The following is a 69,969-nucleotide window of genomic DNA, read 5'->3' on the forward strand; positions in this document are numbered from 1 at the left end:
CAGAGTTTCAAGGGCAGCTGGATTCATCAAACTCCAAATTTTGTCTTTTGGTGCTACAAAGATGCTCAGGGAAAGGGCCTGGTTCAGAGTCAACCTGTGGTAGTAGCTGGGCTATCAAATGGGCCAGGAGGCCACGGTCTCTGATGTGCCCCGATGGCAGAGGGAAAGCAGAGGGTATTAACAGCTGTCTAGCAAAAGAAATCCAGGGAGAATGGGTACAAGGGGGGGATGCAGGGTCAGCTACTCTGCCCAGGTCCAGCCACAAACCAAAGCACCCCCTGGCCCTCTGAGCCTGCGGCTCTGGTTCCCCATTAGGAAGCTTAGACCCCACTGAGGACCCCAAACCAGAGCAGAGGAATCACAACCCTGCAGCCCAGAGAGGACAGGTACTCTACAAAGTATTCAGATCAGACCAGAGCAGTCCACACAAAAGGGTTTCCCCAAACAGAAGAAGCTCTGCCGGTCCAGGAGCTTTTCTCTGACTCTTCTTCCCTCAGACCCTCCCTGAAGAACTGACCTGCAGGTCTCCAATCCAGCCACTTGACTGGTTTTAGCTGTGAAAGAACTAACGAGGCTCATGAGCATGGGATTAATTTCTTTTAGAAGGTGCAACTGCAGGTTCTCCACAGCTGGTCAAAGACTGGCACATTTGGGCACTGGTAATGGTGTCTCTGGGCTCGGTGTGGGCTACCAGACCCCTCCAAGAAGCTGGGGCATCTGAAGGCTGTTAGCCTGGGATGATTTCCACTTATCTGCTGGATGGCCTTGCTACACACAGTAGCTCTGCATGCAATTCAGCCCCAGCAGAGAGTGCTAGCTGGCCGCACATCCAGGATGAAGGCAGACAGCTCTGTCCATGCAGAGAACCAAAAAGGTGCGTTGGCAAGGTGGTGGAGTGGGGTGAATACATTTAGCATGACAGCAGCAGGACCTCCTAAGAGCATCTCAAAACCCTCAGAGGACAACCCATGAGATTTCGGAACAGCTCTGGGGTCTTGGGTTGGTTGTATTTCAGATATTAGTATACAAGATATATGACACAAGGCCAAGCAGTTCTGTCCTCGTTTGGGAGCCAGCAGCCAGGACCAGCCCAGCCCATGACAGGATGTTTAGAGCACGATCCAAGTGTTGGAAAGATCCTGGTAAGAACAGCACTGAGAACCCCATTTCCTTATGTTTTTCCACTAATGGGACCATTTCTTCAGAATTGGGTTAACTGTTTCCTCCCCAGCAGAGCTGGGGTGTGCTAACCCCCCCCAGTCCTACCATTATCTTTGTACTGCATCTCTGTTCCCTGACCCAGTATGTGGAGAGTGAGTCCAAGCCACTGCTGGAAGCATGTTCTGACTGAAAGGACACCTGGAGTGCTACCAGCAAACTGCTCGCAAACGGCCTCTCGTTTTGTAGGTCTGTTCTCTGCATGGCTGGGCTGTTCCTTGTGCCTTGCTGAAGTTGTGCCATATGGAGCAAATGCTTCAACGTCTGTCTGTGTGTCTGCCTGACCGCACAACCCAAGAGCTCTCTGCAAACAATGCTCCGCTGTCATCATTTTCATGAGCTGGGGACTGTCCCCAATAGGGGCTTTTCTCCACTTTTTCCAAGTTTGGTTGTTTTTTTTTTCCCCCAGATCTCCCAAAGCATAAGGAGCCATCACCGGAGACCTGGAACCAGATAGCTGCTGCGGGGGGGAGAAGGTGGCTGGAAAGAGTTGCACGGTTATGCTCTGCGTGTCCTCTCTCTCTCTCCCCCCATATGTGACACTGGGATCTGGTTTAGCTTTGGGCAGTTAAAAGTGTGACAAGAAGGAGAAAAAAATTGTCTCTCATCCATTCCTTTCTCTCTCTGCTGCGTAGCCAGCTGGACTCTGCTGGCTTGCAGAGGAAGAAAGGGCAACAGCAAGAGGACCTGAACAGAGACCACGGTGCTGAGCATCCTTTCCTAGCAAACCCGCTCCGAAGTGAGGGGACCTGGAATCTGGGAAAAATGTTTGACTTCCACTCTTTTTCTTAAAGAGAAGCTGGGACGAAACCCTGGACCTGGACCCCTCCTCAGCACTGTGGTTTTCTTTAAAAATGGCGTGTTTGTGAGTGCCCACGTGCACGTGGCGAGCTCAGGTCTGTGTGTGTGCAATTCCCAGGCGAGTAACAGCACTCCCAGGGCTGTGCTGTGTGTCAAGTCGCACCTCGTTCTTGCTGCCTGCCTTGTTTTTCTCAGGCTGACGAGCTCCTGACTAATGGCAGTCACTGCTGCTTAATCAGGAAGCAATTTAAGGATAACCTTTTCTAATTAACCAGCAGAGAGAAGAATGAATAAACTGTGAAACAGCCAGCTGGCTTCGGTGTCCCCAGCCAAAGGGTCTGTCAGGTGGGAGAAAATGGCATCTGGGGACAAGGATGGTGGCTCCAGACCTGCCATTGGGCAGGGTAATGGAAGTCAGAGATGGGAGGGGGTTACGATGCTTCCCAGGACCTTTTCTCTGCTTTATCCCCAGGTATCGCTCTGGTCACGCTCATGGGGATCATGACTGTCCAGGAAGGGTGGCTTGATGTGTATAATCACGCCCCGTGTAAAATTAAAACCCCGGGAGACCCTTTTATTCAGAACTTTGATGCAAATACGAGTAATTACATATTATGAAGGTGTTCACAGAATCATAGAACAGCCCAGGTTGGAAGGGACCTTGAAAAATCATCTGGTCCAACCTTTGCTGGAAAAGGGAGCCTAGATGAGATTATCTAGCACCCTGTCCAATCGCATCTTGTAAACCTCCAGTGATGGGGACCACACCATGTCCCTGGGGGAGGCTGTTCCACCAACTGACTGTCCTCAGTGTAAAAACTGTCTTTCTTTTATCAAGATGAAACCTCTTTCAGTGCAACTTGTTGAACAGCCTGGGGCCCAGTGGCGATCCCTGAGGGACCCCACAGGCTGCCAGCCTGAGCAAACCCCATTGATCACCAGCATCTCCAAGTGCCTGTGAGGCACCAGCTTCCCACCCACCTCACCGACCACCCCACCAGTCTGTGTCGGGCCAGTTTGTCCAGCAGGAGGCTGTGGCAAACAATGTCCGATGCTTTGCTGAAGTCCACGTACAGAACAGACAGAAAATGTTATTTTATTGTAGAAAGTGATTGGCTTAGTCTGGTACGATTTGGGTTTGCTAAATCCATGCTGCTTTTCCCCATCACCTCATTCATTTGCTTTGTGACAGTTTCTAGCAGTACTTGCTCTGCTGCTTTCCCAGGGACTGCAGTAAGATTAATGGGCCTGTAGCTTCCTGGGTCTTCTTTTGTGTCCTTCTTGTAGATAGCTCTGATATTTGCTCTCTCTCAGTTGCCAGGGACATCCCCTCATCTCCACTTTTCAAAGACTACGGACAGTGGCCTCACAACAATGTCAGTCACTGCTCTTGACACCCTGGGGTGGATTCCCTCCTCACTGCTGACAACAGCGTTTTCATCCGTTCCCATGCATTACCTCCATTTTTTTATTCCCCGCTCATAGTCACTCATTTAAAATAAGCCACGCACCTTGGTGTGCCAGGCCACACACACCAGAAGCTGCTGGTGAGGCAGCCCAGCCCCAGCACTGGGTGCTGTCTGGGGCAAAGCCTCATCCCGTGGGCCCGCACCCCGCATACCGGCCTGAGCCAAACCCCTGCGACAGCGGCCGGGGCGGCCCCCAGGCCCCCACCTCCCACGGCGAAACCATGCAGCTCTCGACACCCCTAAGATGGCGCCGTGAGGGGGAAGACTCCATTTCCCAGCGTGCCGAGCGCCCCCCGCTCGGCGGTGTTTACTTCCCGGCATGCTGCGCGCCGCCGGACCTTTTGTGCCGCCGGGCGGTAGCGCGGGGTATGCTGGGAGTTGTAGTCTGCGCGGCTGCGCGCCCGTTGGCGGCTACCGGGCCTCTGCCAGCCGGTGGGTCTGCGGGCCTGTGGCGGGGAGAAGGCGGCTGGGCCGGGGCTGAGCCCCGGCTGGGCTGCTGCGGAGCCCCCGGGAAGAGAGGAGGGACCGCAGCCTGGGCCCCGGTGGGGTGGCGGGTTTTCCCTGAGGATGGCGGGGGGGGGGGGTTCACCAGCCCGCGGGGTGGGGGCCGGGCCCTCAGTGGAGTTCGGGACAGGGGAGCGTGGTGCCTGGGAGAGGAGCGGGGCAGGGAAGGAAGGGAGTGAGCGCTTCTTACAGGGTGATGAGGAAAGCTGGTCTCTGGCTGCTGGAGGAGATGGAGGCCAGCTACTGGGAGATGCAGTGGGAGCCGGGTCCTCACTCCCATCAGAAGGTCCTTGACCTGCGAGTGAACCTTTCTCGAGGCAGGAGCTGACTCTGCCCTTTGGGTTTGAGTATGTATCTGCTACATGCTGTGAGATGCTCGAGAACTGGAAGGTGATCAGGAAAGATGGTGTGTTGTTCCATCTTTGCTTGTAGGTACCAGAAATATGAAACACCTCCACATAAGACTGCATTGCTTTTTGCCTGCATTTGCCTTTGTAGGGCTGGCTCTGCAGTGCAGGGCTTGGCTGTTTTGTCAGCTCTGATGTGTCTTGTAGAGAAGAGTGTTCAGAACTGTAGTGGAATGGGGGTTTTCTCCCTTTTCTGTATGTTTTATCTATGTGGGACTGGCATGCAAAGCCCCAGCAGTGGTTGTCCATATCTGCTTGCTGGTAATTGCTCGGCCTTGGTCTGACGGCCTTGGTCTGACAGCCTTGCTGTGCTACTAGGTTTTTGTGTAAATCAGTTACAGTAATACTCAGTCACTAGTTATACTGAGTTATCAATACAATAAGCATTTTGTGGGGGAACAGAGTTGAAACTTCCTGTCTCTTCTTGGCTTTTTTTGGTCTCTTTTGTAGACTGGCCTTCATTCCTGTAAAGAAGCAGATGCCTCTGTGATTATTCCCAATGCAGTTTTGATTCAGATTTATTGTTTAAATTGTTGAAGATGTCATCGGGCCTTACAGAGGAACAAAAGAGAAGAATTGAAGAGAACCGCCAGAAGGCTTTGGCTAGGAGAGCAGAGAGGCTAGCAGCCCAGAGAGGTGGGCAGGTGGGGATCGCTGGACCTCAGGTGAAAGAACAGAATCCAGGCAATCAGGGAAACTTGAAGCAAGAAAACAATCATGTCAGATTCATTAGCCAGCACCAACAGAATCCAAACAGTCCTGCGGAGCAGAAGAGCTATCTTCAGAAAGATTATAATCATTACACTGCAAACCAACAGATGGCTGGTTCACATGGAGAGCAACAAAAGAATTGTTCAGTGGACTCGGAACAAGCAAGTGGCATTAAGCAGTTCCCTACAACGATCCCAAATACTCTGAGTTATTCCCATAAACATTACTTGGATGCTGGTGGTCAGGAACATGGACAACAAGCTTTAATTAATCCTGGTACATTCCAGCAGCCCAAATGCTACCCAGCTTGCAAAAGCCCTACAGAACCATCTCATCCTAGATTAATTGATAACGGGCACCCTGACGGTACTAAAAATTCACAAAGTCAGAACAAATATACCATAAAATATGTTCCACCACCAAGCAGCGCTACCCTGAGTGATTCAGAAATGCTGATAAACACAAGCAGACCAACGGCAAGAGAGGGGGGCGGTGGTGCCTCTCAGGCCAGTGGTAGGATGCAGAAGCTGACCAGCTCCGCTGGTGCAGGCTCTACATTTGAAGCTGCCTCTTGCAAGAAAGCAAATAGTGTTACACAAGGAAAATGTGTGAAATATGGGGAAGACCGATTCCAGGTCGAAATAGGGTATAATGCTGAGCTTATTGCTGTATTTAAGACAATACCAAGCAAAAGCTATGGTAAGAATTGATTTTTTTTTCTGTTATCTCTTTTATGTTAGATCAAAGCTTCAGCGTCTGCTGGAGCTGTAGTTGCTATATGGTCTTAGCAGTACAGCTGTTGCTGGGATGGAATATCTGGTATTAATGGGGGATTGGAAAAGTAAAGACAGCTGAAATTGGAAAGAAATTCTGGGCATAAATACCTTGAGCTTGGGTTTAGCCAAGAAATCAGAAGTCCAGCTTTATGAACAGTGCGCTAAGAAGTTTAGTGATGGCAGCTGGTTGGAATCTTTTGGGAGTGAAGAAAGAGAAGTTATTCATAAATTGGTATGGGAAAATGGGTCACTTCAGCTGTAGTTCAGAGTTGATGATCTGATTCCCTTAACTGGGTTACTGAGAGCAGTGGAGTCTCCACTTTTTGGCTTGCTTCTGATCTTTTCTCCCTGCCTTTATATGTTCTAGTCTACTTTTTGTTTTTCCCACCCATGCGTTGCTGCTCCCTGTGAATGCCTGCTGCATTCTTCTTTTGAATTGTATTGATATGCCCTATGGCTTTTTTGGTGTCACGTAGCTGTAAACTGTGAGCATACTGTTTTTCAGATGTGTATCAAAAAGTTTGCATGAGTAGAATGAATTCTATCTTGTCTTGCACAAACATTTCACAACACCGCTTTTTTTCTACCCCATGTTCTGCCCTGTTTTAGATCCTGCTATAAAAAAATGGAATTTCAGCCTGGAAGATTACAGCAGTTTCAGTAAGTGAATGGGTTGTTGAATAGTAAAAAAGGATCCAAGTTTTGACCCCCTTCCCCTGACTTCTATAATTATTATTTAGCTTTGTTATTGTCTGGAGTAATTAAAGTAGTGCTACTCAAACATAATGCCCATCTCTTAGGCATCTAACTTATTACATTTTTCTGACACTTTGTAATTGATTGGAAATAACTTGTTTTTTCATGTAACCTAAATGCTAAGCATAGGTTTAACTTTTTCACCAACCAACAAGCCTGATAATAGGAAAAAATGTCTTCTGTGTGGGTACTTCATATGAGTCTGTATTGAGAACTGAGTGTGTTCCATTGGCTAATGCTTAATTTCTAGGTCTGTTTATCTATGCTAATTTTAAACAGCTTTTTTGTTTGTTTGTTTGTGGTGTTTGGTTTTTTTTTTACATTTTTTTCCTGTTAATTTTGGGTGTCAGAAAAGGAAAAAGGATAATTCTGTAGGGCTTTAGTGAGACTGAAAATGAAGTTGCCTTTTTTGGCATAACAAGGACGGTTTTATTTTTTTTTTTTTTTTTTTTTTTCCCTCCTGTCATTTTGTTCTGGAAAGATTGAGAGTTGATAGAGGCAAACGCTTCAGGTAGGCTTTTCAAAAGCACATTGTATTGAAGGGAGTGATAAATCACTATTGATTTCAGTGGGAACAGAATTAGGCCTGTGTTGAGCACTTTGAAAAACCCACAGTTGAGTGCTGGTATTTTAGCTTCCCATGTGGGTTGCCACACATTTATAATTTAAATGCTACTGGTTTGCTTGAAGTGTATCAAGTACAGATGAGAGCAGAGTCTCTGCACCAAGGAGCTTGCAAATGAAGAGGATGTTTTTTAGAAATCAGGCCTTTTTCCTTAAAGCTATCAAATACGTGAGTTCTCTGTGGAAAGTTTATGTCGACATGTGATAACAATATGTGATCAACACTGCACAATGAGGCAGGGGAAAAAATACCCTGAGGAAAAGGAACTGACTTAAAAAGGCCTTAGTTTGAAGTCTTTTAAGTGTAAAAACAATTATTTTCAAACTTCGCACTGTTAATTTTGTTCTTCTGAGTAATGTTGTCCTGCATTACAATTCTTCCTTTGTACTATAAATTAAACATGCAGGGAAGCCCAGAAACAGATATTGAAAGAAAAGAGTAAAATGTGGGGTGGTGCTGGTTTTCATTTTCTTTCAGTGTCAGTTGTAGAGATGAGCTCTACCTATGCAATGCTAAAACAGTGGCATCTAAACTTTTTTGCTTGGTGCATCAGGAGGAGAAAGTCTAAACTGGTGGTTTCTTAGTCCTCAACTTTAAAAATTAATTTCACTTGATGCTCTTCCTTTTTCTTTGAAGTAGAAATCTCAAATGCTTGGGTTTATTCTGGAAGTCACTTCTTAAAAATAAAGTTGGATAAAATCCAAATGGCTTACTAACTGGTTAGGAAGAACGTGTCTTTCTCCCTTTTTTTCCCTTTTCAAATCTTAACTTAAATTTGTTTAAGTTGTTGCATATCAGTAAGGTGGACTATTTAAAAAGAAGCAGCGTGGATCATGGCGTGCAGCTTAATCCTGAAAGGACTATATTCATCTGGATTTACTCTGAACAGCTACTGGATTGGGGAGGTTGCCCCTCTTTACAAATACCTGCAGGCAGAATAAGCTTAGTGTTCCCCTGCTCTTGAGTCTAACGGACTCTGGAGATGCTAGTGAATCCTTGCGTTGCTGTAGTACCTGTGAGTTGGAGTCTTGGAGATTAAATTCCTTATTTTGGTGCTGTAAAAATACAAGATAAAATGTTTCTTGTTCCTTAATCATCACAGTCAGCTGTAATAATAAAGACAACATGGGTATAGATTGTCAGAGACCCAGAGGAAAAAGTGGAATGTTTATTAGTGCGAATAGCTATGGTCTCAGGCTAACAGCTGTAAAATGCTGTGTCCTTTCTCTCCCTGTGCCCTGGCATCATGAGAGAGGTGGTTGCTAGTGATTAATAAAATAGGAGTGCAGGTGGCTTGGAGAAAGTACAAGGCTAATTGAAAGACATGTTAGAATGAAGGGTGATGGACTTAAATTGTAACAAATGGGATTCAGGGGTTTGGACTAGATTCCTTCCTGATATCCTTCTTACAGTATTGTGAATGTACAGCATTCCTCCTAGATGAGATTGTGTATCAGACATTGGCATGAGGCAGATGTTTTTAGATCTTTCTCCTTTGCTGTTTGCCCAAGTATCTTCCCAGCTTTTCAGGTACATACTATTGATCACCATGTGCTTGTCCATGCAACTTTGTAAGTGAAAACACTATGTGACTGTGTGCAATTTACCTGCAGATTGCCTGCCCTGGCCTAGTGAGCCATGTTTTGGTGTTGCTGACAGAGGGGGAGCCTAATGCAGTGACAATGCTGGACAGGCCCTTGTTCACCTGCTGTCACATGTTCTGCCCCTCTGGAAAATCCCACCAACCTGCTCCTCCAGGCCATCACTCTATTCTTTGTCCCCGTGAGTGAAAGCAGAGAATCACTGTTCCCTTTAAACCTGAAGGTGTATGGTTTGTTTGTCATCCTCTTGTCCCTTCTCTTCGCAAAGCATCCTGTGCATCTTTAGTTTATCCGTGTTTTTTGTTATTAATTCTTTTCTCTGTATCTCATGCTTTCTCCCTAGTGGAAGCAGCAAATCAACTTCGGTCAGTAAATCTGGCACCGCTGGAAGGAGAAAATGCAGTTGACTTGGCATCAGACTCTCATTTCGTTGGCAGTAGGGTTGATGTGAAATCCCTCTTGAAGATGTGTAAGAACTGGAAGAAACCCTCAGCCCTTGTCAAAGGGAAGTGCGTGCTGATCTCCCGCTTGCGGTTTGAGGTTGATATTGGGTATTCTGCAGAAGTGATTGGAGTGTTCAAACAGATGGGTTCCAGAAATTATGGTGAGTCTCTTGTTGTGTCCGCTTTATTCTAAGAGCATTGTTGGGGCTGCTCTTTAAGTGCTGTGAATGCTTCAGAGGAGAGAGATTGTGAGAGTACATCCCTCTGAAAACAGCGTGAGGCTTTGTGCTTTGGTGAAGATTTTGAGAGCTCCTGTAGTTCTGATATAGTGCTGTGTCTGTGTCCTGCACTTTATTCTGTGCCAGAACATGTCCTTGGCCTTCTGGGCCTATTAGCCAAGGTGATATTTCAGGATTCGGCATGATTACATTTACTGTTGAGGTGGGATGTGCTGATAATTTGCCAGCAGTATGGAGGCTGTGCATAAGTTCTCTTTATTACAAAATACAGTTGGACATTCTCATATTTCTCCTGCTTTACTGTGGTGTATAATGGCTGCAAGTGCCTGATCAGATTGAGTTTACCAGCAGCTGTACTGATGTTTTTTGAGGCAAGTGGAACTGTAGAGCATTTTTCATGTAGGCATTCAGATTTCAATGGTGAATACCAGTTTTCCCACCTGTAATGTGGGAATGAAGCACAGAGTGATGAGATGACCTGTGCAGTGTTGCAACAGGTCACTGACAGCATGGGCAGCAAATCCTGGAGCTCTTGTTCTTTGGGCAGGGCCCCATATGGCTCATTGTGTCTTCATCTGACTCCGAATTCACTCTGCCTTCCCTGGAAGTTGTAGGCAAGTGCTACCCAGGGATAAACCTACCAAACAAGTCTGACACTCATGTTACAATTCGGGTATTGATAAATCGGGGAATTTCCTCTGTACTGTCTTGATCACATCATCTATAGGGTACAGAGGTACAATTGAAAATGATTGCGTTACTAACTGAAGTCAGAGTTTATTGGTTAACAAATAGGAACCTTCACACACATTCTTCATCCCTTCTTGCGGTGAAAAGAGAGTAGTTGCCAAAATCCTTGAGCAGGTGGGTTCATTACGATGGTTCATGAGACAGGCTGACCTTGGCTTGCTCTGGTGATACCACCACTTCTAGATTTGTGCTCATACTTTTAAGTTTTCTTCAAACTGTTTGCTTAACATGAAAGCAAACAGGAGAATTGATTGCTGGACAAGATAAGAATTCTTTTAGGATACGGACGGATAGCCGTGCTCTTATGGACAGAGGACTCAATCTTTTTTTTTTTTTTTAAAGAGACTTATGACAGTGTTTGTTGTACCTGTTGCAGATGTGAACACCAGAAAGTGGAATTTCTTGCTGGAAGACTACCCCAAACTGAGTGAGTAGCTGCATTTTCCTGACTAAGGATGTTTTTTGGGGAGGCAGATGAATTGTAACTTAATTTCTTGGGCTAAACCTTTTGACTCTGGGGAGATAAGTTGCTAATGAACCATGAAGCAGGTGTCTTCCTGTTTTGTCAGACATTTACACTGTTTGCCCGGACTCAAAACTTTGTAAGTGTTATCATGGCAGTCCTTTAGGGGCTGTTGGGATGGTAGCTCTGTCAGATTCTGCACTGAAATTTTGTGCAGTTTGTTATAGCACATGCATGTATTTACTATCACAAAGTTATTTTTATTGGTTATAAGGTACAGCAGCTCTGCTTGAACTTAAGACTTGCAGGAGAATGGGTTCCTCTATTCCCACTTGGCAAATTTGAAGAGCTTGGCATGGTGGCTGGCAGATCTTCCTGTCCTTACAGAAATTCTGTCTTATTGACTCTTTTTAGCCTGCTCCCCTTGTCCTCAGTGCCAGCCCGCCTTGCTCCCTTTTGTATGTATGTCAATTCATAAACTGGCACTGCCACCTCTTGCTTAGAAAACAAACACATATCAGGCTGGTTTACTTCCATTTCTTTCTTTTAGTTCGCTACAAGATTTAAGTAGTGTGCACGGTGTTGTGCTATTTCATTTCACACCTAGCAAATTTTGTTTTTCAGGTCAGAGCACTAGGTTCTCAAGTACACTGATGATTTCTGTAACAACCAGTTCATCCACAGTTACAGTCTGGTGATGACTGTCTAGCTGTTCAGCCTCATATGTTACTGCCGGTAATAATGGCTTAGCAGGCAGCACACAACTGTTGAGTTTTTGATTGATGTATGAGGCAGGTTAGAATTCAGGTTGCTTCCATAGCTGAGTTGATTTTGAGGAAAACAAGATGAGCTGCGTGTTTCCCTTGCAGAAGTAGTGCAGATCTGCTTGAAGCAGAAGCATTCTTCTTGAAGTAGAATTTCGTACTCTACTAAAATGCTTCGGTGCTGGCTGATGGATGCCTAAAAGAAAGCTTAGCAAAAAAAAGTATTTTTAAGAGGGCATCATATTTTCTCTTGCAAGGGGAATCTAAGCACATTGTGTCACTACAATATTAATTTCCTTGTAGAATTAGACTCCTGTGCAATGCTGGTGAAACGGTGACTTACTGAACTGAAATGTAGAACTGTGGATTGTTGTTTTGTTCTTTTTTTTTTTTTTTTAAAAAAAAAAAAAATGCCACTTTGCAGGATAATCCAGTCTTAGCAGCACATCTGCTTTTTAGTTTTTTATGTTTAGTTAAGTTTACAGAGTGCTTTGAGATTTGCATTACACAAGTCCTAAGTATTAAATAATTATTTATCATCCCAGTTGGCCTGCTGTGTTTGCCTTGGTACTCGCATGACAGTATGTGGCTGTGGAATTTGATTGGGATAAGCTTCAGAAAGGTGCTCTACACACATCCTTAGAAAGTGTGACTGTTTCAGAGCTGAAATGCTGTTGTTCAGAGTACTTTTTCTCCAGCATGGGCTCCTGCTTCCATAGAATACCGAAGCATGTTTAATAATTGAGTATCTGCATGCTCCTGTGATGCGTGTCCTAATAACATTAGTAATGGTTGTAGGGCTGCAAGCCAGGTTGTGGAGCCTTGTAGGAATGCCAGGTCATGAAAACAAGTGAGTGTGTCTTGGGGGAGACTTAGGAAACTCCAGGATTGTGACGTTGACAGGCCCTGATTTGAATGAGAGCTGATGATCTCTCTGTTTGCTAAAGGGCCTTTTCTACGTGCAAAGGGCCTGATCCTGTAGCGCATTCTAGGCAGTCTGAGCAAACACATCATTTCCCAGTCTGTCCCTCTCGGCCACACTAGCTTGCCGTTGTATACATCACATGATGTGTACTCTGTATTCAGAATTGCACAGATTTAAGGAAAGCAAAAAAACATTTCTCTGCATATGTTCTTGCAGAGTGTAATTTGTGAGGGCATTTGAGGCTCCTAGCACGTGCCTTTTTGAGGAACAGCATTTGTTTTGTGCCTGTGCATTTACCTATGACAAAATAAAAAAAAAAAAGAAGGAAATTTTAAAAGGCTGGTTGCCATTTGCAGTAGAGATATCTGTTAGCTGGGAACTGTTTGTAGAGGTTAATGTCTCTTTGCTTAGTTGCTCAGTCATCTTTATAGAAAGGTCACTTCAGTAAAAAATGTCTGTTGGATGAATCATCCTGGTGGCAGATATATCTTAATCACTCTCCCAGCTCATGTACGGAACAATAGCAACAGAATTATCAGTGAGCAAATTGTAGCAATTATGCTAACACACAGCTCAGTCTGTGAGTGTAATAACAAGCTTGTGCTGTACTTCGGGTGGAGAGGGTTCCTGCTATTGAAGAAGTATAAATTAAACTGGAGAGTTTAAAAAGTTTGGTCATTGCCCAACCACAAATGGAAATCTTTTCATATGTATATTTCTTGGAATTGCTTTCCCCCTTCATATGGCAGGGGTCCATCCCGCTGCTTTCCTCTTGGAGATAACTGAAATGAAAATACCTAACTGGATTCTAAAGGTGCATATACTGCTGGTATAGTGAGTTCTTATTTCAGTTTGCGTAGCTCTGGTTATTGTTGCAAACAGAGTTGTTTTATGTCTTCCTGACTTCATATACAAACCAACCACTAAATAAAAAAAAAAGATGCTTCCTGCACTAAAGGATCTGTGCACGTGCATTGGTGTTCCTAGTGTAGAGGTGTCTTTTGTTTCTCAGTCAGTGGTCAAAGACTGATTACTAAACATGTTTTCCTGGTCCCAGCTCACTGCATGTCTTAAACTGGTTATTTGTTTTCATAGAAACTTACTGTTCGACTAAAAAGAAATACTTTTATATTTTTGGGATGAGATAGAGAGGCTACCAGAGCGGACTGAAATAAGGTGTTCTAGGAGGAGAAATTGCCCTGATGCTTTGCTTGTTGTGATGCATGGGTTGAAAAAATGAAGGCTTCAATATCTTTGCATAATGGGGGCTGGGGATTCTTTTAGTTTGACTGTGAAGGTTTTATTCCGCAGATAAAGTTGAGAGGCTTCATGGGTGAAACAACAGTAGTGGTGAGGGACTCAAGTGGCTGCCTGTGGGCTGGTTCTGGCCTACAAGCTACTTCTGTCCAGGAGAACACCAGTGGACACCAGCTGAACAGGGAGTTGCTGTTGGTACCTTATCCCCGAAGGATGTCTGTCAGAGTGCTGCTGATGGTTGTACAAGAGCAGTTTCTCTGAGTCTTGAGGTGCTTCCTGTTTTCTTATCCAAACATGGTAAAGGAGGGGTGATAAACTGGAGACAGAGCCAAACTTGTGTGAATTTGGGGAACAGGAGGAGAAGAGATTTTTTCAAAGCTGAAGATGCATCATCTTCTTTAGGTAACTACGTCTCGGGTCACTACTGATCACCCAGGGATGGTGGAGGTGCTTAATGCAGAATCCCAAGGTCAAGATAAAGATGCCCCTGCCTTCTAGGCTTCAGGAGCTCTTTTGTTCAAATCCATACTTTTATTTCTGAGTAAAGTGTGCCCTAAGCTGCCCTCAGTGTGAATAATCCAGCTCCAGCTGTATTAGTAGCAATCATCTCTGAATGATGGCATCAGACTTTCAGTTTTTTATAACCAAGTCTAAATACAAGGGGAGGAGATGTGATTCATCATCTGGTTCTGAAATAGACTTCAGGGAAGAGGCCAGGGCAACACCTGTGCATGATGCAGTGCTTTCTTGAGCTGTTTCTGGATAGGAAATAATATTGTTGATGAGGTTGAGGGTTATGCCCTGACATTCATAATGTAAATTGTGTGTGTGTTGCCCCTTCTAATAATAAACTGCTCTGTTCTTTGCAGTGGAAGTGTTACAGCGCCTTGTGTCAGTCGAAGTGGAGCCACTGCCTGAGGCAGTAATAAAAACCTTTGCAGCTCAAATACAGAGATCTACATCAGAGACAGACATTCCTGATGCTGACCTTTCAGTAGTGGACTCTGAAATTGTGACGAGCCTCATGCCCTTTCAGCGGGAAGGTGTGAAGTATGTCCTTTTTGCATGCTGTTTAAGAGCTAGTCCTTGCCTAGGATTGTGTACTTCATATTGGTTCCCAGGCTGCATTCTCTTCCATGGAGGGTTCCATGTTTCTCCAGAGTCTTGGGCTGTTACTCTCTGGCACACTGGGCTCTTGGTTGTTTGCTATGGTACGATTTGTTTTGTTGCTGGGGGCTTTTGGGGTTTTTGTTTGATTTTGGGTTTTTTGAGTGACACATCTATTCTGTTTCTAGCTAGAATTCTTCATCATGAGTCAGGAGGAAAGTAGCATTTTGCTAGTCTCATAAAATTGTTCAAATGATACATCTCTGATCTCTGTCTTGTGATTCAGTATGTGCCTAATTGTCATATGATGTTTTTTTTTTTTTATTTTGTAAGGCCATTTTTTTTCCCAAGTGCATCTCTTTTGTTGCTGTTGTTTTTTAATTATTAACTACACATGGGAAAGTGCCAGGAAATAGGACCCAGGCCCTGAAATATTTAAAATGACTAATTATATGTAGAGATAAACTTTTAAATGTCCCTGTCTCCGTCATGTGTGATCATTAGTTGTAGACTTCGAGATGCAATCCAGGAAAGCCTCTACTTACTGGTGTTGAAGTGGCATTGTTATTAATAATATTTTCTTAGCCAGGATGAACTCTGGGACAGAATGTGACTAATACAATGGAAAAAATAATTGTAAGGTCTTGAGACTACTCCTCATATGAAATCAAAGTCTTTAAGGACTGCGCTGAACCGCTCTGTTCAGGAGCTTCTAATCTTTGAGAGATTTGTGGGAGTTGCTCACTCGTGTTGAGACTAAGGGAGAAGATCCAGGGTTACTGAAGAACCCAGATCACTTCCAGGTGATCCACATTATAGGCTTGGTGATGAGTTGTGCTCATCTTGGGTGCCAGGACAGATAGTAAGCCATTTCTTGACTCTTACTTATTTTCCCTCTCTATTTTCCCCAGTTTTGCAATTTCAAGAAATGGACGTTTACTTCTGGCGGATGACATGGGCTTGGGCAAGACCCTTCAGGCAATCTGCATTGCTGCATATTACCGAAAGGAATGGCCCTTACTGGTGGTGACACCTTCTTCTGTGAGGTTTACATGGGCAGAGGTACTGTGAGCTTACGTGTGTGCAGGTGGCCAGTAGTGGGCACATGTGATGGTTATGCTGTGTTACACTGTGTACAAGTTAAAATTTTGAAAAAGGTGTATATTAAGGGGAACAAACTAAAATTTGACTCATTTATAAACTTGATGGGGGGAAATTGCTTGACATGGACTGTATGATGTATGCCTGTTTTCTTTTATTGGTAGATTTTGTGTTCAAGGGCAGGCTGGATGAGGCTTTGAGCATCCTGGTCTAGTGGGAGGTGTCCCTGCCCAGGGCAGGGCGGTTGGAACTAGATGATCTTTAAGGTCCCTTCCAACCCCAACCATTCTGTGATTCTGTGATTTTCTTTTTGTGATCCAGATGATATGTTGGAAAGAGAGAGATCTAGAGAAAGTATCTCCTCTGGACCTCTGATAACTTTGTTCCTGCAAGTCAGCTGGCTCCAAGGGGGCGTTTTAGTCATCAGCATCAAAGACAACAGTTGCATTCAAGCAATTGTCTGTTGTATTCAAGCCCTTCATAGCAGTATTTGCCAGACCCTTGGCTGGAATAGAATCCCAGATGCTTGGATTCTCCACTCTGTTCTAGAGGTCCTATTACCATCATCATTAAGTGCCTGTCATAATAGGTCTTTTTGGCCTGTCCACTGGATCCTGCTGACTGCTTTGAGTCCTTTATTAACGTTGATCAGAAGCCCAAGAAAGCTTGTATGGTTGGGAAATGTATCTTGAAATAAATCACTGTCATGGCTTGTACACTGAGGCTGTTGGGTTGCCATAGGCTAGTGAAATGTTCACTGCGGGAGAAAAAGGTGAGCCAGAGCTTTTAGGTCAGTGATTTCATGCCTGAGCAGAAGAGGGTGGGAATTCAGCTTTCCCTGGAGTGTTTCATTGATAAGAAGTGTATTGATTGGGAGTTGCTGGTTTTGTGCTGTAACCAGATTGTTAGAGCATCTCGGCGTGTGTTTTCATGCCCGGTAGTGCAACAGATGTTGGGCAACAAGAAAAGAGAATTGTTTACTGAGCAAGGAAGTGACTATGATCATGTTTGATATTTCAAAGTCCTGTAGTTCTCTGGATTAACACCTAACCTGAAACCATGGCTTCTGTAGGATGCCTACTGGGAATGATTTGGGGCCTGGTTTCCTGACGTACTGGGCACCTGCAGCTAAACTCTTAAATCCTGCTTCAAGAGATTTAAGCAATATAAGGTGTTTTGTTTCTTTGAGTGCTTGATTTCCTCTTCCTTCCCCTACTGCTGACTCCCCAGGAGGCTGTTGTGGGAAATGTTTTGTTAGGACAGTTGCTTTAGAATGATCTGTGTTGCTTTGTGGGTATGTGAAGGATGCAGGTCTAAGAAAAATGTCACAGGAAGTGGAAGAAGGTGGAGTTTATTATGGTCTGTAATCTACTCAGTTCATTCTTGCACAGATGTGTTTTACTGTAATGGCAGAAGCTTTTGTGGTGTCTCTGGAGCTGAATTGCCAGAAATTGTCTTCATCTCAGAGTTGTTGGTGTTTTGTTTTGGCTTTCTGAGCTCAGGCCACTGAGTGCCTTTATATTCCAAGTGCCATAGGAAGCCAGCAGGAAGATGTGAGGTACTCTTGGGTGAGAAGTACTGCAGCCACGCGCCTTTTTAAGTTTCAATGCTGAATTACATAATTAACGGTCAGGGCAGTGTCAAAGCACTTTTGTGGACAAAGGTCAGCATCAAGTGAGAACTACAGAGTCACTTTCATGGTGTGAATTAGTTATGTGCCCTTTATAAAAGGAGAGGGCAGTACAGCTAGAAGCTTCCAGATACTTTCCCACTGCTGCCACCTTTGTCTAAGTTTTGGCTTAGCATCAGCCACGTATTTATATTTTAAATATTGTCTGCATGTTGGCCCATTTTGGTTGTGGTAGCTACTGTAAGTGGTGAAGGATAGTTCATTGTTAAGTTTTCCACATACTGAGAAATGTGAGAAGCTCACATTTAACTCCTCAGGCTGCTGCATGCGGTTCCTGAACAGAGGAGAGGAATGGCACTTGGGGTTTTTCCACAAGTGAAGGGCCTAGAGACAGAGATGCCGTTTCTCATCAGTGCTCCTATGGATACCTACAGATCCTGATTGCTAAAGCCCAGCCAGTTCTCTGCAGAGCAACATCAGCAGAACTCAAATATTGCAGAGAGGTTGGTGTCACTGGGGACAGAATTACAAGGGAAATGGTGGGTGCTCAGTAGCTAACAGATGGGTTTGGGGGAGGATATCTTGCTCTGGTGTGTGAAGCATTTCAAGAGGTTGATTTGAATGACTATCACCACATGTATTTCAGCTGCTGTCATAGAGCAGCTGGTGTATTGTCAACTTGATCTTTTAATTTTGTTTGTTTGTTTGGGGTATTTTTTTGTAGACTTCTTAAGAAGGAGAGGTAGTGGAAGAGTTTTTGTTGATCTGGCTGAGTTGTACTTCATCCTCACTGTGGAGTAAATATTGCTATAGTGAGAGATGTTTACTGCTTAGAAGCCTGTGTTTCACAGCCTGAGGTTTCCTGTTGAGTGGGAAAACAATTTCCCTGTCAGTAGTGGCCACTGCATTCTCTGGCTCTGAGTGTAGCAGGTAACGTTGTCAGGAGTTGGTTTTTTTTTTTTTCAGGTAGAAGCAAGAATAGAGCATATTTGAGCCTTCCTAGCCCTGGAAGGTAGATTTGGCCTTACAGCCTGAGTTCTGTTCTTGATCTTCCCATTACTAGGGTTGTTGCTGAGGGAAGGCTGCTTACCCTTATTGTGCTCCCAGATGATGTCTAATGGCGGGGAGGTGGGGGTTGCTCCATGTTCTAAGCATTCACAAGGATGCTCTGAGAAGTGCTTTAGGATCCTGACAAGGACATAAGCACCATAATGCAATTAATTGCTTTCTTCTTCCTCCAGGCATTTCACAGGTGGCTTCCATCCTTGTGTCCAGGTAGTACCAATGTCATAGTGACTGGCAAAGATAATCTAATGGCAGGCTTGATCAACATCGTCAGCTTTGACCTCCTCAGCAAGATGGACAAGCAACTTAAGAGCACTTTCCAAGTAGTTATTATTGTAAGTGGTACGCTTAAACTTTGAAGTTAATTGTATGCTGCAAATGGGGTAGCTTTTGTGTTGTATAGCAGAGAAGTGTGAAGTGGGCCTTATTTAGGACTGAAACTATCTTGCAATTGTGGTTGCAATCACTGCTCTCTTCGTGAGTAGACACAGGAGGTTTCTCTGAAACCTTTTGAGATAACTAGTAGAGTTTATTTCCCTTTTGATTCCTAAGGCTGTGTTTTCTCTTTTACTGGTTATGGTGCCTCTCTGGTTTCATTATGGTTGGGCATGTCCTCTCCTGGAGAGCAGAGTGTTTAATATGATGTGTCAATACAGTAGTCTTGGAATTCTATCTTTTTAAGGGGATTGGACTTCAGGGTGATGTTAGTGTTTATCCAGTAGACTAGATAACCTCTCAACATGAAGTATGTGGGTAAAGCATCAAAAAATCTCCCTTTGCTTGTGTTCCACTGACAATCTCTGTTAAGTGTTCTTTGATCATTTGTATAATTTCTCTTGTAAATTGTTTTGAAATCCATTTTTTAACCTTTTACAGAGCCATGGTAAAAGGCAGTTTCCTAGATTTCAGTTACTAAAAATTCAAAACATCTAGTGTTTGAAATCCACCTTCTATCAATAGACTAAATGTGTCTGCATAGCTTACTATGGGTATTTGATGTTCTCAGTCTAATTTTCAGCACACATGCACTTTTCCTTAAGATCATGACAATTGGATCATAATAATGCTTTTGTGTCTCAGCGTCAGATGGGAATGTGGGAATAGATGGAGTTCTTTGGAGACCAAACTACTCATGGAGGAACTGATGTCTTTCATTTTTATTTTTTTTTTTCCCCTGCCCCCTCTCTGACAAGACATTCTGTCAGGGTGGAAATGCAGATTGTTACTTTTGTATGCTGGTGCTTGGAGTTAAGGGACTTGGGCTCCAGGGCTACTGCCCTGGAACCTTTTACCAGGCCTGAGCTGGCAGGTGTTCTTTCTGTGTGTGTATATGTTCAAATTTGGGCCCTGTATATGTTTTTATTGATGAGAGTAGTCCTACTGAGTGCTGAGCTTCCCTGCTTTTTCTTCCAGTCTTCTTTTGATGGCTGGGATCATTAATGTAGCTTATGTGTTAATCAGGAGGGAGAAGGCTGTGCCTGAGAGGCTAAGCAGTTGTATTGTCTTTGCACGCATGGTTGCTTGCTCATCAACACATGGAAAGATGAGAATGTACCCTTGGAGGGCAACGATTACTTTTTGTGTCTAAGTTCTGCCTTGCTACAGCAGTAGGAATGACGCCTGTTTGGGGGTGATACCAAACAGGTATCCACCTGGTGAGCCCTATCAGCAGAACAGTTGGATCCTAATTAGATTTCTTTTTTCCTGGTCGTTTTCATTAACCCCTTATTTAGGGAAGTGGTACTGTATATGCCTCCTACGTTTGCTGCATTTAAAAGACACATAGGGGCAAATGAGTATCAGTGGTGGACATAATGTTCCTCTTTCTCATTCCCTCTCCAGCCCTCTCTACTCACTTGTTTGCGGTCATTTGAGATTCATTGCTTTAAGGTTTGATTTCTGTTCCATTTGCTTGCAGCTGCAGGTTTGAATGTAGGAAGCCTGTTACTCTCTGTGCTGCCTTTTCATTTAGAATTTGATGTGACTATCCCAATGCTTGAAGCATCCTCTGGGATGATAGGCTTGTAATATTAGATAGCTGAGAATACTGGGATTTGTTCCGTAGCCTGCAGTTGGACTATGGATCAGAACTGTCTTCACTTTCATGGTTGTTTTCTTTCAGGATGAATCTCATTTCCTAAAGAACATAAAAACTGCACGATGCCGAGCTGCCATGCCTCTACTCAAGGTATGTATGCTGGGTGTCAAACCTCCAGCAGCTCAGATCAGGCTCACAAAGTAGTGTTGCTCCATTACCAGGTTTAGGAGCCAGCAGCTGAATTCTGATGTTGTGTAAGTGGAAATCCTGGTAATGTTGTAGATCCAAGAGCAAAAATTTTTCTCTGGCTTAGCCGCTTGTTTCCATACAAATGTTAGATGGTAAGACCTAACAAAAGAACTTCAGAAGCTCCCTTGATCTAATTGTGGTACTGCCACTGATGAGTTTTGATATTCCCTTTTTCCCATCACCATGAAACTTATGGAATGTATTCAGGGAGAGTAGAAAGAATATAGTAGTGTCAGTGTAGCTTGTTTAATGGAGATAATCATTATCAGTTACTTCTTGACACACAAATCGCTGCTGTATATCAAAATTACATTACTGAGGTCCCCTCCTTCGCTTTGGTTTTGGACTCTACTTTCTTACTGCAAGCTTCCAGTGTATTTGTGTGACTGGGGTTCAGGAGCACTCCTGTTGGCTCAATGTAGAGAACTAGTAGGAAATGCAGAATATGAGGTTAGCAAGACAAGTGGCCCACAGAAGGGAGGCAGTATTCAAGTATGCCGTAACAGGAGAGATGTAAACTTTAATATCCTGGGATCAAAGAATCAAACTCTCCCTGGTAGCCTCTAGCAGATTAAAGTAACGAGTAGTATCTAGACACTGCAGAGCCTGCACATTAGAACAAGGTAATTGCAGTTCCTCTTCCTCTTCAGCAATTACCATCAAGTGTGTATAAAGAGAAGATTTGATCTGTGATGGCTTTATAGCAACCGACTTTTATATGCAGGTTTCTTAATGGGAAGCCGAAAGTAGTTGTCCTTGAATAACTTCATTGTTCTCTTTAAAGGCCTGACTCTTGTCCTCTCTTGGCTTTCGAAGTACTTCATGCTTTTAATGTTTGGAAACTAAGTAGGAGGTCCAATTTTATGAGCAGTTTGAAGTACAATAATTAGGGTGTATGTCTGAAAATGGTGGAAAATAACAAATTTACCTCATTGCAAATGCTCAAAAAGCGGTCTCATCTTTTCCTACTTGTAGCTTTGTCAGGATCAGCTTGTCAAAATTATTTGCAGGCTACAAGATAGGAGAGTGAAAGATGGTAGCTGCTAAGTGGAGGTTAATTGCCTGTATGCACTTACTGAGAATTTACAGTTTTATACTGTCACATCACTGGTCTTAGAGAATTGAGACCTGGTGCTTCTGAAACTGAATTTCAGTCTTCTGAAAGCATTAAGAGTTTCATGTTCATATCACGCATTATCTCACCTGCAAAGAGCATACAGTACCAGATTTGTCATGTTAGATGTTCGGGTAACTTTTATTCTCCTGCTTGCTGACTGTAACTTCTAAAGTGAGTATTTGCTGTAATAGCCACTCTTCTGCCCTCTTTGCTTCACAACATGGGTGTTTTGCTCTAAAACTAGCCCCTGTGGCAGCTTTGTCTTCAACTACTAGTGAGTGATGCTGTGTTCACTACTGGCACAGCACGTTACAGCAATGCTTTCGTATTTGAAAGAACTGCAAAATATGAGGAGTTTTCATCACTTGAATACTGTTTTAAGAACTATACTGTGTCATCTTTGTAGTAAATAGTTAATGGGGTAAAAATGGGAGTAATTCTAATATTTTACACGATACTTTGAGATTATTGAATAAGAGGTATTGATAAACATGCTGCTGAGGATAATATTCTTCCTCTTGCCTTCTTTGTATTGAAAGGACTAGAGCAATACTGGGGCTCTGAGAAGAGACCAAAAAAAGCTGTATCCATAGGCAAGCCCTTCATAGGTGCACTGCTTCTAGCACCTTGGTCCCTACATTAAGGTCACAGTGTGAAGCCATGCCACTGATGTAACCAGAGCCCCTGGAGCCAACTCGTGCCTTGTCTACCTTCTAAGCATTGCCACTTCTATCTGTTTTTAGTGTTGTACTACTTTAAACTTCCTGAAATTGCCCGAGTTGCTTATATTTCTTACAAGGTTCCCAAATTCCTAAAGCGTTAAAGCTTAGCCTTGAACTGGCTTTCGGGGACAGAAAAGGGGGGGAAAAAAAAACACCTAAGAAATGTGATCCTTGGTCCGTATGTGCTACAAAGATTTATGAGTCCATAATGACACTGGACAGATCTAAGTTAAAACGTTTCTGAGCCTGAAATGTTTCTGTCACTTCCATCTGTACTTAATGGATTCTTTTTATCTTGATAGAATCTCCTCTTGTGACTCCTCCATTTGAATAATAAGTAAAATATAAAAATTGTTGCGAGTGTTTAGACAGAACTGCACAATAATCAGATTAAATCAATATGTTCATAAGAAAGATGACTTACCTTGGATATTAATTTTGAATCTGCCTTCTTAGACAGCCAAGCTGAATCTCCACCTCTGAAATATTTAACCTGTGGTTACAGCATTTAAAGCGTCATTTTAGTTTTAATATCTGACATTGACCGGTTTTCAAAATCGAGTGGTATTTCTAGCCACTCAGTAATAACCTTTTCCTGCTCTCTTGTATATGTTGCAGAGCAAGTGTGGTACGGAATTGTCAAACAGAACCATGTATTAAACATGTGGCCTAAGTTTGTTGGTTGGGAACTTCTACATGTTCTTTTAATATTAAAAACCCACAAACTCTGTGTGTGTGTGTGCAGTATCCAGTGTGTGTAGTACTCGGTATCTTTTTGACATACTTAGGTGCTACCCTGACACAGATTTAGGAAAGTTTTGCTTGGGACAGTGGGAAGTGCGACCAGAAAAACTTTTTAGTGCACTGTTATAACGGCTGGATATATGCAATGACCATGCTGGTAGCTTGCTCCAGGCTGTCATTAGTTTAGAGTAAGTATATAGACATATTGTGCCCAGTTTATTGTTATTGGACAAAACTTTGAGAGGAATTTACAATTACACAAACAATAAGATGGGGTGAGCTGAAATAGCAGCAGCAAAACGTTTAGGCCAGATTTATTCCCTTCACTTGTACATGGGGGAGAATGCTTCATCCGCCTACGTGGAACCAGGTGGCAGAGTTTGTACACAGTCTGTGTGCATCCCTGCAAAATTAGGGAGGCGGATGGATTGAAAGCCATAGTAGAAAACAGTCCTTTGATGTTTTGGCATGTGGCAAAAATACTGCTTTCAAGCTCAGCCAGCTTTCACACTGGCCAGTCTGTGCCAGCAGCTGCATGAGATCTGTCCCCAGCTTCAGCATCTCTTATGGTACTGAAGAGGGCTAGAAGTTCCTGTGTTCAAAGTGGTCCCTTTGTCTTGTTTCCATGCACATCAAAGTATTCACCCTCATCCTGTTGGGCTTTGGTTGAGTCACCATTTTCAGGCCTGGCTTGTCCCTGCCCCTAATTCAGAGCTGTGGCAATCAGTAATGGGACCTACTTGTCACCTTGCTGTTCTCTTTAGTCTCATGGGACCAAGTTCTCCTGAGTTTACCGACAACATTAGTTATTCCCTTTGCCTCTGCCCTGGATCTGCCTCCCTCAGAGGCAGAAAGTGTCATGGTGTTACGCCTTTTATAAGCATTTTGTTTTTTCCTTACAAGATTATACTGATCCAGAGACATGAGCATAAGAAAAAGGGAGTGTACATGCTACCAATATCCATAAAACAGCGAAGCCCATTTTGTTGTTTCCTCTTCATCTACACCCTTGGGAAGTTTTTCACTGATCTGTGGTGGGATCTCTTGGGGTCTGGAGTGAAAAGGATTCTGCATCCTTCGACCAGCCAAAGTGCTGCATGGTCTTTGTTCTGCTGTAATTGCATGGAGTATTGCAAGGCAGCGGAAACTGGGGAAGGTCCCAATGGAAAATGGATGAGTTTTTTGGAAGCAAGACGGTAAGTTTTTAGTGAAGAACTGGGTTAGAAAGTGAGAAATAAAAAGTATCTAATCAAAGATTCCAGTAGCATAAAATGGTCTTATTCCTGTTGTGTTCCCAATGGGCTTTGTTCCACAACGTTTGGGTAATATTACTAATGTGATTGTTCCTGTTGAGCTGCTGTTCAGGTTAATAGCGTGATGCACATACTGATGTTTGCAGGGTTAAAGGTCTTTGTTTCTATTATGGAAGTCCAAATACATTGTGTGGCTGGAATCTAATATCTTTGTGCTTGTTTTAATAAAGAGGTGCTTTAAAACAGTAGAGGGAAATAGGTCAATGCTGAAGGTAGAAGGTGAGGAGGGAACATGAAAATCTCCCTTTCCAGTGGGAAATAAATAGCAGCTGTCTTTAGGCACTACAAATCCATATGGATTGGATAAATAAGCCTTTGCTTGTTGTCTCCTGCTGAGAGAAGAAACTTCATCTTGAAATGGGAGAAGCTTGGGGCCCTCAAGGCTGCATCTTCAGATCTCCTCTTACCTTCCAGTTTCCCTGCCTTCTTGAAAGAGAGAGGTAGTGTAATTTGCTTCAGTCGTAGCTGATCATCACAATTTGATATACATTCTCTATCTAGATGTCACTTAAGAATAGGGAAAGGCATTTATATTTTTTGGAATAACCACTGCAGGATCATCTTATGAAATGCAGAGCCTTATCTCTCTTACCCAAGTACAGAAACAGACTCCTCAAAACAGCTGCAACCCTTTCTCTTTATCAAATCTTCTATTTCATCAGGTGATTATCTCTATTATATTATAGCCACTCTCAGATTTTTCGTTTCACAGGATAAGATATTCTTATGCTAAGCAGTTCAAAATGACAGAGTAAGCAAAAACTGGGGACACAAGTAATTGTACAGCCAGAGCCAGCCGCACTTACTTAAAAAAGTATGTCAGTCTTTTAGCATATGGCAGAGCTCATGCTGTGAAATTCATTTAACACAGAGACAGTCATTGTATGTTAATGAGGCTCTTTGCATGTTCAATTATTACTTTGTGGCAACTCCTCCCCTTCGAATCAGTTGGGTGCTGGGTTTTGACCTCTAAAGTAAGTGCCATTGGGGATTACCATTTCATAAATTATTCTTCAACTTTCAAAAGTGACATTTGTAAATGTTGTCACAGCTGTGGAATTCATTCTTCCTGGTGCATTGTGTGTGCACCACGTATGTTACTTGTTAAATGAGGGCTACAGAACAGGTTTCCACTAGTCAAGTTGTTGTCAGAGTTCACTTAAGCAGTCTCAAAAGAAAGCAGCTGTAAGAACAGTCACAAGGACACATGGGAGAGAGGAGTGCTTCTGGGGAAGATTAAACTTCATGCCTAAATGCTAATGAGCAGATGAAGTTAGTTCTCCTATGTGGAAACAGGTATCAATTGATTACAGATCTGGTTTTGCTAGAAAGTCCTTGCTGGTCACTTCAGTCTTATTTTCTGTGCTGTTGTTCCATATTATTCTTATAGACCTTGGAAAAAAGAGGGTAAGCTCTCACTCTTGACAGCACAAGAATTAAGCAGTGAGCCGAGACATTTCTGCAGGAGCAAATCTTTATTGGCATCTATTCAAAATGAGTTGCCACTAGAAAAGAGATGTGAATCAAAGCCATTTCTTTCATCCAGAATTTAAGTAAGCCTTCAACACTTGGAAAGTTGTCTTCCTAGGATTACTTTTTTTTTTTTTCTTCAGTTCTCTCTTGGGCTCCTTTTGTCATGGATTTTAAAAATGAAAGGGACCCTTGGGATGAGTTAGACCACCTATGTTACGCACAATTTTCTGGAATTAATTTCTTCAAGTTCTTCACGGCTCTTATGTATCTAGTGTCTTTTGGGTTTGCGTTTTTTTTTTCCCTGTTGTTTTTTACTTCTCAATTTGTTTAAAATGATTAATTATGTAAGATGTATCACACCCCTTGCTAAGTGCTTGCAGTTGTTAGATACCCTGTCTGCTCAAAATTAAGTTGTGCGTATCAAAGCAACTGCTGTACAAGTTTAGAATTCAAATAACCTGTAACTTCATAATTTTCTCTGTTGATACCTATTTAGGGATTGTTTTGACTACCAGGGAATTAGTGTTCCAACCTCATCTCAAGTAGCTCTTGGGGAGCACCCTCCAAAGAGGAGAAGTGTTGAGAATGGCGTAAAACCTTTCAAGACAGTTGGGTTTATGCTGCATTTAATATGTCCCTGGTCTGTTTTGAATGAACTTTTCTTGCTTTAGCTTGATCCAGAGTTATTTGAAGTGAGCTGTCTGTAATTGCGTGATCTCCACGTTGTCTCTTTCTTATCAGTGGCCTTCTGTTAGTCCAGGAGGAAAAAGTTTAATTTGGAGGTTTCTTGCACACGTGAGACTGGCTTATCTGGCATTTCAGCAGATTTTTTCAGGGTGGTGTCAGTTTACTCCTCAAAAGCTTCTGCAAGCTATCAGATATTGTCTAGGTTCTGCTCAGTTGTCCTCCACTGTTATCTTAATTTAAAAAACTGAACTAGTTTCTGCTTTATCACTTTGTTTCCTCATGGGATTTGATATCTTTGGCCTCTGTGACTCCTCGCTCTTTTGAGTAGCATAGGCACCTCTGTCTTGTGCAAACTAACTCTCACCTTCCAACACGTCCAAAGGCTTGACCTCTCCTCTTATTTAGTTCAATAAATATCCTGCTTTTTTACATGTTTATGGGAATTATCTGATCCTGGTGGTCACGTTTCCTTCTGATCTTTTTAGTAGGGATGGAGGGAGAAGGCAAGTCCCACCTTGATTACAACCTATATATCAATATCTGATAAAGAGTCCTGAAATTAATTTCCGGTAGCTGATCTGTGAACTCTTTTTCCACCAGATTTGGTTGGCGAGTGGATGAATCAGCTGAATAGATTTGGGTGACTGGTAGATCTCAGTGAAATGATAAAAGAATTTAATTTTCTTTTTCATTTAAATGTGAATGAGCTGTTTGTACAGATGTCACTCAAGAATCTCTTTGTTATTTTAATGAACCTGCATTAAACCATGCAGGAAACTACAAGGCATTTGTAATTTAAATACTATAGGTGAATTTACAGCAGTAGAAATTCATAGTTCTCATCTAATAATAGAATTAGATAATAATGGAGGTATGAGGGTAGAAATGCATCTTGGAGGGTTTATGTCTATAGTGTAATTTTTTTTCTCCACTTTTTGGGAGCACCTACTTTAGATACAGGTTTCCCACCCCACCTCCTTCCTGTCTCCCCTATAACACATTTTATAGTCTTACATGATTCGTATTTATTAACTCATGTTCTAGAATCCAGCCAGCTGTGCCTAGACTCACCATGGCTGTCATGTGGACATCTTCTGGTCCTGCTTCAGGCAGCTTCATCTTTCTCTCCTTGCTAGTAGAGTTTAAAAAGAAAAAAAAATGAACAAAACGTAAGAAGATCCTACTTCTCTGGATCTCTTCTGCTTTTGTGAGGAAGACAGTCTGTTTATGGCTTGCTGTGGCACATTTATTGCGAGAGAATTTATTTGGGAGGTGAGGATGTACCTGAGAGGGTGCGTCATTTTCCTGTGACATCGGATGCCAAATGAAATATTGAGCCAGGCACAAGATATTAACGTGTCTAGTGGGTAAATGCCAATTCAGAAAGTATTGTCATAAAAATTTATGTCCCCTTCCCTTACAGCATGCGGATGATGAATAATAAACAGTGTGGTTTGTCCTGCTTCCTAGAAGTTTTAAGCACTCTCCTTGAGACTGAAGCGCTGTCTTCAGGCAGTGAAGGCTGAAAGTATCTGTGGAAGGTGAAGTACTCTTCCATTTAGGGTGCTTGGACAATGGCTCTGCGATTTTCTTTCAGGACTGGGGATGACTTCTTAGCACGTTCTGCTAATACTGTAAGCTGCATGATAACGATGCTCCATTTTGCTTTCCCAGGCTGCCAGGAGAGTGATCTTGCTTTCAGGAACCCCTGCCATGTCGCGGCCCGCAGAGCTCTACACGCAGATCGCAGCTGTCCAGCCAGCCTTCTTCCCGCAGTTCCACTCCTTTGGGCTACGCTACTGTGATGCCAAGAAGGTACTTCAGTGGGGGAAGTGGCAGACTGGGACTGTGCAAACAGCTTTTTTTTTTTTATTATGGTTTTTTGTTTTTTCGTTTGGTTTTTTGTTTTTTCGTTTGGTTTTTTGTTTTTTCGTTTGGTTTTTTGTTTTTTCGTTTGGTTTTTTGTTTTTTCGTTTGGTTTTTTGTTTTTTCGTTTGGTTTTTTGTTTTTTCGTTTGGTTTTTTGTTTTTTCGTTTGGTTTTTTTTTTGTTTTTTGCAAAATGTGGAGTCTTTTTCTTTCCTTCGTTCTGTCTGATATTACATCTTTTTGGAGAAAGTCTCACTGCAGAGTAACATTTGAAAGCACTCAATCTGAGAAGCTCTAGGTGCTGCAGTGGTGGGCCTGAGACATGGAGGCAGTAATGCTTCCTGAAAGCCATGGAAGTAAAAAGCTTTAAAAAAAAAAAAATGGCCATAGCTGGGGAAATGAGCCTATTCTAAGAAGTACTTGCCCCCAGAGTGTTTTAAATGGTCAGAGTAACTGTGGGGCCTTTAAGCAGCTGCAGATTTGGGCTAACTGATTAAAAAAAACCCCCAAAAACAGTTTCTAGTGGGCTTTAGTGACTGTTTAGCAAAGTAAGGCCTTAGTTGCTTGGGATTTTGAATTTTATATCTCCAGGTAAGTGAAAAATGACTTATAGTCTGTCTTTGTATTCCACCCTCTTAATTCAGGAAATGAATGTGGTTCTCAGCATATCTTGAAAATAAATTAACTTCTCTTATCTCTGCCAGCTGTTCAGCGGTTGTTTCAGCAGTCATTGAGTCCCACCACTGCAAGATCTTGGCTTTGTGGGAAGCCAGTATTTGCAGCCATGATGGCACGTGTCTGCCTTGCTCTCAGTGTACGGGCAGTTTAGCTGTGCGTGGATTTGCCATCTCTAGGGTGGCTGTGTGTGTTGGAACACACACTGCCAAGAGAAGAGCTTTTTCTGCTGCCTGTTGTACAAAGAGGCTCTAGGATCTTCTGTGTTGGTTGCATAGACATGAAAAGAGGAACCAAAGTTCCCCCAAGTTCTGATTTGGAACAAGAGCCCTCTAATTTGGCTTGCCCTCCAGTTCCTCCAGGACAAGCATGGAGCAGTTAGCATGTGGCACAGAACGGCTTGGCAGTGTGAGCACGGACCTGTAGTGCATGAACTTGCTTGCTCTGCTTTGTTCTTGAGCATCCATTTCACTTCTTGTGCCTCGTTTTCTGTGAGATTGGGCAATAACTTTCAGCAGAGTGGTTGGAAACACCAAATGACCATTTCAGTGCTCAAAAATATGTACAGAAGAACCAAATGTCATCAGTGTATGCCATAAAAATAGTTATAGCTATTTGTAGGGATTTCGTGTTTGTTTTCTTTTCTCTGTTTAGAGTAGCTAACATATGCCAAGTTTCCATCAAGATGATTCATATTGCAGTCTCGTGTAAGTCCCCTTTTTCCTAGGTCTGAATGCCCCCTTTATTTTCATTGCTAGTGTAGTGCTGTTCCGTGTACGTCCAAATGTGCAAGCTAGATGAGCAATTCATTGGCTTTGATACTCATATGCTGCTGCCATTGACTAAATAAGGTCATTTAGCATGCAGAATCACGGATCCAGAACCTGAGTTCTAGAAGATGACAGCACTCATGTTAGCAAAGCACCGCTTTTCTGGCAGAGGATAAACTTATTGTTTCTCCATCCACAGTAGGAATCATATGGAGGGAGAGGGCCATGTCTTCTCCTGAGCTTCATTATCTTTGTTGAATGATTCCTGTCTGAGCAGTGTCCAGAATGCTTCCTAGAGGGAAATTAAGAGATGTAGTTTAATCTCATTGTTTTTCTGCAGTAAAAAGGAAAGTTGAATTGCAACATGTGAATCTAAATAGGTTTGGAGTTTCATAAACCCTTTGAGGGTGAAGTTCTGCATGACTAGCTGTTGCTTCGATTACGAGACATGAAACTCAGGTAAGATGTTGAACTGGATAAAAGAAATAAAATTGTTTTGCGCGATCCAGGTTGTAACAGTGTATTCTGTGTAAATGAGTTTTCAACCTACAATGAAACTCAGCATGGAGGTCACAGTCTGCATCAGCTTCCCTTCAAAACTTCTGCAGGGTTTCTAGTACAATTTTGTTTCTCTGTTTGACCTGCCTCTACTAGACAGTAGAACATTACTGGTCTTCTCAGTGCTCTCCTGGGACATTTTGCTACAGTTAATGTCAGTAAATGATAGAGTGAGCCTAGAAAGAATCTGGTTATTTAGAGCAGAAGTCGGGCTGCTGGAAATGAAGAGATGTGGATAGTATTAGAGGCAAAAATGGGACTGCTGAATATTGGGTTGCTATAGATCCACTCAGCAATGAGTAAATTAAAAGGTGTTTTGATGATTGTAGTTGTTCCCTCGTGACCGTAGTATGTCCCTCATGTTCCTTTTAGCAGCTCTAACCTGAGACTGTGTTAGGAGTTACATCCTCTCTGAAGAACTGTTGTGGCACTTCTGCTGTCATTACTTAAATAGGTTCTTCTTTCTGTCCTAAAGTGGCAGTGTTATGAGTGGGGATGCAATTGCTCAGAAACAGAGAGGTTTTGCAAGGCTTTTGGAGATCTGTCAGGATGAAAGGAGCTATGTAAAAATGTTTTGGTATTAATAATAAATCTGATTGCATTATAAGATAAAAGAAAAATTGACAAACCTGAACCATTCCATTTAAAACTAAAACCTGACTAGTTGCTGTTTGAAGATAATAGATTTTATAACAGAAAATTGCAAATCCCTGGCAGATGTGATTAGAAAAGATATGAAATAAAAGTTTATCATTTTGTAATTCAACCTCCCAGCATCTGTACTCTTAAAAATGCAGCAAGTGAAATGTCACCTGCTTATTTACAAAATATCTCAAGTCTGTTTCCCAAAATACATGCTGTGAATTCATTTTTCAAACTGGGTGAAGTTGGCAAATATTAAATAATTTCTATCTGAGCACATGCTCTGAATTTGTAAGAGTTTGGCAGCTTCTGCTAGCACTGTAATAAGTTTACTGACTCATGTAAGATGCTGTAACGCTTTGGTAAGAAAATCACAGTTGGAAGCATTTGTTCTGGAATTATATGGATCAAAGCCAGATGTGTATTTTGGCAAAATAAATGTCCCGCTTTTTTCTCTCTTCTTTTCCACAATAGGATATACCAAATTATGTTTTAATAATCATCTTTTTTATCACTAGCTAGGTGCAGTACAGAACTAGCATGCTTCCTTGTTTGCGCAAATTGTTCCAGCAACAGTCACCATAAAAGAAATACAGTAAGCCGAACGTACTGTAGGATTCTGCCCATATATGCTTTTTAATATGACAGTAGATGGTATATTGGCTCTGTTTGTTCCTTGTTCTTTCAGTTATGATGATGTTACTTTTCTGAAATGGATGCGGACACAAAACATACGTATTATTTGCTTGTTACAGAAGTGGAAAGTGGGAAAAACATGGGCTGCAGGAGTAGAATGAGGTAGCCTGAGGGGAGTGTCCAGGCCCCATAGAAGTCTTGTGCAGCAGCCTGGTCAGTGTTGGTCCCTGCTACTTACTTATCAGTGCACTGAGCAGCGTGGGCAGAGGGTTTATGAGGCTGGGTGCTGCACCAGGTGGCTCCTCCGTATTCTGTAGAGCCACTCTGCTGGGTCCACAGAGCCTGAAGAAATGCAGCGAGGTCAGCTTTCCTGCAGCGTGCCCAAAGATAATAAACTCAGCTAGACTTGAGACAGCTTTTCACAGGCCTGAGGGATGTATCTGCATTGCATTCCTGGTTTCAGGGAAGCAGAGCAGTAATACCCATGTTGCTTTTGGAGGGCTTGGCTTAGATCCAGGTGGGTTTATTAACTCTGGCTGTATACCACTGTGCTGTTGTCAGAGCCAAAGTTTTAACTCTAGAAGATCCAAACTGGCTTTGTGTCTAGGGTTTGAATTGTTTCCTGCCTTAATGAACCAAATATAGATAATCAGATAATACCATAATTATGTAGGAATAGAATAAGTCAAAGGGGTTTTAATGGTGGCCCTAAGTTCCAGAATCCAAAGTCAGTTAAAGGTTCGTATCAGCACAACATGGCAACAGAATTGCGGGTTGTCCTGTTATGTCTCAACCTGAAGTAGGAATTTTCACTTCCAGATATCAGAGAGGTCTTAATTGCCCATAAGCTGTTTGATTCCTCCTCTTTCTGTCTTATAGCGTGTTCTCATCCCTGTTCCAGCAAAGCACCATCCCTTACTACAGTCAGTAACGTGATTGACCTCATGGCCTGTATGATTTATTTTTTGTCTCATGCATTCCACAGGAGGATGGAGGGCACAGTGAATACTTCAGAACTTTTTCCTATTTTACTTCTATTTCTGTGTTGCAGCAGGTTTCTCTTCGGGAAGGCACATAAAAGATATATAGATTTTTAAGGTTAAATCCATTTTAGCAATTAATGTGGTGCAATGAGAGTGGAGTAGCAGATCAAAGAGGTTGTGAGGCTCTTTGTGAGGCTACTCACATCTCCATTATATGCATTTTAGGAGGCTGTATGTGTACATATGTAGGGGGTTACTTTGGGTTGTTGTTCCAGGACCGTAGGTTGTATTTTGGGTTTTTTTTGGTGACATTGCCAGTAAGACTTGTAATTAGAGCTGTGAGGAAGATTTCTCCTCTCCCTTCCCTGGTTTTCGGTATTACTGTAGTTGTATTTCATATATTTATCTGTGAAACTTCAGCAGAAAGGTATCTCTTTATCCTTTACTTCAGCATAAAAACCTTATTGGTCTCCTCTCCAAAAGAAAGATGTTTCTTTTAAGGAATGTACCAATTTTGATGCCACTGTTTGTCAGCTTAGTTGTTCTTTCCCGGAAAACAAATGATAGGCCATAGGGTTACTAGTAGGAGAAGTGATGAGCTGAGATTAATAGTCTGCACACAAGATCTTGGAGGATAGCGCAGGTTCAGAAGCCAGTGCTTCAAGGAGGAGTAAATGAAGGGTTTGCTCAGAGGAGTTTTCAAGTGATGATGCTTTGAAGAGACAATGCTTGAAGTGATTTATTTTGGGCCACAATTTCTTTATGGTTTGCTTGAGTCTGAGCCAAGCATGGTAGTGGCAGAAACAGAGTATGTCAGGAAGCAGATCGAGAGACAGGTCACAGTGAAAAACAGGCAATTTTGACCTAGCATTTACTAGGCATGTCAGACAAGTGTAACGTCTCTGGGAACGCATTTGGGTTAAGGATGTTTGTCCTCATGCTGTTAAAGAAGGTTTTTGTGTCTCTCTCTGCTTAAAGCTGAGGGAAATGCGCGTGCACAGAACTGCAGTGAGTTCTGTCAGCCTGCCCAAAGCTGTAAGTGGAGAGCAGCACAGGAGCACAGCACCTTGCTGCGTGAGGGTGAATACCAGGGCACGCTGCTGTGGTAGGAATCCCTACCTTTCTGCATAGTCCTTTTCCCTGCACCTCCTTGAGCACTTCTAGGTAGGAAAAAGGGAAGTTTATAAGTAACCTTCTCATGTTGGGTGAATTAGTTTGTACACTTCTGTCTTACTGCCATTTTTGTCAAATCTCTCTTTCTGCTGACCGTTAAGTTCTTGCCTTGTCCACTTTCCCTGGAAGTTTCTTCTACTCTTGGATTGCCTGCAGACCAGTCTTTTGTAAGTTTGACGCTGATAACTGCTTTTTTCCCAGATGCCGTGGGGTTGGGACTACTCTGGATCATCCAACTTAACGGAACTGAAAATTTTGCTGAAAGAGTCCATCATGATACGACGTCTGAAATCGGATGTGCTTTCCCAGCTCCCAGCAAAGCAACGCAAAATGATTGTGGTGGCTCCTGAAGGCATTAGTGCAAAGACCAAAGCTGTCTTGGCAAATGAAGCAAAGAAGATGGCTAAAGGATATGACAGTGTAAGTCAGAAACTATTTTCATGACGAGCCACTGGTATTTCAGGTACCTTTATTAAAAAAACATCAGTGGAAAAACAGTACCCTGAGTTCCCAGGAAGGTCAGAGCCACACCTCACGTGAAGGCGCAGTGGAAGGCTATTGAAGGCACAGTTTTAAATGAATGTGCAACACAATTGAAACAGCTCAGCTTGGTTTTTTTCCTTTTGATTTATGTGGTCTACTTTGTCCCTTTGCGTGAAATATCATTTCCTCTCTCTTTTTTCCTCTCTTGTTAGTCCTTTCTAATTGTCTTTCATACCTCCTGCCTGTGTACTTACTCCTCTGTCTTGCATTGTAATCCCATTCACCCTACAAACACAGCCTTGCTGAAGCTGCGTTGTGAACACAGCGGTACCCAAAAACACGAGGAATGTATTTTTACTTTTTTGTTTGTTTTTCTTGTGCGGATGGCAAATGCGTGTTCTAGGCTCTTAGGTTGCTAATACCATTCTGTAAGAATTTAGGAGTTTTTTCTTGCCATTTTAGTTGGGGAATGCTTTCTTAACAAAAACTGTTTGTGATATGCGTGTCATCCAACTTGTGGGAGTTGAGTAGGAGGTAGGAAGGGAGGTGTCAGAAATAGGAGTGTGAGTATCTGCTGTGCCCAGTGGCAAGTAGGAGACTTTCCCCTCCAGTCCCCTTTTGTTGTGCATTTTTAGGCTGATTTTTTTCCTAGTAAAGTTTTTATTGGCAGCCTCAGACATCCCAGATCTGTAAAGCAAGAAGGAGAAAAGGCATTTCTGAGACTTATGCTTATTTATCTTTCTCTTTGCAGAAACAACACGAGAGGGAAGCTCTTCTCCTCTTCTACAACAGAACAGCAGAAGCTAAAATCCATTCAGTTGTGTAAGCTGCATGTCATTACTTCATTCTTGCCTTTTTCCGCTGTGTTTTTCCGCTGAGAACAGGAAAATGGTACCTTAGAGATAACAGTGCAGGGACATGAAGTGTAGCCTCAAGCCAGCTTAGGAAAAATTTATTTTAATTACAATGCACTAAACATTTTCTTCTCTCAGAGTTTGTAGGCTGAGTAAGTCTTCTCATTTCATTCCAGATATGGATCTAAACTGTTTTTTGAACCATCTAAAATTACTTGGTGTTTGGGACTGGGATCAAGTTCCCTGGTCTGGACCCTATTTCAATTTAAGGAAGAGGGGAGTAATGAAACTAGAAGTATCAACAGAATTTGAGAAAACAAACGCTGCAGTCCTGCTGCAGCAGGAACCCTGAGCCAAAAAGCTTATGAGATGGACTGAGCTTCAGTTTACAGCATGCTCTAAGGATGTCACAGCCCCTACTGAAGTTCTTGGCTTTTCCACAGAGCTCACATGGGACCTCAGTAACAAAGTTTTCAGAATCACAGAAACTTCAGAGTTGGAAGGGACCTCTAGAGATCATCTAGTCCAACTCCCCTGCTAAAGCAGGATTGCCTAGAGCACATTCCTCAGGACTGCATCCAGGCGAGTCTTGAAAATCTCCAGAGAAGGGGACTCCACAACCTCCCTGGGCAGCCTGTTTCAGTGCTCTGTCACCCTCACTGTAAAGAAGTTTTTCCATGTATTTGAACGTGTATTTGATTTTCTATCATAGGTGTGCTTTTAACTCTTGTCTTCCCTAGGAATAATTTCCTTTTGTGACTTTCTATGCCCTTTCATCCTTAGCCTTTTTTTGGGTCTGCAAAGGAGTTGCTTTAGGTCATATACCACGCCTTTTTAATAAGTAGTATGCTAATAACATGAAAACAGTTTATTTTTCCACAGCCCTTTGAATGTAAGGACCAGCTGATGTGTGCTGTGTGATTTCGCAGTCTCAGACCTTGCTGCAGTGTCTGCCTGTTTGGCACAGAACTGTACTTCAGAGTCCCAGTGCTCGTTTCTGTAGAAGAGTTTCTTCCTTTTTTTTTGTTAGTGAACAGTTAGAAGTTTCTTCCTTTTATATTCAGTTAGTTGCAAGCGTGAACTGAATATAAAACCATGAAGTGCTCTTTACTTGACTCTCTGGTAGGAACTAGTCCTTTTTATTGTCAGGGGTTTAGTAGCATTTAAAATACCACTTATTATAAGCTGCTAATGTACAGTACCATCTAGCTAATGGTACTGTCCTATGATCATCAGCACCTCCCATGTCTTACCCTTGATGACAGTGGCTTCCATTGCTTCCATTGAAGTGACTAGCCGTTTGTTAAATGCAATATGGGAATGAGATATAAAATAATTGTCATGTGTTGGTGCCTGCATGCTACACTTGAATGATCACTTTGATATTTGTTTTGCTTTAAAATCCAGCAATCCCTCTTTTCTCCCACATTTCTTTGTTAAATGATGTTCTCACATAATAAGGATCTGAACATCATGAACCCTGGGATCTGTCTGCAAAGCACTGATACATCTTAATATAGCGCTGGAAATCCCGCTTGGTGTTTTCTCACAGTTGCTGCTGACCTAAGCTGTGTTGTATTTAGCAGAGAATTTGGTATTCCTGATCTTCACAACTTTGTTATTCGAAAGAAAGGATGACATTTGTATCATCTGTTCTGATAGCTGTTGCTGTACTTAGTTACAAATGTTAGGTTTTTAGGTGTTTTTCAGGCTCCAGTTGTATCACAAGATAGTACGTAGAAATGGGTTCTATAGCTCAGCTATTAGTCCATGGAAAAAGCCAGATGTTTTCATTTAATTAACACTGTTTAACTGCATTTTAAAGGAGTCCTGTTATCTCTCATTGGTCATTAGCCTATATGCGTATGGATAATTCCTAGAAATAGCTGATGTTATTTAGATTGTTAAGCTGTAGTAAATGGTAAGTGTGAACCATTCCAAAAAAAGCTACCTTTAGGATATTCTGATCCATGGGTTGAGAGACCTTTTCTTCTAAAATAAAAGCAATGGTAAGTATACATAGAAAGGATAATTATATACAGATTAGCTTAGTGTATTGTGATTGTGCAAAAGTTAAAAATACAGAAAGGTGAACGAGGTTGTCACGTAAGTGTAAATGACTTCCAGTTGATTGGTCTGGGATGTCATGTTTCGAGTAGGATCTAACAAATTGATTGATATACAAGTATAAATGTAGGCAGCTGTCCAGCTGTGTTGAAGAAAAATGAGTGGATTTTCTTGCAATGTCTTTTTTAATCTGTAGGAGGCTTGACTTGCTACTTGCATTTTACTGCAGCTTTTTTATGCTAGCTTATTTCCTGGTTTCTATGTATAGATAAGCAGTATCCTTAAAATTTGTTGTGAGCAAAGCCTGTATTCTCTCAGCACATAGTTCATAGAGCTTTGGGGTTTTTTTCCTCTTTCATGTAGAGAATACATCCTGGAGTTACTGGAAAGGGGGAGTGATAAATTCCTGGTGTTTGCTCATCACAAGATAATGCTGGATGCAATTGTTGCAGAGCTGGAGAAGAAAGTAAGTAATTGAATGAGTCGTCTTAACTCTATCACTATTCCAGCTTCAAAGCTGTTTAAGAGCTCCCCAGAGTTATTGCCGGTCAGATAGTTTACGAAAGTTAGTGGCAGAGATAATTTCTACTTGCTGTGCTTCTGGATGCACCCTTCACCGAGGCAGCTGAGCTGTCAGGGTGAATGCCTCACAGGATGCACTTTGTATTAGCTGAATGGCTTTTGTTGTATTTAATGTTCTTTGATCTCCATTGTCTGCCTGGTGCTTGTGAATTCTTGGAGGAGTGTTACCCTGTGTGGCCATCTCTGCTTTGCTCAGAGAGGAAGAACGTAACAACGAAAGTGCACCTATGGCTGCCTTTACCTCTGTGGTGCTCTTACGTTTTTGAACTGGGATACTGTATGGAGACTTGATAGCCCTGCCAATCATCTCTCTGACTTCAAAAGTCTTTTGCTAATTATTCACGTGACACTTCTATGGATGAGCCCCTAAAGAGTTCTGGGTCATGCTGGGGCAGTGCGAAGAATGATTTAAGTTCATATTCCAAACGATAAACCATGGTGGCATTGGTGACTTTGCTGCCTCTGTGGCAGCATCCTCCAGTAGAACAAGGATGTTGGACACTGAAGAGTTTTGGCCCTGCATCACCCAAGTTTGTCATGCCTCTCCTGAGCCTACCACAGAGCAACTGAGATGTGTAGGATCCCATCTCCTTCCATCACAAGCAGGGGAAGACTTAGGGAGGTTGGGGAGGTTGTAGCAGCTGTAACATCAGCACTCAGTGTTCAGCTTTGTATTAAGCCAGTTGCCTTTCCACTGTACCTGAGTTGCCAGCTGATTGCTGGCCTTCCTGTTGCTCAGGACTGGTAGGAGAGCAATGGATATGAGCATTGTCATGCGTTGTGAACAGAGGGGAGGTACAGTATATGCTGAGCTACAGTGCCTCTGCCTTAAAGATGAGGAAAGGTCTTAAAAATACAACTTGCCTTTTTACTTTCCTGGTTCTGCCATGGGGAAGGGAAACAGAATCCACTAAAATGTGGAAGGAGAATATGGGAAAGGAGACACATGGCCTCTAAAAAGTATCTTCTGCCTTTTCACAGCATGTTGAATACATTCGCATTGATGGGTCCACACCTTCAGCAGAGCGGCAGTCTCTGTGCCAGAAGTTCCAGTTCTCAGAGAAACAGGTTGTGGCTGTCCTGTCCCTCACTGCTGCAAATATGGGCCTGACATTGTCTGCTGCAGACCTCGTGGTGTTTGCGGAGCTCTTCTGGAATCCAGGGGTACGCGTCCTTCAGGGGATGAGGGTTGGATGCTCCCTGCAGAGCAGAAACATTGGCGCTTAGGAGGAGATGTAATGGGCAGGGGACTTTCCCTAGGGTTTTTCTCTTTCTTTCTCTGATGGCTGCTTGTCTGTGCACCTCCAGGTGCCTGGCTTGAACCAGTGAGGCTGGTTACACAGCATGCTGCTGGAGAAGGTGGTGTGAAAGGGAAACATGCTCCTGTTTCTTAACTTGACAGAGTTCTCAACAGCTCACCCAGCCAAGACTTGAAGGGGTCCCTCATCAGCGCTGACCCTCTACTTTTGAAAAACGCTCAGTGCCTTTTGGGAACCCTGTGCACCAGATAACTTCTTGGCTTGGTCTGTGTTTGAGGATGCAGGTGTTAACAGGATCCAGATGAGAAATAGTCACTAAGCACAAGAAACAGTATTTCTCTGTTCTCTGATGCTTACACTGTTTCTTAGACATTGCAGCTCTGACTATTTTCTTTGTCATGTTTTTACATAAAGGTTTTGATCCAAGCAGAAGATCGGGCACATCGAATTGGACAGACCAGCTCCGTTAATGTTCACTACCTGGTGGCTAAAGGCACAGCAGATGACTATTTATGGTAGGAAGCGAGAAAGACGCTTTGGTTCTCCTGCTACCTATTTTCACTTCTTGTCACGTATGTGATGTAAGGTGCTTAACGATTGCACGGCCTGTGAGGGGAGGAGCAGTAACTGCCAATCAGGTCTGCTGTGAGCTGGTGACATGGCGTGGCCATAGTGGACATAAATAAGTGGATGACAAGCAGGAGGAATAAAAGCAGTTATCTGACAAAAAAAGGGCTGTTGAGAGAAATTCTGTGAGAGCTGATGCCTCTAAAACCTTCACAGCCCTCTGTATAAGGAGAAAGAATTGTCTTTGATACAACCCAGAGCATTTGTGTGTTGAGATACTGTAAAGTGCTGAGTTCTTTCAAGCAAAGTAAACAGACACTGGAGATGGTCCAGTGTATCATGGATGAGGTCTGAGGAGCAGTCTGGCTGCTGAGTGCTTGGGACAGGGAGATGTGGAGGAGGACTGCCCTGTTGCTTTCCTCTTTCTATTCAGTGAGTCCTTTGGGTGGATTAAAGAAGTGCTACTGACACACCTCTAGAGTTGTGGGTTGAGTTGTGGTTCATCTTTTTGGCTTCAGTGAGAGCTATCAGTGGACACTGGGTTGGGCAATCTGACATCCTGGGGAAGGGGAGGATCTGAGGAATCCTTAGTGTTGCGAGGGAACTGACCTGCAAATGATGAAAAGAAATTATCCACCAGCTGGTTCATTTAAAGTCCAAAATTACATCTTTATTACCTTGTGTAAAGGAATGAATGAACTAAGCGAACTTGTGCAGTTCCCAGAATATCATGATGGCAAATAATTATAACCCTACAATGCAGGGATCTGGAAACTGATGCATCGCCCACGTTTCATGGAAAGCTAATGACAGTAATTCTGCTTTTATTTGTGAAATGCTGTCCGTGCAGTCATTAATGCTAAATGGGAAGGAAATATGGCTCTTCAAAGAAGGACAGTGGCATCCTTTTTAGAGGCGAGAAAAAGAACAAGATGACAAGGCTATTTGGTAAATGCATTAATTGTGCTGTAGCCTTTGCTTCTTTCGAAGCATCCAGTTTGCAGATGCGGTTGGGACCTCTCGGCCTCTTGGGCCAGTGATGGATTCTTCCTCCGGCAATCCATCGGGAGATACCCTAGAAATGCTGATGTGTCTGTTGATGGGGATTGCCATTGCTGAACACGCAGGCTATTGAGACTCCCTTTAGCTGCATCTTCTTGTTCTGACTTAATGCCATTGGTGTTGCCTCAGTCAACTAGTTTCCCTATTGGATATGTGTGTTCTCCATATATTTATAACCTGAAATCCTCTTCTTGTTACTTATTGAAATTGTGTTGATACTGACTTAGATTGTGTTGATTGATATCCCAAGACAGCATACAGTCATCATAAACAAGAGCAGGACAGGTTAAGGAACTAACAAGCTTTGGTAGAAAAATCATCTTTATACCCCTGTTACATTTTTTTTTTTTTTCAATCTACACATAGTAAATGACACAGTGTCCTTGCTTGATATTTTCTTCCTTTCAGTAGTATCTGTTTATCTCTCCTAGGCCAATGATTCAAGAGAAAATTGAAGTTCTGGGGGAAGCTGGTCTTTCAGAAACCAATTTCTCCAAAACAGCTGAATCCACTAATTACTGCCCTAAGGTAATTGACCTGAAAGAATATTGATGGTCCCTGGGAGAGGTTGAATGGGCTTTGGCTTGTGTACATCTAGACTGGCTGGTGATTGGCAGGCTGACCTTACACCTGTTCTGCCTTTAATGCCACAGATCAGATTTTCCAATTGCTCCCAGGATTCATGCCTTGACTTTGACTGTGCACAGAGGGTTCCCAGACCTGCTACATGCAAGGAGATATGATAGCTTCCATAGCATATGTATGTCTCTGGGATATATGTGTATATATGTATGTATGATATATATACCATACGATATACACACACATGGGCACTGTCTCAGGGGCCATGCCCTCTGATTTGTTGCTCACTGTGGTTTTAGATGACAAAGTGTAATGCAGATTCTGTCTGTTGTAATTTCTCAGACAGATCCAAAGCAGAAGACCATCTACGACCTTTTCCAGAGGACCTTCTCTGAGACCAGGGATGACGTTGATGAAGTTTTGCTTTTGGAGGCAGCTGATGCTTGCTGTGAGTTTGACTCTGGCAGTGCCTTGCAAGATGGAGAAGGAGAGACGTGTCCAGTGAGTCCCCCCAGAAAGCGGCGGATTGAGGAGTTTTTTAAAGTTTAATGGTGACAGAAAAAGAGAAGGTGGCTAAGAGAGTTTTTTAATTAAAAAAAGAGACAACAAAAGCAATCAAGTACTATTTTTTCAGTTTTCAAAAATAAAAGACTAAGTTTTCTGTATCTCTAGTGCGTTTCATCTTAAAGGGTGAGAAGGCAATGTGACAGCGTGACAGATGAGCAGCGCACACCTGGCAGCCTGCAGGTTTCGCAGTCCTGCTTTCGCTGATGAGCGAGTGGCCATGGGCAAGTAGCACGCTGCTTTGTTTCAGCATGTCAGCTTCCACAGTTGTTCTGTTCAAAAAGCAGGTAATGGTTGTCAGTCCATAAGGCAGAACTGTTGTGAAAACTAACTTCTCAGCAGCTGCAGAGTGCTTTTCATAACCAGTCTTCCATCTCCAAGAGTTTTAGTTTGTATTTGTAGGAGTCAGTTAACTGGAAAAATTTGGCCCTTACTTGGGTCACTCACAGACTGGCTCTCTGGTATTCAGTTTGGCAGCGAGGAGAAAGGATCCAGACAGATCCTTGATGTTTTGTGGAGGTGGGGTAGAGAAGGGAGAGCCCCAGACTTTTGTCTGTGCAGAGCAGTCAGTACCTTGAAACCAAGTGGTATAACTGTCTGCCAGGAGGTGTGTGGTGCATGTTAGGCACATGTCTGTGTGAGCACACTCATCTCTGGCCTCATCTGCTAAATTTTAGGATCTGCTCCATGGCACGTGCTTCTTGTGTCAGTGGAGGGTGAAGCTTGTGCTGACTGCCAGGGATTAAGCCTGGCTTCTCAGGAAGGGTGTGTGGGTGTGCGTGTGTTTTCTTCAAGAATTGAGACTGATTTCCACAGATGAGTGGGGAGAGGAGGACATGTGCGGACTTTTGCTCTTGTTTTGTAAGAAACCGATTCTGGACTAAGCTGTTTAAATAAAAGTTGTTATAAGTCATGGTTACCAAGCTTTTGGTACTTTTTCTGTTTCAGAATTTCATCTCCCATTTGGACCTTAAGCTTGAGAAATATGTGATGCAGTGGAAATATTAGCAGGTTTTTGAAAAATATTTACAATGGCTGTAAGATAGGTCTTTTGGGGGACTGTTTCGTGCTTTCTAAACTCATCAACTTTCAGAAGCGAAACTCCCATGATAATTTGCTTATAGATGAATCAACAACTACTTTCATAAGACATTTAGGTTGGTACTTTAGGACCTGTTATTTGCTCCCATTACAGCTCTGTGCAGGTTACACTGAGAATGCCAAAAGCAGCACTGTTGCCTGATGCAGTGACTGAAATGCCAGGTTTTGATTTGTGATAGTCTCTGTCATGCTCTCCGCCCTGTGAACTGGGAGACCTGAACTCTCAGCATCGGTGCTGCCTGAACAAACCTGCTCTTTGGTTCTTTTCAGGAGCTTGTGACACATTCATTATGCCTTGGCCATGGCTTGATTCCACTTCACAGCAGTGATGTCTCTGCAAAAACTCTAGGGGCCACTTTTGTTGTGGGCTTTTTGTAAAGGCAAATGGCTCTGTTTATCACAACTGGTCTTTTCAGGCATCTCTGCATGGTCATCTTTATTTTTTTTGTGTATTCTTGCCAGTGCAGTGTAGCGTGATCCCAAATTAATGTCTTTCATACTTCTGGTTTTAGTACTAGAAGTTACTTGGAAATGGGCTAGTGTTAAGCAAATGTGACCAGGGAGTACAGGAGAAGGTGTCATTTCACAGAGGTATGAGTTAGCTATGTTTTACAGCCATAATCTGTAGAGAAGGGTGGGGGGAAAGCAAACTGAAAGCTTACGTTTAGCTTCTGGAGGCCAGGAGCTAAAATGCTGTGCAGGCAGCGTGCTTGGCTGTGCGCAGATACCAGACACTGACAAAAAGCCCTCTCTTCCATGCTGGAGGACAAAAAAGGTTGTGCTACTAGATCAACCTGATAATAACTGAGATATTTTTTCCTGCATCAAAGGGTTTGATTATGCCATTTTCAGCAAGTGTCGTCATGGAAATGCCCTGCAGGCTGTGTATGCAATTGTGCTGGGTGGAGACTTGCTTTTCATTCATGACTGCAGAAGGTGCTTTGGTGTGTGTGCAAGTGGAGAGGAGTAGGACCAAGGATCGTGTGACTGGCCAACTGGAGGAAATGCTTTGTCTCTGGATTTGAGACCGAGCGCTAAACATCATCTCTTGTGCTCCAACAGCTGGCCAGGAGATAAATGCACACTTTTCGACATTTTAAAAATGTCTTTCTTCTTGAACATAGAGTATTTAATCTGTTTCTAGGACACGTGATCTCTCTACTTGCAGAGAGGGTTGTTCTGAGTAAGGGGTGAGAAATGTTGCTGTGTGCCTACTGAAAAAAAAAACCTGGAAGACATTATTTGTATACCCATATTGTTGTCTCCTTTAGGAGTAGTTCTCTTCCTCCTTGTAAAGCTACAGCTACTTCAAAACAGTATTTTTCTGAAATCTGCTGAAAGTACCCTTGGAGAATTCTGCTTCTCATAAACTCAATTTATCTTATCCATCTGTTGATAAATCCCAGCCCTGTTAGAGGAACGCTAGGTATACTCTTTCTTTGTTAGGACCCATAAAATCTCAGATGGTTTGCTGCAGCGTTACAAAGGCTCTTCAAGTACACTTGAGGTTCACTTTATCCTTACTAGATGAAAAAGGGGAGAAGAATCTTGCTGGAAAGTGCTTTTAGTCCTTACATCAAGGGATTGGGAAGACTGTGCAGGCCTTAGCCAAATTAGACCATTAGTCTGTCGTTAATATGGTGAGGAGGCAGCTGGGAAGCTGCCAGCAGGCTCAGCCAGACTCTCCAAGGCTTGCTGATGAGAATGTGTCCAAAGCAGTGTGCAGGTGGCCAGTGAGACCCCCAGGCAGGCTCAGGAATGTGCAGTGCTCTTGGGGACTCTTACACCTGCGCGTTGAAGATGATATAGCTGTAGGTAGCTTTTTGGCATCATCTAAAGCCCAGTAAAGGGAAGGACCCATCTTAGTGGATTTTGGAGCGTTTTACTGTGACTGGGTGCCTGCTCGTATGCCTGTGTCTGTCCTCTCACCCTTATTGGAGAAAGGCCTGTTTTCAGGAAGGATGCCAAATCAGGGACAACAGGTAAAAATACCTGGACAATAAAACGAGGCAGTTCGAACTCCGTCTTCAGCGTATGAAGCTGGCCAGACTGGGGCATGCAGAAGAGTTGAAAGTGGTGGACTGTGGAGGCCAGGCTTTTGGGGCTGTCCTGGCCTGTCTGCATCCATCCATCTTCTTGGTCACTTGGAAACGTGCGTTTATTTTGGCAGTGCTGGGAATGGCTGTTGTCTGAGGGGGCTGGGCTCGGCTGTTGGCGGAGCTGGCTGTAATACCGGTAGATGAAGGATGTGACCACGCGCTGTACTGTCACAGCGAACTTTAACTCTGTAGATACAGGCTGGAGAATAGCAGTAAATCCTCTGTCCTGGATGTATTGGCTGACAATTTTATTTTTTTTTTTCACCAAACAGTCATAAAGCAGCTAAAGGAACTTCTTATTTTCTTCTTTTTTTTTTTTTTCTTTTAATACGTCGGTATCAAAGATGTATCCAGTGAGTCATCGTTATGATGAGGATCTGAAAAGGGCAAATATATTCCCAGGATATATCAAATGAGATTTTGACTCAGCAGAGGGAGATATAAATACTGTTGCTGAGCCCTCAGCTGGAACAGGGCTCTGGCCTGCCAGCTCTCGGGAGGACCCGCTGGGATGGCAGGAGAACTTGCAGGGATCATCGGGGAACAGGGAGCCTGGCGCAACACAGGCAATTAAAAATGTGAGTGTTCAAACTCTCAAAGCAAGAGCCAAGAGGGGATGTGGCATCTGTCCACAAACACCTCTAAAAATACAGACCCTAGCCAGGGAAAGGCTAATATAGTGGCATAGTCATTAATTCATTATTAATTAAAGAGACTGCAAATGAAGAGGAGGGCCGTCGTGGGTCGAGGCAGCTGGGGTGGGGATGGATGGGGAGGAAAAGGAACTGCAAAAAGTACCCGGGGATGGTTTCTCAGGGTGGGCTGGGCAGCCCTGGCTCCTTCTGGGCGAGAGGGGATGAGCTGCAGCTGGCTCTGCGCACCGGAAACCTCCACTAACGGGATTACATTTCTTAATGGAGGTTAACGGGTTGTTAATCCTGTTACGAGCGTTGCAGCTCGGCGGCATTAGTACATGTTTGAGTGCCCATGTTGGGTCCAAGTGGCGCAGGAGCCCTCCCAGTGCCGACCCCGGGATTCGGTCCCAGTGGGCTCCAGTGCCCCAGCGCCGGGAGTCATGGCACATAGAGGCTGTGATGGATGGTTGTCCCAGCACGGGATGACCCCTGGAAGTGTTCAAGGCCAGGCTGGATGGGGCTTTGAGCAGCCTGGTCTAGTGGGAGGTGTCTCTGCCCGTGGCAGGGGGCTGGAACCAGGTGATCTTTAAGGTCCCTTCCAACCCGAACCACTCGAGGCCTCACCTCGAGTACTGTGTTCAGTTCTGGGCCCCTCTGTACATTGAAGTGCTGGAGCGTGTCCAGAGGAGAGCTACCAGGCTGATGAGGGGTCTGGAGACCAGGTCATATGAGGAGAGGCTGAGGGAGCTGGGCATGTTTTGCTTGGAGAAGAGGAGGCTGAGGGGAGACCTCATTACCCTCTACAGCTACCTGAAAGGAGGCTGTAGAGAGGTGGGTGTTGGCCTCTTCTCCCTGGTGAATAATGACAGGACCAGAGGAAATGGTCTGAAGTTGCAGCAGGGGAGGTTTAGATTAGATATTAGGAAGAATTACTTTACTGAAAGAGTGGTCAGGCCCTGGAACAGCCTGCCCAGGGAGGTGGCTGAGTCACCATCCCTAGAGGTGTTTAAGAAACGTCTAGATGTGGCACTTCAGGGCATGCTCTAGTGGCAGAGATTATAGGTTGTTTCTTTGTGGTGGTTTTTTGTGGTGTTTTTGTTTGGTTGGTTGGGTTTTTTTGGTGTGTGTATGGTTGGACTCAATGATCTCAAAGGTCCTTTCCAGCCATGAAGATTCTATGATTCTGTGAAGGTGGGTAGATGCTGTGGTTGCACCTGGCTAGGTTACCTTGAAACCTCTGGGTTTTGGGATGGTGTGGTTTAAGATTAGAATTCATCCTCACTGTTTTTGGGTTTTTTTAATACATATATTTTTTTCAATTACTTTTGTTTTTTAGCCTTTCTGAAGCTCTGGTCTGGTTTGCTGTTCCTTTTTTAATTCTAACTACTACTTATTCTCTTAAAAAAAAAAAACAAAAACAAACCCTGAGGTGAGTGAATGTAACCGCTCCGTCTCCTTTCCTGGTGGGACCTCCTTGGGTGGAAATCCAGGAATCTTGAGCTCTCGCGCTGCATCTCGCTGCTGGGGCTGCAAAACCCTTGGGTTTCGCACCGATACACGGTGTTTTCTGCGCGATGCACCTTCCAACGTCAAGCTGCGGCTGCGCTCCGGTGTGTGCGCTTCGGGCTTGAGAGAACCCCACAGTCACGGCAGAAACGTATAGACAGAATGTACAGCGCCGACCATAGAGCACCGCACCGCCAGGCTGCGGACAGACCCGCTCCGAGTCCCGTCCGCTCCACGCGTCGTCGCCTCTTCGTCACTTCCGGCAGCGACGGCCTATACTGCGCCTGCGCAGTCGGGGTTTCCTCTCTCCGCCTCGGCGCCGGGCAGGAAGATGGTGAGTGGCGCTGGGGGGCCGGGGTCTATCCGCTGCCATCCGCCTCGGGGCCGCCGCGTTGGGACGGCGGGGCACGGCGGGGGGCGGGCCGGGGCGCGGTGTGGACCCCGTCCCCGAGCAGGCCTCGTCCCTCCCGCGCTGGGCTGCCAGAGGGACTCCGTGCCGCCTGGGTGGCCTGTGGGAGGTGGCCGCAGTGAGGGGAATGGCGGCCGGGGGAGCCGCTGGAAGGCCGAATAGGCGTCCTGGGAGGAGGCCGGGCCCCGGTTCGGAGCGGGCTGGGCGGTAAGGGGGTGGCGGCGCCTTAAGTGTGGAAGCTGGCCCTGAGGAAAGAGGTAGCTTTGCTCGGGCTCGGATGCGGGCCTCTGCCTCGGGCGCCCCGGCAACGGCTGGGAGGCTGCGGCAGCGTGAGCCTCTCGCCGTTTCATAACCAACAGTATTTACAAGGGCAAGGAGAGGCGTTTGTGGGCTGCAGCGCTCCTTTCGATCGCTTTGCTGTCATGTGTCAGGAGAGGGGAGCAGCCGAGGAGATGGCCGGCCATCTCAGTGAAATTGAAGCTCATTCTGGTTTGCCTCCCAACAGGCTAAGCGCACCAAGAAGGTTGGGATTGTGGGTAAATATGGTACCCGATACGGTGCGTCCCTTAGGAAAATGGTGAAGAAGATTGAAATTAGCCAGCATGCCAAGTATACCTGCTCTTTCTGTGGCAAGGTGAGAGACCTCCTTCCCTAAAATAGCCATTAAAAATAACTTTGTTATTGATGCTAGAAATGCAATGTGATGTTTTGGTAATTTTTCTACCAAAGAGATAACTCGACTAGTTTTGAGACAGTGATTAGTTTATTGTGAGCTATAGGCTACTGTCAGAATCCCTTATAAAACTAAAAGAATTAGTAGACGTTTCATGTGCTTGCTTAGCGGTTGTTAAATGAAAACAAACATAAATTATATTTCATTATACAAAATAGGGAAATGTTGTCATATTATACATTTCGGGTATCTAATAAAAACATGTGACAGAATTAAAACAACACACTTGTTATCCTGATAATTAAGGCATGACTTGGGCTTTTTTTTTTTTTATTCTCTTCAGTAACTTTATGGCTTGCTCGGGGGAGGAAGAGAGCTTGCTTTTCACGCTGAAAACTTTTGATTGCAGTTGCTTACTTGTATTTGTGTACTGTATAACTCTGGATGGGAAAGAATTTCTGATAAGTAATCTTATCTGCTCGTAATCAAAATTGACTCTTAAATCTGGTTTTTGACAGTTTGAAAGGCCCATCAGATTGTGCTTTGCCCAGGTAATTCTTATTGTTATCTGTAAAGTAGGTATCTTTAAGCAGCTGGAAATTTAAAAAGATTTCCATCTAGTTTCTTCAATATTTTAACCTCTTTCTCATGTGAAGTGAGAATGTTGATAAGCCCGTTTGCAGAGCTGTCTAAATCCAGTATGGGTCTAGCAAACCCCCTGTCATCTTTGCAAGGTGATGGAGACTTGCCTGGGTTGAAAGGAGCTCAGTACCCACTGCTTGCTCTTTAGAGGCTATTCAAAGGGGGGCTGGTTTAGAGCAATCTTGGGGTGTCCAGGGACCACTAACAGCAGCGATGTTACAGTGGTCATCAAACCAGGTGAGAATATCAGTTATTATGACCAATGTAACTTCTTACTATTTTTCTCCTTCAAAAAGAGCTGAATTTTTGATGATGCACTTAAAAATGACCCGCTCTATATCTGGATGAAAAAGTGTTTCAGAAGGACTTTCCCTGTTCTGAAAAATCTGAATAAAAACATTCCCTGATCCTTGCCTGTCTTAACAAAACTTATAGGTGATGATGTTGGTGTGATGCTGAAGTCCTCGCCGGAAGTTTGTTGTTTGGCCTTTTCAGCTGATGGAGAATGCATTTATTTTTTTTCCCCTTCTTTTCTTATGACAGACCAAAATGAAGAGGAAGGCTGTGGGTATCTGGCACTGTGGATCCTGCATGAAGACAGTTGCTGGTGGTGCCTGGACTTACAAGTGAGGAATTCAAGAAACTCCTATCAGCATTTATTCTCATATAGCTGAGGCATAATACAGCTTTTTTTTTTTTTTTTTAAATCTGCTAACCATTAAGTAGATCTGTCTTGAGTTAGTGATACATGGGAGTTTTTTTGCCTGCATTGTTAAAATTTGATCGGAATGGATCAAATTGTATTTGATTGCTATTCTTTCCAGTATCTGTTGTCCAGCTTCTGAGAATGTTGCATTTTATCCATCATATTACTGCTGCTGGCTTTGGTGGTCCCTCCAAAATTTCTTTATCTCTCTGGGCTTTATTAAAACAGTTGTTTTATTCTCAAAAAATGCAAGCTCTGCATCTTTTCCCAAACTTCAGATAAAGAAATGGAAACATCTGCAAGTGTTGAAACAAATATTTTTATTTAAGTAGTCTCTTTTATGCCTTGTCTGTAGTAGCATTTCTTACTTGAGATGCGAACTACAGTTGTTGTTTGTACGAGGTTTTATGCTTGGGCCAGTTTTTTGGTGATGTGGAAGAGAAGGAGCAGAGAGGCTGGCTGGTGCATCCAGCTGTCTCGGGGTGGAGTTACCTGTGCGGGTGACACCTGACAGATGTGCCTCTGACCTGCTCTAAAAAGAGCTTCAGTAGTTTCTAATAGATAATGCCTCTGAGCTGGGGATTATTTTTCCTTCCTTGATTCTTTTGGCTATAAAAAATTTAATTGTGTAAGGGAACTCTTACTTCTTTTAAAGCCTAAGCAGCATTTTTTTGTGATTACTACCCTAGCTTTTTCAGTCCAGAGACACAGATACAGTAGGCAAAATCGGGTTTACTCCAAGGAGGATTATTTCCATCTTTTGTTTTTGTTTTAAAAGCATTGAGTCATTATCATCCTTCTTGTGATGGTGCCCTTGCTTACTCCCTTTCTTTGCTTTCCTTCCCCCCCCCCCCCCCCAATTCTGGTAGAAGACACTGTTGCCCCACACGTAACAGTCGCTAGGAATTTGAGCCCACGCACTTGTGCATGTAGTCGATGCATGACTGGATAATTTGGGTTGAGATGTAGCTTGTGAGGTTGCGTGTGCTTCTGTAGACAAAGGCCTACGCTTCGTTGTCATGAAAATCAAAGTAGAATTAGTCCCCTGTTGACAGTGCAATCAGGCGATAACTATTTGAAATGATTAGTGCTTTCTCCAAAAAATAACACTGGCGCGGGTTGTTTTACTGCCACGTGCAGATGACTCTGCTTCTTCTTCCAGTACCACCTCTGCAGTGACAGTCAAATCTGCCATCAGAAGACTGAAGGAACTGAAGGACCAGTAGAAGCTACATCCTGTTCTCCTTGTGAAACTTCCCTTTTTTCCACTGTCAAGATCTGTCCTTTTAACAATAAAAAGGTGATAATGGAGTGGAATCACATTCATCTTTTTACGGAAAGCCCTGTCTGTCTTGCTGTACTGTATTTATTAGTTTGGAGGCATATTAGTTCTATCCAGTAGTTGAGTGGCTCTTGTTACTGGTGAAGCCATTAAAACCCACTTTTCCTTTCCAGTTAATTGCATACTTTGTTGCTTGAATGTGCTGAGGTGAATCTGAGGAAAGCTCAAATAGCTTGAAGAAGGCTGGCGCTTATTTATATGTCCCTCATGTCTCTGCCTTGAGGAATAGCGTAGAGCTCCATGAGTGGAGGAATGGACAGATGTAAGGGGGGAAGAGAGAACATAGAAAACATCACTCTGCCTCTGCCCATTTGCCTTTGAGGAGGGCTCAGGGGAGTAGGGCGCGTGCTGCAAGATGGACAGAAGAGGAGCATCGTGACTGGCTTGGGGGCAGAGATTGGAATGGTGAAAGAGCAGCTATTGTCCTCTGCTGGCTGGTGCCACTACTTTCCAGTGCCAGCAACAGATGATTGCTTAGTATAGCCCATAGCGTATTCTCCTCTCTGCAGATCTCAAGGTTAGTTCACCTGAACGTGCTCTATGGCTTGCACTTAGGTCTGATGGCAGGCTGCCGTGTCTGTCTGTTGAAGTTCCCTAATCCATACCAAGTTGCAAAAATAAATTTGCATGTTTAGCCAACTCCTGGAACATTCACTCTTAGAGGAAAAGCTGCTGTTTTCATTAATAATTGTCTCCAGATTATCTCTTTAGACTACCAAGCTGAAGGTGCCCAAAGTGTTTTTTATGGTCTGTTTGTCAGGTGAGTTTCAATTTGGTTTGAGGTGTTTTTTGGTTGGGTTTTTTTATTTTTTCTGTTGGGGCTTTTTGGCAACTGCAGCACCTTTCCTGTCCTTAGCAGTACAGGTCAGAAAAGACAAGTCTTGGTAATAACCTTGATAGCTGCTGGAGGAAAAATCATAAGCAGGTAGCATAGTGGTTGCTTGCTCTTGCGCCAACTTAAGCTTTAAATAGATTTGAGTGGTGATGAGCTACGGCAATAATGTCATTAATGAGCCTGACATCTTTGAGAGAGGTTCAGAACTGGACTCAAGTAGGAACCTTTTCCCAAGCTGCAAAAAGACTGTGGCTCAGAAGTTCGACTGCAGTGTCCCTGAATGTGTTTCCTAAACTTTTTTTTAATTCGGTGCTCTAAACTTCCCTTACTAAAGTACATTCATGTATTCAGGTCTCCAGTGTCATTCATACCAACCTGCGTGTCCTTCATGTCCTCCCAGCAGTGACAAGGGTGGTTCCCTGGGACTTGCACAATCCGCTTTCTGGGAGAGAGCGAGCTACCCGTTTCTGCACTGATACACCTTGTTCTGCCTGTAGTGCAGTGTGAAAGAGTTGTGTGACAGGCTTGACGTGGAGGTGGCAGTGGGTGGCTCTGCTTAGAAGCAGTGGCTCATTTTTGTATAGGTAGATGAATGCCATCATGGCCTTCTCTGCACATGTGTCTTCTGTTAGCGGGGTTACAGGGAAACCTTTTCTTGCATGACAAGCCCACAGCAGCTTTCTCTAGGTACTTGTCAGACCTCCCAGCTTAGTCCTGGGCACTGCTGTTGCTGCTCTTGGTTGGTGCTAACCAGCTTTCTTGGGGTGCCATCTCCAAGCTGCCTTGACCTTTCTTTGCAGTTACAAGGTTTCTGTTCCCTTGGGAATTCCTTACATACCTGTGTGTGGATAGCTGGAACAGCTCAAGGAACCAGCTTTTTCTCCTGCTGGTTGCTGCTCCCGCTGAAGATTGGGTGAATGGTGCGTGAGGATGGCTTACACTAGTGTGAGGACATCTCAGCTGCTGATCTCCCTCCGTGAGTTTATTAAGGGGTGCTGCCCTGGGTTTGGCTTACCTTCCTACATAGGTTCATGAAGTGCTGTGGTCCAGGAACTGCTTTGTGGGTTAACTGAGCCATCCTTCAGGGAAACCTCAGAGGGAAGGAAGGGTTGGGGAGCTGGTACAGACTGGATGTCCAGAAACAGCTCTGTCCCCCCTCTTGGATCTCCAGGAAAAGGGGTGAGGTGGATGGGATGAGCTGAGCGAGCTCAGGAGGTATTGGCCGCTCATCTGTGCATCACCTTGGGAGAGCGCTTTTGAGAGGGTTTCTGAGCAGTGACAACACTTCTTAAACTGCATCAAAATAAAGACAACTTCCAGTGTGCTAAAGGTGTCTCCATGTGAGACCTTTTGTTGGGAAACAGCTTGGAAACAGCAGCCCAGCTTCCTGGGTGGTGGGCTTGTGGATTGGAGGGGAAAATGCTGTTTCCAGTGGAACTGCAAAAGAGGTCCAGAACTCCAGCTCCACCTGCATGAGGTGTTCCTACTGAAGCAAAATTTCACAGGGACCTGCAGTGGTACAGGGGCCGTGGATGTGGCTCATCTGCTACAGGGAAGTCACTGCTGTGCCTCAGCAATCCGCCAGTGAAAAGTGCTGCTCAGTCCTTGGAAGAGCTGCAGGTGTCCTCTGGTTGAACATGTCCTCCTCTCTTCTGGAGTTCTTGAGCTGCTAAAACCAGATGTAAGTGACGAGCTGGTGAGTGTGCTTCGGGCAAATTCGGCTTTACTGGCTGTCTCAAAGGCTTGTAGCTGGCTGTGAGAGCTGCAGTGTGGAGGGGTGTTACCGGCTCTCGCTGCCTTTACGAGCAGGCTAGTGTTGTCCTGGATCTTGCCTTTTATTCTTGACTCAGCGTGCTTGGGTCACGTTTCCATGTCTCTCTCTCCCCTCCCAGTTCTGGGTGCTGAGATAGGACTCTGCACACCTCTGTGTTTCCTTCGTTAATGCAGAGGTTGTAATTAAAGTACAGGTTTCTAATTAAAGCCCACTCCACTGCTATGAAGTAGCCGTTCATTAACAGGTCCAGAGGATATGTTCTGCTATGTTGATACCTCAGGGTGATTACACAGGTATCTTATCTAGGGTGACTTCTATTCCTGCTGAGAAAGTTATTAGGTACCTTTGGGATTAATATTTGTGGAGCGTGGAAGCTGGGCACGGTGGAAATAGGAAGAGAAGATAAGGATGGGCCAGCAGGTTGAGGGACGTGATGCTACCCCTCTGGTGAGACCCCACTTGGAGCACTGCCTGCAGCTCGAGTCCTCAGCACGAGAATGACATGGACCTGTTGGAACGGGTCCAGCAGAGGCCCACGAAAATGATGAGAGGGCTGGAGCACCTCTCCTATGAGGACAGGCTGAGAGAGTTGGGGTTGTTCAGCCTGGAGAAGAGAAGGCTCCAGGGAGACCTTATAGCCCCTTCCAGTACCTGAAGGGGGTTTACAGAAAGGATGGGGAGGGACTCTTTATCAGGGAGTGTAGTGATAGGATGAGGGGTAGCGGATTTAAACTGAAAGAGATTTAAACTGAAAGATTTTGATTAGATATTTGGAAGAAATTTTTTACCCTGAGGGTGGTGAGGCAGTGGAACAGGTTGCCCAGGGAAGTTGTGGCTGCCCCATCCCTGGAAGTGTTCGAGGCCAGGCTGGATGGGGCTTTGAGCAGCCTGGTCTAGTGGGAGGTGTCCCTGCCCATGGCAGGGGGGTTGGAAGGAGATGATCTTTAAGGTTCCTTCTAACCCGAACCATTCTGTGACGTGAGATGGGTTTTTTTGATCTGGACTGTGTGGTCCTACCTGCATCCCTGCATGGGCTGCGCCCACAACACTCCTGGGGTGGTTGTGTTCTCCCAGGAGCGTCCTGGTAGTCTGACCTGCTCCTGAGCAGAGGCGTTTTGGTGCCGGTGAACCTTCATGGCTGCCAACTGGGCACATTTCCCCAAAGCGAGAGCAGGGAGCAGGAAGGATGCTGTGGTAGAAGCACCGTCACCCGGCAATGCTGCGAGCGGCCAGCGGGCGACACTGCCGCTCTGCCGCTCGGTCGTGCGAGGCTGCTGCTTGGCTGCATCTTCCCGGCTTCCCTTCCCGCTCAGGAGAAAGGCTCTCCTCACCTGTACGCCTACTATAACTTCTTAGCTCGGCTTTTCACGCTTCCCCCCCTAAAACAAACCGTGACAGTGATTTTAGACAGAAACAGGGGGCTGTGCCAAAAGAGATCAGGAGGTAGAAATACAAATGGGGAGCTTGGAGATGGGGGTTTTGTGGTCCCTTGTCACCTCTAACAGAGCTGAATTTCTGTTATTGCTCTGTCCAAACCTTGTATATATCCTAGGGGAATTTGTTGTATCAACAACTATGTGATTTGGCCAGGTGATCCTCAAAAATTATTTCCTCTGGGAATCTAGGGTGAAAACAGGAATTCTTAGCAATTTTACTTACTGCTTTCGGTATGCTTGTTGTTGAGCCTTAGTCAGGAACTTGGATAGAGTTGTCTTGGATGCTGTAGAAGCAGAGCACGAAGTGCTGACATCTGCCTTGGAGGGTGTGAGCCTACGGCAGTGTCTGACCCATCTGGATTGCTACAGCTATGGGAACTGGAGGAGGGTTTGATGGAAATGGGGGCTTGACTGAAGGGTCTGTAGATGTGGCTGAGCAGGTTGGTTGATCTTGGTTGCTTTTGAAGAGCAGGTGAGAAGGGGATGCTGGCTGTAATCAAAGTGGCATTTCAAGTGCCCAAAGGTGTTTCAGGAGCCCAAAGGACCTTGGAAACCAAAAACTGAAAGAGTGCAGTGCAACTTCCCTCATTCTGATTTCTCTGTTAAGCATTTATCTGTTTCCAAAAGAAAATAATTGCTTTGGCTTTACCCGATTTGTGCCTCCTGCCCACTGGCAGCCTGTTTGGTCTGTAGGGGATCGTGATACTAAGCCTTGGGGGCACTGTTTGTGTTTGTGTTATGCCACATATAGGGGAATGTTGATGCTTACAGCTCCCAGGAATGAGAAACCTCAGCCACAGGCATTGGTTGTCCCTTCTGTGTGTCCTGACTTAAAGGCGGTGGGAACTCAGCCCCTGTGCCGGTGCTCCCTTTTGGCTATGTGTCTGTCTTAGGATTTTGACTGTAATATGGCCTGACAGTTATAAGCGATGGGCGCCCTGTTTTCAGGAGCATATCCCCATGTGATTTCTAACTTCCATGAACAGCAAGTGACCTGGCCTTACTGTATGTTCGGCTGCCTTCATCCTTATGTGAGATCAAGTGCTGCCGTTGCTTTCCTGAGCTCCTTTGTGCCTCTTCTTCCATGCTGCATCCCAGGCAGCTTCCCAACAGCGCTCCAGAAACAAGAGTGACCAATGCAGGTGAGTCACCTCCCTGGGGCAGCTACACCCTGTCCTGGGACAATCTTCTAGGTCTGTCCCTAGAAAGAAAGGAGGTTTAGCGATAAAGTTTATTGCTGGCTTTGCGGCTCAGAGCGTTGGACAATGAGAAATCAGCCAGAGCTGGGGTATGACGTGACCACTTTAACAGGCTGCAAGTCACCATCTGATTTTACATGTTGTCCTAGCTTCCACCTGCTGCTCATCTCACCTGCGTGTTCAGCAGCTCCGCTTGGGGAAACAGAACATCGCAAAGCTGGTGGTCCAGCTCTCATGACAGTAGTGGGCAGGCAACACCTCTCTGCTTCCCAGCTATGCAGCGTGGCTCACAGATTTTCCTGGAGAAATGATTTCTTAAAGGATGCTACAAAGTGATATGCAGTGGTGTGAGACTGTGCGTTTCCAGTGGTTCAGGGTGACAGAGAATCACCCGCTTGAAACTAGCGCCAGCGCTCTGGAAGTGGGCAGTTGCCATCGGTAACATATCCTTCCTCTGTGTATTCGATCCTTAGCGGATGTCTATTGAGGCATGGAGTGTGGCGGAGTTGTGGATATGCCTCAGGTGCCCTTATTAGATGCCTGGATGCATTTTGAAAATGGCTGCTTAGAAAATGTCTAATTGCTATTCCACATATTCAAAGTGGTGGGTTTTTTTTTTTCTCTTGACAAGGCTTTGGCATGCCTTGGATTGCTAAATATACTTTCCTCTTGCAAATTCTTGGCAGGAATCTGTGTAAGGAATCACGCCAAGCAGTCTCTTCAAATGTTAACAAGCTCATCGGTGTGGCTTTCCCAGTGCAGGGTTTATGCTCTTTTTTTCTTTTTTTTTTTTTTTTCCACCTCCCTTCCCAAAAAACCCCAACCCTTCTCCTTTCTGCACACTGTTGCTCTGAGCATATGACCTATGGCAGCTCTGCAAGAAAGGATTTTTCTAACCAGAGCTGAAAAAAATGTGCTTGTTTGGGGTTCAACAGTTTGGTGTCACTGCCCTGCTCAGCCTCCTGGGGCTCCTGTTGAGTTGGAAGTGTGGATTTTGGGGTGCTTCTGGAAAACCTAATCCATTTCCTTTCCTCCCTTGCCTTGTCTTGCTTTTTGCTCTGTTTTTAGCAAGTTGGACTGTATCCTTGCATGTATATTGTAGGTTTGATGTCTGTCTTACAGTAGTCTGAAGCGAATGAGGCTGTCGTGCTCTCCTTTTGTGTAATCGTCCATGTCCATCTCCCCCCCCACCGCCCAGTGCTTATACTGGTGTAGCAGCAGCCCTGGAGCTGGTGCCTACAGCCAGGCAGGGACTCAAAGATACACAGATTAGAGAGCTTCAAGGCCTGGGCTGCTGCTCTGCTTCTGCCCCAGGCAAAGGGCAGTGCTGCTCTGGCATCTGAAACTGCAAAGCAAAGAAAAAGGGGGAGAAGCCAGTGCAGCATTGCTGAAACCCCAGTGTCTCCCTAAAAGAAACCTTCTCCTAGGCCTCTGGCATCCATTGATACTTCAGGCTACAAACCTCCCTTGAGCTCCATGACAGCCAATCTTGCATAAGCATTTGGAGAGCCAAAGGGCTGGCTTTCCCTCGACCTTTGCCCATCTCTTGTTTCTCCTCTTGTCCTCTCTCGCTCACCTCCTGACCCAGAGCCTGAGCAGTGCTGCTGTGGAAAAGTGTCCGAGCTCCCCGGTGCACAGCCAGGGGAAGAGCATGGTCATTCCCGCAGGGTGGCACGTCTGGGGCTTTCTTGGCAGCACGCCTCCACCTCATTTCTCAGGAGGGAAAATAGGTTGGAGCTTCCTTCACCATCTCTGCTGTGGTGTGCACGGTCACGGTTGCCCCTTGCCCCCGTGGCAGCAGCGGGAGAGCTGGCTGGGATTTCTCATATTTGTGCAACTGCAGGCAAATTATTGCTAAGTTACCCCAGCTGAGGCTTTGGGCTGAGCTTTTGAAATGGTAATTTTGTAAAAGACTCGCTGGGTTTTCCTCTGCCTCCAATGTACTCTCCTGGCCTTCGGTCATCTGATGGACACAGCTCGGGAGCAAGCACTTGTGTTTGGGTCTGGGGTGTTAGATGCCGCCGTGCTGAGAGTCCTCCCTGGCCTTGTGGAAAGAGCTCAGCGGGGATGCGGGGAAGCTGCTGCGGAGGAAATTGAGTTGTGAGGCCACAGAGCCTGCGTTCGTCACACTCCAGCCTGGGATGAGCAGAGGGCTGGAAAGCCAAGGGCAGACCTTGGCACAGAAGAGGCCATACTTGAGACAACTGGAAGGGTAGTCCAGGCCATGTGATGACTGCCCACTTTTCCACTAAGGTGCTTCTTGTTCTTGAAGTGTCCTGTCGTTGGCTCACTCCCATGAAATGGGCCCGTTAATCTGGAGAGTTGAGAACTGCCCCTCCTGGACCTTGTAGCTCTTCTGTTAATGATGACTCTTTTTTTTTTCTATTTTGTTCACCAAAATGGAATATTCTTGGCCTTCTTTCAGTGGGCTTTTCCAAAGGGACCTCTGTCCACACTAGGGAATATTTATCTATAATTCGAGAATTGGATTTCAGGAATTTGCTCTGTGATCCTTCCCCATTTCTTTGATTAGATTTCATATTGTAAGAGGAACATTTAATTCTACAGTCCTTGCCCACCCTGAGACAAATGTCCTGCAAGTTGGTGCTTTGCTCTCCCCTTCAGCCAGTTCTGGAATGGCTCCAGTTCTTTGAAAGTGTGGAGAGAGCACCCAATTCCTCCAAATAAATATTATTTCATGGGAGATGTTAAGTGGTAGACCAAGAGGCCACTTGCCACTTTCACTGAATAAAGTTCTTCCAAGTCACCACCTACTACTGGGCCTCACCTTTGAAGGGACAAGTTTTGGTGCAAAGCAAGATTGTCCCATCTGTGAGGCCAAACTGATGGCTTGAAGATAGGATCTAGGATCTTGGTTTCTATCAGTCATGCCTGTTTCCATTCAAGCTGTTGGATGTGAAACTTTTTACTGTAATGGATTGGATTTGAGATTAAAAGGCAAATCTGTACAGGGAATGTTTAAAAAACCCTCAAATGCAGAGCAGACTCAAGTCATGCAAGGGAAGAAGGGGAACAAATAAATAATTCAGGCATTAAACAGCTAATTTTTAACCTTAGTCAGCTGAAGATGTATTCTCCTGTGTGCATGAAGAATAAGAACGAAATAAATGCAACATCCTGTAGCAAGCAGAGGTGTTTATTCCAAAGTAGATCCACCTCTGACAAAAATGGTGCGTATGCCATGATAGTCCGTACGAACCTCAGATAAAGACTATCCTGGTACCTGCCAAAACAAAGGAGAAAATAGTCCAAGGAACAGATAGAAGCTGATAAACAATCAGGCAGGTATGGAAACCCAAAGAAGCTGGTTTAAGATCTGAGCCCATCAGCAGCCTGGCCATTGCCAAGAGCTTTGGTTTGGATTATTATTACTGAATCAATGCTTAGCAGCTTAGCAGACAGTGATGGTTTTTACAGTGTGGATCTTAAGCAGTGATAAGTCATTTCACATTGCTCGCTTGGAGAATCCAAGGCATTAGACATGGTGGTAGAGCTGCCAATTCTGTTACTTTAATTTCCAAAGGGTGGAGATCAGTGATCAGAGCAGTTGTACGTGGGGATCAGGCTACTTCATTTGGCCAATGTACTGTCCTCCCCTTTCTCGCTATTTCCTTTTCTGGTGTGTTCTGACCTTACATGTACCTTCTTGGAGGATGTGAGGTCCTTGAGGCATGGAATGTCTTCTTGTTTTGCCTGTCTGTGGACAGCTTAGCACAAAGGACCCTGCCTGCTGCCTTTCATTTCTGTTGTTCATCTGTAGGATGGAGATCACCCAAGCCTTTGAGAATACATTTCAGGAGCATTCCCTGCCATCACTGCAGGAAGATGGTACCTTTGTCAAAGGGAGAACTGGCCGTCGCTTGCAGAAATAGGGGTTGCATGGAAATGAGAGAGGCTCTGGCATGTGGTCTTGCTCTAAATCAGCTGCATTTTTAACATTCAGAAGCCAACAAAGATGAAAGACTCCTGGTCAACCTCTCTACTCCCTTGGAAAAAAAAATACAAAGACTTGATAAATATTTTGCATTAATAAATTCCATTTGTTTTATAAAACAAAGTTTGCCAGCTACCAAAGCAGGGAAAATATTTTACATAACTCTGAGTGCGACGTCTAAAAGGTTGCTATGAGCCTGGTTTGAACAACTCTTTCCACAACCCAGAATGTGAAGGAATGCTAAGCTTCACCCAGGCTAGGACCAAGCTTGCTGTGTGCATGCGTGCGCGTTTCTCCCGTCTCGTTGGTTTTATTGCAGTGGAAGTGGCAGACTGGTTGCCTTCTGGTAAGCGGAGTCCAGCAGGTGAGGCAGGCCACGGAAAAAGAGAGGAAGGCATGAATGTGGCCCAAAAGCTGGTTGTGAACCCAAAACAATGTCCCTCACTATGCTGTGGGAAAGTTGCTATAAAAGGCAGGAAAAGCACAGCTGTCTACTATTATTGTTTTGTTGTTAATTTTTAAGGGTGATGGTGATTAACCAGTGGAGCAGATTCCCCAGGGGATGTTTCTCAGTCTGGACTACTGAGACTTTCTGATTCACAGGGCCAGGAGCGAGCACTGGCTGTTCCTGCAAACCCTGATGGGGTCTATGTGATGGTTTGCATCATTCCGCTCTGGTTTCTCGTCAGGCTGCGGAGCGGCAGCAACCAGCCACAGCATCTAGGGGAGCTGCAGATTTTTCTTGCCACTTGCAAGCCCGCACCCTTGATGTTGGTTAGCACTTCCCAGCATACAGAAATATGAATTGTTAGAGGTGGTAGAGGGAGGGGACACCCAAGCCTGAGACGAGCAGGGTGCAGCTGAGGTCTGCCTTCAAATGACAGTCCCAAGACCACTCAGGATTTAGTACTCTGAGAACTCCAAGCCAAGCTTTGGCTTTGTACGATGCACCTCCTCACAGCTGACCACCCTCCCTCCACCCTTCCCGTCAGGCCTCTGTCAGTCTTCTCCTAGGTTATCAGCTTGGCTTGCAGGAGCTGGGGTTGTTTCTCTGCTCAGTTTAATTCCATCTCCTGGTCACCTCTGCCTCCCCGCTTGAAAATGAGCTGTCTGCAGCTTTTTACGTGCTTACACTTATCCTTGATCTTCCCTTTGCCCTCTGTCACCGGCCAACCTCTCTTGGAGGAGCAGAGGCAACCAAAGGCTCCCAAGTCCCTGTCAGTGCCAAGGCCAGGCAATGCTGCCAGTTAAACCACGCGGAAAATGAGGGATGCAGCAACCCCGGGTGCACGAGCACAGTCTGGAGCTCAGCTCCTACAAACATTGAAGCCCCCCTGCCCCGCTGCCCGGGACATGCGTGCCAGAAAGATGCACTGTGGCTAGAGCCACGTGGGAAGTGGGCATTACCTCTTGGGAAAGCATCTGAAACAGTCGACTAAGGATTTATCCTGAACTGGGGTGAAAATTTATTTGTGAATCCCAAACAATGTCTCTCGCGGAGCTGTGGGAATGTTGCTATAAAAGGCACGAAAGGCCCAGCTGTCTACGATTATTGTTTTGTTGTTAATTTTTAACAATGAGGGTAATTACCCATTGGAACAGATGCCCCCTGGGATGTTTGCTGGTCTTGAGTATTTAAACTATGAGGTCCTCTGAGCAGAGACGTGTCTAGGGCAAAGTGTATGTACAGCCCCGAAAACCGCAGCGCCTTCAGCCACGGCTTGTGCAAACCTACTGTCAGCTGCGCTGCAGCAGTCGGGGAGGACGCGTGTGGCCAGACACGCCGGCTCACCAGAGGGGTGTCAGCTCCCGCTGGGGTGGCAGTAAGTCTTAGGAAAACCTGGAGAGCTGGGTAGCCCTGAGCGCCTGAAGTCTTTCTCGATTTCGTCAGATGGATATTTTACAGCAGAACGACTTCAGTCAAACTATTTCTAGCCAGCCCCTAGCTAAGAACAATTAGTATTTGTTTTAACAGCGATTGAGGCTCTTAGGAAAGAGTTTCAACAGCTAAAGGATCAACCCTTGGTCACCAAGGGTGTGGTTTTCTTGTTTTTGCCTCCCTTTCTCCCCCTCAATAGACTTTTCAAGTGTCTTCTCTTTTAGGAAACCATTCTGGAGCAAATGGAGGCTCGCCAGTAAATTATATCTCAGGGCAGAAAAGCAATGCCAAGGCGGTCCGTTGATTTTGTAATGTAGAACACAGCCCCCTTGCCCTGCGTGCAGTCATGCACAGACTCCTTGGCATCTAATTAATAATTTGCAGTTAAGCAGCGGCTACTTCCTTGCATCATTTCAACGCGGTTGCCAAGTGGAAAATTGAAAAGCAGGAGAGAGCCAAAGAAACGACGACGACAACAACAACAACAACAAAGGTTTAAAGTTCTAGGAAATTTCACTATGTGAGGTCAAAATTCCTTGGGCGTTCAGGAGCTGGGCTGTTGGCTGGCAGGCGCCTCTAGTTAACATGGCAAAACCCTTTCTCTTCAAAGCCCTGCTCTCCTAAAGCACCTCCTGTTTGACTAGAGTTTCTCAGCCTTAAAATACGTGTGTGTTTGGGGAGGGTGAGGATTTCGGGAGAATGTGGGACTATGGCAGGTTGAAGAGAAGTTGAATGAGGGTTTTTCTCATGACTGGGGAGGTGACAAATGCTCTGGTGGATGGGGACCGGGAAGGAAGGATGGTGAAGCACAGCTCCCAGGACAGGGCTAGGAAGAGGACGGGGTGATGCAGCTAAGGGATTTGCAGAGCAGAGGATATCCAAGCATGGGCTTACAGCCAAGGCAGACCTAGTCCTAACTTTTCTGGACCTTGAGGAGCACATCTCACCATGAGCCTCTCCTCCCAGCCTGCCAGTCAGCAGTTGGAGTGTGTTTGGCCTGTTCATGGCACAAAAGGCCTTTCCTCTGAGTGGAGGGGTTTTTAGCACGGCCCTGTTAGAAAACAATAACAGTAATGTCTCATGAGTTAGGTTTTCCACTCTTTTATGCTGCTAGCCCTGGGGAAGAGCTGGGGCATGCAACATTGTTGGCACAGCAAGAAGTACCACAGCTATCAACAGCTGAACTGAGCACTTGGGGGTTTTTATGCTGCTTTATGCTTGAGGTTGTCAGAGACGTGAGGAGAAGGGGTCCAAGGGAAGGCTGGTGTTCAGAGCATCTAATGAGCTGTTTCTGCTTTGTCTGCCTTTCTTCTGTCTTCTCCTCTCCATGGAGGAAGCCTGTGGAGGCACGTGCTTCTAATTCTTCCCACTTACGGCTGCAGTAGTCTTCATGAGGTTGGCAGCTCCAGGATCTTTGCGGCTGGAGACTAGCAATTGTCTGTGGGAGGCAAGCATAGAAGATCAGCAGTCTCAAAAACATGACCTATGAGGAAAGGCTGAAGGATCTGAAGAAGGAAAGGCTTTTTGAAAACATTTTTTTTAAATGCATAAAAGATTTTGCTGTAAGGTGCAAGAGCCTCACTGGTTCTCTGTATAAGTGCTGGTTGAAACTGCAGCAAGAGAGATACAGGTTAGATGTTGGTGGCCAACATCTGGCCAAGTAGATCTGCCAACCTTACTTTGAGTCAGGGTTGCAGAAGAGACTTCCAGAGGTCCTTTCCAGCTTCAAAATTCTACAATTCTGTGATAGGAACAACTTCCCCACAATAAGCAAGGCCATGTAGTGATGAAATGAGGTGGTAGTAATGTCATCCCTGGAAGTTTCAAGTTGGACACCGGGGAAATGCTTGTCAGAAGTGGCTTGGGTAGAGCTGGCACTGTTTGAAGGGGTGAAATCAGACCGTTCTCCTGAGGTGCCCTCTGGCTTTGGGTTTAAAAACCAGCAGGTCCCACCTTTCAAGCACTGATGTCTGAGGGCATCAGGTTATGCATCCTTCATTTCTGCTTGAAGGATCTTGAGGCTTACAGATACCTGGCATAAGAAAAGGTAGGGGAACCTGGGAGGCTGAACGGTTTCATCAAGAAAAATGCTGTCCCCCCATGTTGACCCTCCTGGGTTGGGGGTTTTCTAGAGAGGGAAGGAACCAATAATGTGGATGACTCACGGCCTGTCTCTAAAAGACCCAATAACGCTGGGTTGAATCACAGCGAACATGGGCAGAGCTGCAAACAATACCCAGAAGTCTTGGCCTCCTTCCTCCACTCCCATTTCATGATTTTATTACTAAATCTAAACCTGGGGAGGTATGTTTAACAGTGCAAACATATCATCAGTCAGCTCTCTTCCTCTTTGCCCTGAGCCTTTGTACACGAAGCGACGATGGGGGGGCCTGTAGCTTCTTGCAGTTTCTTGCTTCTGTGGGATTCCCGTGGGCTGAGCGTGACTGAATGGCTGCGGTCCTGTGGATGAGAAATGCCTCACACCCTGCTGGCATCGAGAAAGGATTACTGTTCCCCTGCTTAATGCGTTTGTTTAATGCCCATTCCATGAGGCCGTTTCTCAGGCTGTTTTCCTTGCAGGATATGTCTCTGTGCGTGCAATTAGCCAAGAGACATTAGCTTAATGACTTGTGCGTGTCTGAGTTAGGCCTGGCCCCGTCTCAGATGGCTGCCTTTTCCCTCACCTTTCTCCTGTGTGGAGACTTTTAATTCTCTGCAGCACAAACTGCTCTGTCATGCTCGTCCTGGGGGCTGGATGTAGACAGCGTCTCTTGCTGGTCCCCAGCCAAAGAAACTCTGCTATCACACATAATTACCTCCTTGACTCATCATGACATTTATTGCCCTCCACCCCCTTTTTTTTTTTTTCAGTTGTTTTTGTTTTATAAGTTTGATTTGCTCTTTCAAAGCTATTGTTTCCAGCCCCGTATTCCCAGTGGCTCCAGAGGACTGCAGTGTATTCATGCAGGAATTACTGGGGTGGGCTCTGTGGTCTGTTTTGTGCAAGAGTTCAGGCTGAGTGATCATTTTGGTCTCTTCTGGCTGATTTCTGAGCTGATGGCTTAGGCAGAGGGAGAGAAATATCTGGCCAGCAGGCTGCATTGCTCAGGAGCAATGGTGTGCTTCACCAAAACATAAGTCATCAGTTCATTTCAATGAATTGATTGCCTTGGTCATCTCAAGTGGTTCACAGCAGCTGGCTGAGCAGTGGCTCTGGTAAGATGAAGAGGACACTGATCATACAGTCTCCTGAATAGTCCTAGTCCTAGAAGTTTTCAGGACTGCAAGAGCAGATCTTATAGGGAAATATCCCCCTGCCGTTCTTAACCATCAGTGATGGAGAAGCCATCAGTGAGTTGTGCCAATGGGTGATTCCTTTTATCAAGCTTATTTCTAGGCTGAATTTGTCCGGTTTTGCTGCTGTACCATGGACTGCATTATGTTTCTGTTTGCCAGGCTGAAGAGCCCCCTTCTATCCATTCTCTTCTCTATGTGCATAATTGTTGCCTCAATCAAGTCACCCTGGGGCTGTGTCATTGATGGGCTGAAAGGTTCATGTCACACTTTTAGATTTGAAGTTACATCTCTGAACTTTCCCCCTCCGTCTTTTGCTCTCAGTCATTTTCTCTCCCATATACTTCAGCCTCAGCTCCAAAACTCAGCCCAACACACATGTTTGCAGAGGGCACTGGTAAAAGACAGGCTCCTCTTTCCCTTTTCCTGGCTGGACTGAAGCTTGCGCTGGCTCAGCTGGCCAATTTCTCCTCTGGGTGCAAATGGACGAAGTTTCCACAGCCACCAGCGTGGAACTGTTTGCAGTGACCAGACCTGCACAACAACATTTATGGAAAGAACGGCAAGCAGATCTGGGTATGCTTGTGAGCATGGTTCATTTGAACCAGACATTGTCTGCCTAATGCCACCCCTGGCCCTTTCCTTAAATGTGGGGGCAGGAGGGATGCTGTACATTTTGGAGAGTAGTAAGTCACTTTATCTGCATCTCTGGCCTTGTGAAAGGTTTCATTTGGCCTGCAGCAGTGCCAATATCCTTTCCAGTTCCTCCTTCCCCACTCTCCTACCCAAAGGTAAGGTCCTTGCAAACATCACCTCCAGCTCACGCTGGGGAGAGACCTGTACTTGCTCCCTTAAAGGGAGCTGAGGAAAAAAGGGGTGTTTGGGTGGACCGTGGCAGAAGACTTTCTTCAAGGATTTCTCTTTGGGTAGGATGACTGTGCCATGGAGCCAGCTGTTTAGGAGAAGATGGTTTTAGATCCAGTCTGCAGTAACAGGAAAGTAAGTGACAAGTTCATATTTTTCATTGCTTTTCCTCACCAAATTGCACTCCTGTAGTAGATTTGGCAAGGCATCAGCTTCAGACTTGGCACCAGGAGGAAAAATTCAAATTAATTTACCTTATCCCTGCTTTAAAAACTACAAGATCTATCAGCTTATTGTCATCCTGGAAAGCACTGTGACATATCTCTTATTGCTGAATACATTGTTCCTGTTAAAAAGTGTCACTCATGCTGGTTTTTGACGTAGATGGATATAAATCAAATGCATTCCTTTCATCGATGCAATTAATGAGCAGAAGGTGTGGGGAAATTGTTAAGCTGTTGAATACTGGAAATTAAGGCCTTCAAGAACAACAACAAATCCCCATCTATAATGAAAATAGCAAAGACACATCAATCTTATTTAGTTAACTGGTTATAGGATGCAGGTTTCTTTACTGACAGTTTCAGGAAGAGTGTGACAGGGTAAGAATATAAGAATACCAGATCCAGTAGCTCCTATTGAACCAACCCCATGTGAACTATCTCATCAGACATGCTTAAAATTTTCTTACAGAAATTGTTTTTCTGCAATGAAAGCCAGTCCTTTTTGTGAAACTGAGCATTTCAACAGGGCACATCTCTCTCTCAGGATTTTTTTCCCTAGATTTTTTCATGGGAAACTGACCAAATAACCCCAACTCTGAGGTTATTTTCTTTTAAAACAAATTTATGTGCCTTTGCTGAAAGGCTTGGAGGTTTTGTTTCTTTATCCTAAACCTGAGAAACATGTTAAAAAGAGGTCAAGGATAGCGACGTTTTTTAGCAGGGAAAAGCAACAACATTTTAACAACCTTTCTTCCTGACCAGCTTGGCTATTTGTTCATTAAACAGCCTTAGTTAAAAGCCTTAGTAAGGAACAAAACTTTCACGCTCATGTGGCACCAAAGCCGCCTGCCTGGAAGGTCCCTCTAAAACAGTTCGGTGACAGTGTCAAAACCTTGCTGGTCGAAGCTGGCCAGCCTGACTCATTTAGTTGCCAAGTCCCGGGACCCAGGCCTTGGGGTTTTGGCCTCAGTGGGATTCATTTGCACAGAGGTGAGAAACCCCAGGTTGCCCATGAGCTCCAGTTTTTCTGCACCTCCAAGGGAAGGCGGGTGAGGATGGCTGTCCTGGGAGATGGGCAGGGAAGCCACCAGGAGTGCATGGGAGCAGGGTCTGGACTCTGGTCCTCATCTGTTCTGTGCATCTTCCTCCCACAGAAGGCATTGCAGATCACCACCATGCCCACTTGTCAGGGCTTGGTTTTCGTTGAGGAGGTGTGCTGGGGTTTGCTGTCTCTGGCTCTGCTTGCAAGCTCTCCCTGACCAAGCTATTCCCACAAAGAAAAATCCAGAAAAATCCCATGAAAAAGACTCTTAGGTCTTTCCCCTTTTAGACCTTGAAGACAAAACTCCATTTGGGCCTGTGGCCGTCTTTAAATAATTAGAGTTATGTCAAAAGCTGGGTTTATCCCTTCATTTATGGGACAAAACAGCCTGATATCTCTGCTTTTTAGGTCTTGCTGTAAAGCTTCACGAGAGCTGGATGTGGCTGGCTGAGCTAGTGTTGTGATTGGCGTCACTGCTGCCACGATGTTTTGGGTTATCAGTGAAGAAGTGAGCTCGTCAGATGCATACAAATGTACCAATGCGCAGGTAATTCGCGCTTCTGCAAACACCACGGGCCAGGTCACCCTGCTGCTGTTGGGTTTCCTCCGTCGGGCTCAGAGGGATGGAAAGGGTAAAACGGGTGCCCGGGCTGCAGCGAGCCAGGGATGGAGGCCAGCCGTCCCATGCACAGGCCTCCAGGGCTTTAACCTCCAGACCACAGTGCTCAGCTCCTTCTGAAAAAGGACAAAGCTGTTCAGCAAAATTGTGGAACTGGGAGACTTGCGGCCTGAAATGAGTCCAAAAGACATATTAACAGGCATGAGAGGCCTGTGATGAAATAGCTAAGGTATTAATGCAGCCAGAGGCTGGTAATGAATACAAGAAATGCCCACGTTTACCCAAGAGGTCCCAAAGGTCTCTTGTCCAGAACATTGTGATCCTTAAAGGAATCTTAAGAAAGTTAAATCATGGGGTTAAGGCTCCAAGAACAAAATCTGGGCTAGTGTGGTCTCTCAGCTGCTCTGACCTCTTGGCTGATGAGACCCTTTTTAGGAACTTTGTGCTTTTTAAAGAGCATGGATATTATCCTCTGGGGCTTGTCACCCAGAGCCCTGTCAGATGAGGGTGCCCCCTTATCCCTATGGATGGCATGAGTCTGCCACTGTGCCCCATGGCTGTGATGCAGGTAACAGCTTAATTCTCATTTTTCAGATGAGACTCTGTCACCCAGTGGCAGGGGAGATCCTGAACGCTCAGGTATTACCTGGCGATGTACAAAATGCCCTTCTAGTACTTTGCTGTCTCTCTCCATCTCTCGGCTGCTGGAGGAAACCTACGAGGTGCAGAGCATGGGCCGGTGCAGGCTAAACTGTTATCATCACAATTTGACCTTTGCTTCTTCTCCTTGTTGGCTTGTCTCATTATGTCTTTATTGCGCAGAGGGCCTGGAGATGGTCCATCAGGGCTGAGCAGCGTTGGGCTGCAAGGGAGCAGGAGATGGGAGATGGAGGCTGATGAAAGCAGAGAGTTGTTGGGTCGCTGAACATCCCTGGTGCTGGATATGATGCAAACACCATGGCAACAAGGAAACCAAAGCAGATTTGATTTTCCTCTAAAGTTAATTCTCAACCAATGACCATCTGACCTGTTTTTTGGAGGGGTTGAACCCACCTTTTAGGAGTCATTCACTGCAGTCAGGCACATTTTTGACTCATACAAGGGAGACAGTCCCACCATTGGTGTGGGGAGGTCCTGCCTGTCCCCAAGGCTGTACCCACACTCTTCAACCCATGTCTCAGTGTCCTTTAGTCTCTCTTTATCCCTGAGAATTTGTTCTTCTTTTGTATGTACTTCTGCCCATTCAAGATGCCCCAATGAGGAAGGGTGAGTGGAGGTCTTGTCGTACAGTACCGGACCCCTTGGCATGAAAACACCACCACACTGTCATTATTTTGTGCACCTGATGTGAGAGTCCTTACAGCCATTTTTTGCTTCAACCATTTACAAGCCCTGATTTTAGTCCAAAACAAGCTTCCTTGAAATAAAATAGTCATTTTCCAGTCTTCCTGTAGAA

General features: G+C 44.6%; 2 protein-coding genes across 10 annotated transcripts; both read left to right on the top strand.

Moving 5' to 3' along the window:
- The first annotated feature begins 3,858 nt into the window (after window positions 1-3,858).
- Window positions 3,859-47,576, top strand: SMARCAL1 (SWI/SNF related, matrix associated, actin dependent regulator of chromatin, subfamily a like 1). Of its 9 annotated transcripts, none has more exons than XM_054208217.1 (17): window positions 3,859-3,920; window positions 4,850-5,809; window positions 6,496-6,546; window positions 9,212-9,472; window positions 10,677-10,727; window positions 14,579-14,759; window positions 15,728-15,878; window positions 18,789-18,947; window positions 20,735-20,800; window positions 28,630-28,770; window positions 34,461-34,679; window positions 35,494-35,564; window positions 38,027-38,129; window positions 39,227-39,409; window positions 39,919-40,019; window positions 41,565-41,661; window positions 42,058-47,576. In XM_054208217.1, the coding sequence occupies exons 2-17, from the start codon at window positions 4,939-4,941 to the stop codon at window positions 42,262-42,264; spliced, it is 2,913 nt and encodes a 970-aa protein (XP_054064192.1). In that variant the 5' UTR covers window positions 3,859-3,920; window positions 4,850-4,938; the 3' UTR covers window positions 42,265-47,576. The 9 variants fall into 9 exon arrangements, with proteins under 9 accessions (XP_054064192.1, XP_054064196.1, XP_054064195.1 ...); XM_054208215.1 differs by lacking the exon at window positions 3,859-3,920 and adding an exon at window positions 4,114-4,424; XM_054208214.1 differs by lacking the exon at window positions 3,859-3,920 and adding an exon at window positions 4,114-4,420.
- Window positions 47,577-47,799: 223 nt separating this feature from the next.
- RPL37A (ribosomal protein L37a) lies at window positions 47,800-51,390 on the top strand. The gene is made up of 4 exons (XM_054208224.1): window positions 47,800-47,954; window positions 48,535-48,663; window positions 49,888-49,970; window positions 51,213-51,390. Exons 1-4 carry the CDS (start codon window positions 47,952-47,954, stop codon window positions 51,274-51,276), a joined length of 279 nt encoding a protein of 92 aa, XP_054064199.1. The 5' UTR covers window positions 47,800-47,951; the 3' UTR covers window positions 51,277-51,390.
- The last annotated feature ends 18,579 nt before the right edge of the window (window positions 51,391-69,969 follow it).

The sequence above is a fragment of the Rissa tridactyla genome, chromosome 7 (genome assembly GCF_028500815.1).
Source record: "Rissa tridactyla isolate bRisTri1 chromosome 7, bRisTri1.patW.cur.20221130, whole genome shotgun sequence".
Classification (NCBI taxonomy): domain Eukaryota; kingdom Metazoa; phylum Chordata; class Aves; order Charadriiformes; family Laridae; genus Rissa; species Rissa tridactyla.

What these genes read in the sequence shown, in the direction of transcription:
- SMARCAL1 (XM_054208217.1), top strand. Translation starts at nt 4,939, where the DNA reads ATGTCATCGGGCCTTACAGAGGAACAAAAGAGAAGAATTGAAGAGAAC. An exon ending in TGGCTAAAGGATATGACAGT is followed by an intron (nt 34,680 to 35,493) that starts GTAAGTCAGAAA and finishes TTCTCTTTGCAG; the next exon opens with AAACAACACGAGAGGGAAGC. An exon ending in GCTAAAATCCATTCAGTTGT is followed by an intron (nt 35,565 to 38,026) that starts GTAAGCTGCATG and finishes TCTTTCATGTAG; the next exon opens with AGAATACATCCTGGAGTTAC.
- RPL37A (XM_054208224.1), top strand. An exon ending in CCTGCTCTTTCTGTGGCAAG is followed by an intron (nt 48,664 to 49,887) that starts GTGAGAGACCTC and finishes TTCTTATGACAG; the next exon opens with ACCAAAATGAAGAGGAAGGC. An exon ending in GGTGGTGCCTGGACTTACAA is followed by an intron (nt 49,971 to 51,212) that starts GTGAGGAATTCA and finishes TTCTTCTTCCAG; the next exon opens with TACCACCTCTGCAGTGACAG.